At 44.2% G+C, this 61,867-nt stretch overlaps 1 protein-coding gene across 1 annotated transcript; it reads left to right on the plus strand.

Annotated features, from left to right (window-relative positions):
- Positions 1-2,348: 2,348 nt before the first annotated feature.
- slc38a8b (solute carrier family 38 member 8b) lies at positions 2,349-57,696 on the plus strand (the record flags this gene model as incomplete). The annotated part of the gene is made up of 10 exons (XM_084307614.1): positions 2,349-2,537; positions 14,166-14,364; positions 15,889-16,045; positions 21,954-22,058; positions 31,421-31,478; positions 33,456-33,570; positions 36,317-36,464; positions 44,118-44,320; positions 46,664-46,715; positions 57,594-57,696. The coding sequence occupies 10 exons, from the start codon at positions 2,349-2,351 to the stop codon at positions 57,694-57,696; spliced, it is 1,329 nt and encodes a 442-aa protein (XP_084163740.1).
- Positions 57,697-61,867: the final 4,171 nt, after the last annotated feature.

Genomic DNA, 61,867 nt, shown 5'->3' on the forward strand with positions numbered 1-61,867 from the left:
AGATTTTTTATTCCCCCCCCCCCACTTTTTCTCCTCCTGTTTTTCTGTATTTTCCTCCCATCCCAATTTTAGTCGTTATGCCAATTCCCCCCTCCCCTTCCTGGTCGTTGCTCGCATGTGCCCCCCACTGGTCAATCTAGGGAGCCCTGAAGCCTATCAGATGCTTCCTCCGAGACAGCCAGCCGCATCTTTTCACCTGCCAGTGTGGACTCTCATTGGTGAGGTCGGTGTAACGTGTGGGAGGTCACACTACCCCCGCCATCTCCCTCCCTCGCTGTGCAGGCACCCTGACCGACCTGTAGGAGTCGCTGTTTACAACGACCAGAATACCACCCCACCGGCTTCCCTCCCAATTGAGCCAGTATGACGGCCGGCCAAGCCGGAGGCACCGCTGACAGCCGGATTCGATACCAGTGTCTCTCGCGTTGGTGACGAGCGCTTAGTCCGCTGCGCCACCCAGCCGCCCTTAAAGTAGAAACTTTTTTACTTTTACTCAAGTGTGTTTTTAGCCAGATACTCTGACTTTTACTTGAGTAAGTACCCATACTTTCACTTAAGTATAATTTCTGGGTACTTTTTACACCCCTGACAGGTCTCAGCGTGTGGGGTCTGTGATGTCATGGCTTGATGCCAGGCGCTCAGCATGTGGGGTCTGTGATGTCATGGCTTGATGCCAGGCGCTCAGCATGTGGGGTCTGTGATGTCATGGCTTGATGCCAGGCGCTCAGCATGTGGGGTCTGTGATGTCATGGCTTGATGCCAGGCGCTCAGCATGTGGGGTCTGTGATGTCATGGCTTGATGCCAGGTCTCAGCATGTGGGGTCAGTGATGTCATGGCTTGATGCCAGGCGCTCAGCATGTGGGGTCTGTGATGTCATGGCTTGATGCCAGGTCTCAGCATGTGAGGTCAGTGAAATCGTCAGCTCTGATTGGTCTACTTTCGTGGGGACAGGGCATACAGACGCTACACGAACGCTGGCAGCCTACACTGTAAGAATAGGATTCAGCACTTCAACGTTATAGGACATGTTCCTACCGTCTTCTCCAGAGTCAGACAAGAGAAGATAGATACCAGTTTCCCCTCTGTGTGCGTTCAGTAGAAAGCTATCTGGCTGCAAGATAGCCTAGCTTAGCACAAATGAATGTAAGCGGATAGGGACCACCAGCCTAGCTTAAAACTCCGGGAGAGGTGCTTTTGGCCAACAGCTAGGCTAGTGGTCCCTATCCGTTCACAGCTGGATATCTTTCTACTTGAACGCTTTCTACTGAGAGGAAATTGTTATCCATCTTCTCTTGTCTGACTCTGGAGAAGACGGTAAGTGCATTTCTATAGGGGTGTAAAAAGTACCCAGAAATTATACTTAAGTGAAAGTATGGGTACCGTCTCAAAATCGTACTCAAGTAAAAGTCAGAGTATCTGGCTAAAAACACACTTGAGTAAAAGTAAAAAAGTTTCTACTTTTAAATGTACTTAAAAAGTAAAAGTAAAAACCTTTTTTTTTATTCCGGGGGCAACTAAATGTTCCGTTTCGTCCTCTTCATCACTTGTATTATTGTTTGTGGCCGTCTTCTGTAGCTCGTCACTCTGACTGTCTGTTCTTCTGATAGCAGGTGTTTAATCAAAGAGCCCCGCTTTCTAGTCTTGCACAAGGACCAATCAGCATAGGTATGGGCGGGTTCATTTTCCATTGATGGGGATTTGATTGGCTGTTTTTAAATAAAGTGCGGCGGCAGGATTAATAAGTTAATCACATTAACGTTAGTTCGGGCCATAGAAACAAATATACGAATTAAAATGGTTGGACCTGCGAGATTTGTACTTTGTAGGTCTGCATTTTAAATGTAAGGAGTAAATTATGTTTTTTTCTCTCTGAAATGTAATTGAGTAAATGTACAAGTATACAAACCTAATAATACTCTAGTAAAGTACAAATCCCCCAAAACAGTACTTGTAACAAAGTACAATTACTCAAGTACTTTTACACCCCTGTGCATTTCCCATAATGTTGCAGTGTTCCTTTAAACCTAAACTGATTGGAGGTTCTTAAATCAGGGGCACTTTTCGTCCCGGGAAATCACACACACACACGCACACAGTCACACACACAGTCACACACACACAGAGGGAGAGAGAGTAGAAATGCTCACATTGGTGACACATTTTTCACCTTGGAGTGAAGTGTTTAATTGAATACTTAAACATCTTTGCCATGGGACACGTATATAGGGGTAGGCCTGCTTCTAGCTGCTGTGTTGTGGATCGAAGAGGCGCTCCTCTCTCTCCGAGGCGCAGAAAGAACCCAGCAGCTCAGCCAGCAGACAGACAGACAGACAGACAGACAGACATCATGGAGGAACTCGCCAGAGAGAGTATCTGCATCCTGGCCCGGTCCACGCCGCACACCGACGCGCCGCGGCTCGGCTCGTTCGGTGCCATCTTCATCATGCTGAAGTCCGCCCTGGGCGCCGGCCTGCTCAACTTCCCCTGGGCGTTCCAGAAGGCGGGCGGGGTCCAGACGGCGCTCAGCGTGGAGCTGGTGGGTAGAGACTGACTGACTGATTGATTGATTGATTGGAAATTGTATTAACTTAACAGATTGCAGAATGGGTACAGTACAGCTCAATACACACAATTGTTAAGGGGATGCAGACCAGAGAAAGACTTTCGTCTGGTTTACATCAGGGTCCCCCATTTTCAATTCATCATAAAACATCATAGACCCTGGCCAGGGGTCTTTAGGATGTGTGTGTGGTGTCATTTAATCAGGAAGAAAGCACGAATGATCTACAGTCTGCATTTAACTTTGTCATGGTTTGGTTAAGGCTATGTTCACACTGCAGGCAAAAATGGCCCAAATCAGTATCGAATCACTTAATTGAGCTCATACAGTCTGTGACTCAGTCAGGCTATACGTTCACACTGCAAGCCATACTGTTCTATTCTGATTTATTGCTAAGATCTGATTATTATTATTATTATTATTATTATTATTATTATTATTATTATTATTATTATTATTATTATTATTATTATTATTATTAAATGTGTCCAGTGTCAGATTCCAGTGTGAACTGGTCACGCTCCTGAACTGACCCGCATGCTCAAATTAACAATAAAGAAGATGGATGTAAAAAATGGTGACAAATGTCGATCTAGGGTGACATAAAAGTCACATGACTGTTCAGACTGAGGTCGCCTTGCAAAAAAACAGACTGATTTAGGACCACATATCAAAGTGGAAATCAAATCAGAATTGAAAAGATCAGATTCTATGTGATTTATGCTGTTCACACAAGATAGATCTGAGTCACATAGACCTGTTCGCTGTATACGTCAGACTCGGTGTGCGCGCGCATCCCTGGAGCAGAAAGGAACGTAATCCTGGTCAGAACAACAGGGCAGACTACAATATATTTACATTTGTTAGCCATGCTCGCGATCTAAACAACCAATCCATGCCAAAGCTAGACGTGTAAAAGATGAAAGACTCACACTCACAGCCGTGCTGATTTGGCAAATTGACATCCAGCCGTTTTTCATTTGAAACAACTTTTAGTCAGGGGAGTGCCATGGTTTCTCCATAGAGCCCCGTCGTATTATTTTAGCGCAGCAGCTCGTACAGGTCCGGGGCGCGTCTATTCTTATCCTAACGCATGTTTGCTTCCGCGTTCGCGTTTTGCGCTCTGATTGGCCACTGACGTTTCTGGTCGCGCCAATCGTGTGACGGCAAGTTCTTTCGCCGGTTAAGCTTAGGCACTCTTTCGCAGTTGGTTAAGGTTAGAGTTTGTCTTAGAGCAGGGCGATAGACCACCAGCCCTGATTCCAAACTCTAACCTTAACCAACTTCGAAAGAGTCGCCTAAGCTTAACCAGTGATAAACTAGGCGTTAGGTAGTTTGCTGCTGGTCGAGGCGGAAATGGGCACGTCACGCGATTGGGCGCACATGTCACATGACCAGAAACGTCAGTGGCCAATCAGATCGCACCAGAAACGGCAGTGGCCAATCAAATTCGCAAAACACGAACGCGGAAGCAAACATGCGTTAGGATAAGAATAGACGCTTAGTCACGTGACTATGTGCTGATTGGCTCGAACACGGTATGCTTGTAAACAGCGAACAGGTGTAATCACTAACCACCAATTAGCAGAGAGAACACAGGCCAGGTGTAATCACTAACCACCAATTAGCAGAGAGAACACAGGCCAGGTGTAATCACTAACCACCAATTAGCAGAGAACACAGGCCAGGTGTAATCACTAACCACCAATTAGCAGAGAGAACACAGGCCAGGTGTAATCACTAACCACCAATTAGCAGCAGAGAGAACACAGGCCAGGTGTAATCACTAACCACCAATTAGCAGAGAGAACGACAGGCCAGGTGTAATCACTAACCACCAATTAGCAGAGAGAACGACAGGCCAGGTGTAATCACTAACCACCAATTAGCAGAGAGAACACAGGCCAGGTGTAATCACTAATCACCAATTAGCAGAGAGAACAACAGGCCAGGTGTAATCACTAACCACCAATTAGCAGAGAGAACAACAGGCCAGGTGTAATCACTTACACTAATCACCAATTAGCAGAGAGAATGACAGGCCAGGTGTAATCACTAATCACTTGACCTCCTAAGAGAACAAATAATGATGTACACAGCTACTTGTAATGTTATATTAATCAAATTCTACCGAGTTCACTTACTTCAAGGATCAATAAAAACAGTGTACACACAAAATACATACAATCCTAAAATATAAAAAGGATAATAAAGGATAATAATGTTTAGTGTAGGACATGAATGGGCAAAGGGGAAGAAATCAATCGTTCCTGCCCCCAAATCTTATGGCGACAACAAGGGACAGAAATGCCCCCAAATGATTTGACACCAGACCTGAAGTCAGCCTGATATAAGACATAATAATTATGGTTGGGACTAACTGCTAACACGATCAGAACACTTTTAAAGATCACTGAAAGATTACATGAACTTAATATTCATTCACTGAAAGTCATTGTTTCAAACCGTATTGTCTACATGTATCTTGTGTTTGAGTCTATTTTAGATTAGATGCAAATGTAGTGTCATCATGCAGCACAAGTACAGTACAACAAAAAGAAGTCTGACATCCAACCAGAGTGCAAATGTAACTGTAAAGTGCAACAGTAATATACAATGTAGAGATGATTAAACTGGGTATAAGATATGAGTACTACTGAGTAATAGTGCTAATCGGATGTATGTACAGAGTTGTAGTATTAATATGTACAGTGATGCAGGTATAAAAGAAACTCATTCAAAATATTCAAATATATAATGATTTTATAATTTGAATGATATGTTAGAAATAGTTTTTTTCTTTGTCATTGTGCCATAGAGCTTAATTTCATTCATTTCAAACCTTAATTTAAACTTGAAAGGCATCTGAGGTTTCCCTCATTTACAGTCACGTCGAGTGTACATACAGAGTTAAGCAAAACATACAGAGTTAAGCAAAAAAGGCAAATAAAATCACACGGCATATGAAATCATAACAATAAGACAAGTACGGATAACAATCAATTAAAATATGTACAACTTGATTGACAAAGGTTGGAGATCAAGGTTTTAAACTCTGCAACAGAGGGGAGAATCTAAAGCTTTAAACATGCCAACATTTTGGGAAATTAGCGTACCGTCTTCTCCAGAGAGAGACAAGAAGATAGAGACCAGTCTCCTCTCTGCGTTCAGTAGAAAGCTATCTGGCTGCACGTTAGCCTAGCTTAGCACAATGAATGGAAGTGAGAGGTGTTGTTAGTTGAACAATGCGTAGGCTACCCGTACATGTCCACTTCCATTCATTGTGCTAAGCTAGGCTAACGTGCCGCCAGATCGCTTTCTACTGAACGCACAGAGAGGAAACTGGTGTCTATCTTCTCGTCTCTCTCTGGAGAAGACAGTAAGCTAATTTCCCCAAATGTTGCCGTGTTCCTTTAACTCATTCAGCGCCAGCGTGTACCCGCATCCCTGCTGTCAATGGGCCACGCTTTAAAAGATAGGCATTTTTACGGTGCGTCACAATGTTTGCAGAGCTATATCTATATCTATATTATAGCTATGGAGACAATACTATGGCTCATTTGACAGTCACTATCTCTTGTCCAACATGTAAAAAAGAGTACATTTTTTCATGTATACGTTCGCGTGTTATCCCGTGGTGAATATTGTATAGTTTCAGAGTGATCCGGGCTAATTCCTGGAAGCTGAGTTATGGAGCGCTATGTGCATTTTATATGCATGACCATATAAAATGTAACACACAGTGTGAAATAAGGTTTCAAAGGGTAGGCAATACTGCCACCTAGCAGGATTCGGCCGGCATTGTCTGGGAGTGTTGCATTTATTTAAATTTTTTTGGACCTTATGGTGTTCTTGACTTATTGTGATGTTTCTTCTTGACTTGTTTAAAGAAGACGTGTACGGCCCATGGGGACATTAACGTGTGTTGTCGGGCCTTACAGATACATTTGATTTGATTTGATTTGACATTGCAATCTCGAGGTCTCAGAATGAGTCCCAATGATACACGAGGTCCGTGAGACTGTATAGAATATTGAAATCGAATAAAAGAAAAAAACGATGAACGATCGAAAACCCGTGATTGGCGCATAATGAGTTAACGACTGTTGGAGTTCATTCCATGAGCTAGAGGGGCATCATAGCAACATGCAGATTCACCCTGTTCAGAGCAAACTCAGGGGCCTGGAGCTTGAGCTTCATGAGGTCTGTCTGTTTGAGCTTCATGAGGTCTGTCTGCTTGAGCTTCATGAGGTCTGTCTGTTTGAGCCTCATGGTGAGGTCTGTCTGCTTGAGCTTCATGAGGTCTGTCTGCTTGAGCTTCATGGTGAGGTCCGTCTGCTTGAGCTTCATGAGGTCTGTCTGCTTGAGCTTCATGGTGAGGTCTGTCTGCTTGAGCTTCATGGTGAGGTCTGTCTGCTTGAGCTTCATGGTGAGGTCTGTCTGCTTGAGCTTCATGGTGAGGTATGTCTGCTTGAGCTTCATGGTGAGGTCTGTCTGCTTGAGCTTCATGGTGAGGTATGTCTGCTTGAGCTTCATGGTGAGGTCTGTCTGCTTGAGCTTCATGAGGTCTGTCTGTTTGAGCTTCATGGTGAGGTCCGTCTGCTTGAGCTTCACGGTGAGGTCTGTCTGCTTGAGCTTCATGGTGAGGTCCGTCTGCTTGAGCTTCATGGTGAGGTCCGTCTGCTTGAGCTTCATGAGGTCCGTCTGCTTGAGCTTCACGGTGAGGTCCGTCTGCTTGAGCTTCATGGTGAGGTCCGTCTGCTTGAGCTTCATGAGGTCCGTCTGCTTGAGCTTCATGGTGAGGTCCGTCTGCTTGAGCTTCATGAGGTCCGTCTGCTTGAGCTTCATGGTGAGGTCCGTCTGTTTGAGCTTCATGGTGAGGTCCGCCTGCTTGAGCTTCACGGTGAGGTCCGTCTGCTTGAGCTTCATGGTGAGGTCCGTCTGCTTGAGCTTCACGGTGAGGTCCGTCTGCTTGAGCTTCACGGTGAGGTCCGTCTGCTTGAGCTTCATGGTGAGGTCCGTCTGCTTGAGCTTCATGAGGTCCGTCTGCTTGAGCTTCATGAGGTCTGTCTGCTTGAGCTTCACGGTGAGGTCCGTCTGCTTGAGCTTCATGGTGAGGTCCGTCTGCTTGAGCTTCATGAGGTCCGTCTGCTTGAGCTTCACGTGAGGTCTGTCTGCTTGAGCTTCACGTGAGGTCTGTCTGCTTGAGCTTCATGGTGACGTCTGTTTGAGCTTCATGGTGAGGTCTGTCTGTTTGAGCTTCATGGTGACGTCTGTTTGAGCTTCACGGTGAGGTCTGTTTGAGCTTCATGGTGAGGTCTGTCTGCTTGAGCTTCACGTGAGGTCTGTCTGCTTGAGCTTCATGAGGTCCGTCTGCTTGAGCTTCATGGTGAGGTCTGTCTGCTTGAGCTTCATGGTGAGGTCCGTCTGCTTGAGCTTCACGGTGAGGTCTGTCTGCTTGAGCTTCATGGTGAGGTCCGTCTGCTTGAGCTTCATGGTGAGGTCTGTCTGCTTGAGCTTCATGGTGAGGTCTGTCTGCTTGAGCTTCATGGTGAGGTCCGTCTGTTTGAGCTTCATGAGGTCTGTCTGCTTGAGCTTCATGAGGTCTGTCTGCTTGAGCTTCATGGTGAGGTCTGTCTGCTTGAGCTTCATGAGGTCTGTCTGCTTGAGCTTCATGAGGTCCGTCTGTTTGAGCTTCACGGTGAGGTCTGTCTGCTTGAGCTTCATGGTGAGGTCCATCTGTTTGAGCTTCATGAGGTCTGTCTGCTTGACCTTCATGGTGAGGTCTGTTTGAGCTTCACGGTGACGTCTGTTTGAGCTTCATGAGGTCCGTCTGCTTGAGCTTCATGAGGTCTGTCTGCTTGAGCTTCATGGTGAGGTCCGTCTGCTTGAGCTTCATGAGGTCTGTCTGCTTGAGCTTCATGAGGTCCGTCTGTTTGAGCTTCATGAGGTCCGTCTGTTTGAGCTTCATGAGGTCCGTCTGCTTGAGCTTCATGAGGTCCGTCTGTTTGAGCTTCATGAGGTCCGTCTGTTTGAGCTTCACGGTGACGTCTGTTTGAGCTTCATGGTGAGGTCTGTTTGAGCTTCACGGTGAGGTCCGTCTGTTTGAGCTTCATGGTGAGGTCTGTTTGAGCTTCACGGTGAGGTCCGTCTGCGTTGTAAAGCAGTCTTTGACTTCATTAGCAAATAGCACATTCTATCTTATTTGACACACAAAGAAACATTGATTGATTGATTGATTGAAAACTTTATTAACAGATTGCAGAATGGGTACAATACAGTACGGCTCAATACACACAATTGTTAAAGGGATGCAGACCAGAGAAAGACTTTCGTCTTGTTTACATCAGGGTCCCCCATTTTCAATTCATCATGACATACGCAACATACAGATATATATCATGACATTTCTGACATACATGACATTCAGGTATACAGTACTTTTACATTTGTTTGTTACATTTAAACGGTTCTGCCTGGAAAGCTAATTCGCAGTGATATCCTGACAAATTTACACAAGACTTGTAGGAGCGTTTTGCAAAGTTGTCAGTAGGCTGGCAGGCAGGAACATGGCACCATTATGGGAAATGTTCTCACCGTCTTCTCCAGAGTCGGACAAGAAGGTGCACTCCAGTGCGTTCAGTGGAAAGCCTTCCGGCTGTAAGCTAGCCTAGCGTAGCACAAATGAATGGAAGCGGATACAGACCTGTTGGCCAAAAACACCTCTCCCGCAGTTTTAAACTAGGCTAGCGGTCCGTATCCGCTTCCATCCATTTGTGCTACGCTAGGCTAGGCTAGCTTGCAGCCGGATAGCTTTTCATCCCATAATGTTGGAGTGTATTTGTAATACTTCCTCATGATGATGTCACTCTGGGTCCTGGACGTCCCGCTGTGGTGAAAGCCATCATGATTTGTCTTTCCCGGTGATCAAGTATTGCGTTCTTTTGTCATTTTAGCATTCATTCATACAAATCCAACAGATGGCATACTGAAAACCACGTACACACCATGTATGTAGCATGGAGACCACAGTTAACTGCCATCCAACTATGAAAACTACATTATCAGTTTAATGAAACGCCTACCAGTTTATCGGTAAACTAAATGTTTATTGTGTCGTCATCAAAGCCAGCGTTTCTCTGCTCCTGGTCATTAGGAGGTGGATCTGGACCTGTAGGTAGTGTGTGTCTTAGACCCGCTGTTCTCTCTCTGGTGTGAAGGAGAGACACCTCTTCACAGGAAGCCTCTAATGAAGTGTAGGTCAGAGCCAGCAGCAGTGCTACCAATGTATGTACAACTGTGTGTGTGTGTGTGTGTGTGTGTGTGTGTGTGTGTGTGTGTGTGTGTGTGTGTGTGTGTGTGTGTGTGTGTGTGTGTGTGTGTGTGTGTGTGTGTGTGTGTGTGTGTGTGTGTGTGTGTGTGTGTGTGTGTGTGTGTGTGTGTGTGTGTGTGTGTGTGTGTGTGTGTGTAGAGCTGCCGCGATAACCGCATTACCGCGGTATCGCTGTTGCATCACGCTCACCGCAGAGTTAGGCTGAATACCGCGTCACCGCTGTTTTTTATCATAATAATAAAGTTGGCTTGCGGCTTGCGGCTCTGCAGATATACCCTACTCGGTTCCAAGCGACCCTATTGGTCCAGCCTGGCTCTGCGGCTCTGCAGATACCCCCTACTCGACGCGTCACACTTTGTAGCCTCTGAACGAAAACAGAACGCCGCGCCACCATCTTTACTGCCTCGCTAAGGATGCATTTCATTCAGGATTTGTTTGCGACAGAACCAAGTGCAATAAACTAAAAAGAATGGATTCACTGTGTATTCTGCCTTATTTATTGATGAAACAAAACCGACATCAACCCAATTTACCACCGAGCGGAGAGTTTAGTGTCACAACAAGATCGCTGATGTGTTAAGTTTGTTGTTATTACTACAGTCAGCCGATATACACGAGAGAGGTAACGTTAAACCCGGGTTTGCTTGGTAGAATACACAATGAGAGGTAACGTTAGCGTTGGCAGAATAGACGCAACGAGAGTCTGGTTAATGTTGTTATTGATTGATTGATTGAAACTGTGTTAAACTCTGGCTTGCTGCAAGCCCTCGGACATCTATGCCCACGGAGCTTTCAGTGTACACAAGCGAGCGGCGGCGGCCCCGCCTGCATCCCCATTCCCCACACGGAGACAAACGGAGTAGTAGTACCTGGCTGCAGTGGAAAAGGAACAAAGTACCAGGTGCCTAAAGCGGGTCGAGTCGAGTAGGTACTATGCAGTGGAAAAGCGCCATTAGACTAGAGGCAGGCTATAAGAGTAGACTACCAAAAAAAATAAAAATGCATTCAAACTTTTTTTTTTTTTTGTGCGCACTGTGCGGTAATTACCGCGGCGGTAGGAAATATTTCGCAAATTCGTGCGGTAAGGAAAATATCAATACCGCGGCAGCTCTATGTGTGTGTGTGTGTGTGTGTGTGTGTGTGTGTGTGCTTGTGTGTGCTTGTCTGTGTGTGTGTGTGCTTGTCTGTGTGTGTGTGTGTGTGCTTGTCTGTGTGTGCTTGTGTGTGTGTAATTGCGTGAGACTACAGTATCTTCTATACATCTCTCGGTAATCCCAATTGTCTCTAACTAAAATTGTTTAATATCTTACTTTGGTACATTAACATTAAGTAGTAGGCTTTTGACTCTAAAACAGACTAAAAACATCGAACCTGGCCCTGCTGAGATTGTTTTCTTTTTTAATTGGAAATACATGATTTTATTTGAATATATATAACCTGAAGAAACATCGTCCAACTGTATTAATTCCAAGGTGCTGTCTCATTTGAATATTGTCTTATCAATTCTAATAATCATTGAACATTTATTTATTTTGTAAGTCAAGGCAATTTAGTTGAACAGTGACTGAACAACAAGCCTCAATTATGTATTGCCGGCTCAGTACTGATTGAACAGAAGCCAGTCGTAGTTGGCAAGCATGGCAAACCGACTGCAATGCTGGGGTTGTGTGATTTTACTCAGTATTTATTTTTGGTGGTAGAAAATGCAGTCGGGCCTCCTTGGCCACACAAAAGCATTCTGCCTCCCAAGCTGCTCCAGACAATTCACCTTCAGCTCATCCTCATCTATTTCCATTATCTGCCCCACATATGGCCTTTCTCCATACTTCACTATTACAAATAGCCCCTCGACATACTTATCATCATCATCATCATCATCATCATCATCATCATCATCATCATCATCATCATCATCATCATCATCATCATCATCATCATCATCATCATCACCATCTTCATCAATGAGATCTGACTGAACTTGAATGATGACGGGACCTTTGCTTGATGGGTCAGGTGGCACCTCAGCAGGAGAGCTACTTGACTCGGCACGGGGCACATCCGATGTGTTGTGGTCAAACTAAAGTTGAGTTGGCTGGTAGCAATCTGTTTTCTCAGACCCCATGTCAAATCTTCACCTTTTTCATCCAAGTGTGTGTGTGCGCGCGCACGCGTGTTTACACTATGAGATTTCTAGATATACTGTGCTTTTCTACCTGTGTACAGCACATGTTGTACAACTACAGTAATATATTTTATACGTTTTAATGGTTAAATGAACTTTTCTCATCTTCTTCTCAGGACATCCTCTCTCCTTACAGGATCTCCATTTAGCCTCTCCCTGTATTCTCTTGTTCTGTCTGTACTTGCCATTCCTCTATGAAATCTGTCTCAAACTGAAAAACAAGTGAAAGGGAAATATTTCAACTACAACATCTTGTAGATAGACATGGATTTAGTTTGAGAAATGGAATAGTAGGGAAGTAGGGATACAAGTAGGTATACCTTAGAAAACGTGTTTATAATACAGTGACAAAGTGTTAAAAGGACAAAATATTCATTAAACTTAAGTATTAGTTATAAAATATGTATGAAATAGCATTATATATGTAGGTATTAGTTATAAAATATGTATGAAATAGCATTATATATGTAGTTAAATGCAGTTCATATCATATAGTGTGACACATGAATCATATGGTGTGACGAGAAAACCCTGTCGCACCATATGAAGTGTCACACCATATGATGTTTCATGAACTTAGCACACCATTGTGCATTGGGGCTATATGCTAGCATGCTAACAACATGCTCATTGGCACATGGCAATATAGATTTAAGTTTAGTATTGACTAAAAAGTATCTTATTTTTGGCATTTTTACGTAAAATGCATCACACCAAAAGACAGTGTGAAAGGTCTAAAAGTGGAAGTGCCAAAATATACCTTTATATATTGAGAAAACTAAGAGGGGTAACTCACCTTCTAACCTTGTAATGACTTTTCAGAGATGTTGTCCTACTTCCTGAAAAGATGAAGGACCCCTCCACCCCAAAGGTTTCCAAACAATTGCCCGTTGAAAAATATGAAAATGGTGTCACACCATATGATATCCAATTTTGGGACAAAACCTTTTTGTTTCTGGAGCATTCAAAATATTATGCCTGGACTTTTAGAAGATCACACTAACAAGTAGACATCTGAGTTGTCAATATGTAGTTAAATAAATAACAAATGCAAAAATGTTCTTGTTTTTATTCAAAATCAAACTTTGCAAAATTTCGGTGGGACAGTCACACCATATGAGCTTTTACTCATTTGGCTGACATTTTTGAATAACTGGAACAATATTAGCAAAAATGCTCTGTGCATTCATATAATACTAAATGTTCTGTGCAATATAACAAAATGTTCTGCCTGTCAGGAAGTCCAAGACCCACTGGCAGAGGTCGTAGTTCAAGCCCAGGTCTCTGAGCTCGACTACGAGCTTGGAGGGGACTATGGTATTGAATGCTGAGCTGTAGTCGATGAACAGCATTCTCACATAGTTCCCCTGCCTCTTGTCCAGGTGTGATGCTGCTGTGTGCAGCACATGGGCTATGGCGTCCTCCGTGGACCTGTTGGGGCGATATGCAAATTGCAGGGGGTCCAGGTTGATGGGGAGGGAGGAGCAGATGTAGCCCTTCACTAGCTTCTCAAAGCACTTCATAGCTATGGAGGTGAGAGCTACAGGGCGGTAGTCGTTGAGGCAAGCGGGCGTGGATTTCTTGGGTACTATGGCCCATGTCCGAGATGTCTCTGGTGTCCCTGATCAGCTCTGTCTCTCTCCCAGGTGTCTCTGATCAGCTCTGTCTCTCTCCCAGGTGTCTCTGATCAGCTCTGTCTTTCTCCCAGGTGTCTCTGATCAGCTCTGTCTCTCTCCCAGGTGTCTCTGATGTCCCTGATCAGCTCTGTCTCTCTCCCAGGTGTCTCTGATTAGCTCTGTCTCTCTCCCAGGTGTCTCTGATCAGCTCTGTCTCTCTCCCAGGTGTCTCTGATCAGCTCTGTCTCTCTCCCAGGTGTCTCTGATCAGCTCTGTCTCTCTCCCAGGTGTCTCTGATCAGCTCCGTCTCTCTCCCAGGTGTCTCTGATCAGCTCCGTCTCTCTCCCAGGTGTCTCTGATCAGCTCTGTCTCTCTCCCAGGTGTCTCTGATCAGCTCTGTCTCTCTCCCAGGTGTCTCTGATCAGCTCTGTCTCTCTCCCAGGTGTCTCTGATCAGCTCTGTCTCTCTCCCAGGTGTCCCTGGTGTTCCTGATCAGCGGCCTCGTCATCCTGGGCTACGCGTCGTCCATCAGCAGGAAGAGCACCTACCAGGACGTGGTGCGGGAGGTGTGCGGACGCGCCATCGGACAGCTCTGTGAGGTCTGCTTCTGTTTCAACCTCTTCATGATCTCCGTGGCCTTCCTGGTGGTGGTGCAGGACCAGCTGGAGAAACGTGAGTAACGGACAATCAGGGGGTGATGATGATGAGAATGAAAACAGACCAATTAAAAAAAGATAGATGTTCCTTTATCCCCTCCAGACCACCTCCTAGTAGAGACTCAGCCCCCCCCCCCCCTCCAGACCACCTCCTAGTTGAGACTCAGCCCCCCCTCCAGACCACCTCCTAGTAGAGACTCAGCCCCCCTCCAGACCACCCCCTAGTTGAGACTCAGCCCCCCCCCCCCTCCAGACCACCTCCTAGTAGAGACTCAGCCCCCCCCCCCTCCAGACCACCTCCTAGTTGAGACTCAGCCCCCCCCCCTCCAGACCACCTCCTAGTTGAGACTCAGCCCCCCCCCCCCTCCAGACCACCCCCTAGTTGAGACTCAGCCCCCCCCCCCCCCTCCAGACCACCTCCTAGTAGAGACTCAGCCCCCCTCCCTCCAGACCACCTCCTAGTAGAGACTCAGCCCCCCCTCCAGACCACCTCCTAGTTGAGACTCAGCCCCCCCTCCAGACCACCTCCTAGTAGAGACTCAGCCCCCCCCCCCCCTCCAGACCACCTCCTAGTAGAGACTCAGCCCCCCCCCCCCCTCCAGACCACCTCCTAGTAGAGACTCAGCCCCCCTCCCTCCAGACCACCTCCTAGTAGAGACTCAACCCTCTGGTTCCAGTGTGCGTGTCTCTGCACGAGACGGTAACGGGCTGTAAACTCTCTGGTTCCAGTGTGCGTGTCTCTGTACGAGGCCCGACTGTAAACCCTCTGGTTCCAGTGTGCGTGTCTCTGTACGAGACGGTAACGGGCTGTAAACCCTCTGGTTCCAGTGTGCGTGTCTCTGTACGAGACGGTAACGGGCTGTAAACTCTCTGGTTCCAGTGTGCGTGTCTCTGTATGAGACGGTAACGGGCTGTAAACTCTCTGGTTCCAGTGTGCGTGTCTCTGTACGAGGCCTGACTGTAAACCCTCTGGTTCCAGTGTGCGTGTCTCTGTACGAGGCCTGACTGTAAACCCTCTGGTTCCAGTGTGCGTGTCTCTGTACGAGACGGTAACGGGCTGTAAACCCTCTGGTTCCAGTGTGCGTGTCTCTGTACGAGACGGTAACGGGCTGTAAACTCTCTGGTTCCAGTGTGCGTGTCTCTGTACGAGACGGTAACGGGCTGTAAACTCTCTGGTTCCAGTGTGCGTGTCTCTGTACGAGGCCTGACTGTAAACCCTCTGGTTCCAGTGTGCGTGTCTCTGTACGAGACGGTAACGGGCTGTAAACCCTCTGGTTCCAGTGTGCGTGTCTCTGTACGAGACGGTGACTGACTGTAAACTCTCTGGTTCCAGTGTGCGTGTCTCTGTACGAGACGGTAACGGGCTGTAAACCCTCTGGTTCCAGTGTGCGTGTCTCTGTACGAGACGGTAACGGGCTGTAAACTCTCTGGTTCCAGTGTGCGTGTCTCTGTACGAGACGTAACGGGCTGTAAACTCTCTGGTTCCAGTGTGCGTGTCTCTGTACGAGACGGTGACGGGCTGTAAACTCTCTGGTTCCAGTGTGCGTGTCTCTGTACGAGGCGGTGACAGGCTCCACGGAGGGAGAGATGCCGTATAACTGGTACACGGACCAGCGCTTCGCCCTCTTCGTCATGTGCCTCCTCTTCATCCTCCCTCTGTCCATCCCCAAAGAGATTGGCATCCAGAAATACACCAGGTAGGCAAAGTGTAAACATCTAGGTTTAAATACACCAGGTACTACTCCCTACTATGCTACTATGTCTATACTGTACTACTATGTAATATGTACTGTGCTAATATGTCTATACTACTACCTACTATGCTAATGTCTATAATGTCTATACTACTATCTACTATGCTACTATACCTATACTACTATCTACTATGCTACTATGCCTATACTACTACCTACTAGGGCTGTACAAATTGGCCAAAAATTACATTTGAATATTCCTTCTAAAAAAACACATAGGTTCGAACCATTCGAATATCTATTGTTGCGCATTACGTCCACAAGAGGGCAAACCAATACAACGGGAGACATAACTAGTAGACTATACAGTAGGTCATTTATTTAAACTAAATAAATATCAACATACCTACACCAGCATACAAATAGAATAATGTACTATTATCTCAATCTCTCAGAAGGGTCCGTCTCTCGGAGCAAGATCAAATGAATGAAAGTTCACGGTATATAGAACGGACATGTGAGGGCTGGGTAAACACTGCGTGCTTCCCAACGAGGGGGCGTGCCGAACAGTCTGCTTCACGCACCTGAGAGGAGTTTGCAATCAGCTCGTATGAGACTACAAGTATTGCCGACTGCCTTCCACTCGTTGCCAGGTCGTCTTGTTGCTTCCATCTACTGTCGCATCTCCGGTGTGAGACGTTGTGCCATTGGTACACTACCACCAACAGTGCCCCCAAAAGTCAGAAAAGAAAACTACAGACTTCACAAAACAAGCTAATCAGGGTAATACTAAGGCTACCTGCCTGAACCCACCTTGACCCATCATACTTTGAGATCATGAGATGGCTTAAGGTGGAAGACAGAGTAAACCAGATAGGGATGTGCCTAGTTCACAGAATAGTGCATGGGGTAGTGCCAGTGTACTTTTAACAACTACTTCAACCGAATCAGAGACACCCATGCATACCCAACTAGGCGCAGCTCAACTGACTTTGTGCCAGTCAGATTCAGAAGCTGTATGGGGAAGGAGTCATTTCTGTATTCAGCAGCTGAATTGGAACAGTCTGCCCAGTGACCTGAAAATCGTAGACAATGCCGTTAGATTCAAGTCCAGCCTGAAGACATGGCTCAAAAGGGACTATACTTAACCTAGATACTTATCTTAAGGCACCTTGCATGTTGTATGAGTCTGTTATTTATATAAATGTTTGTTATGGTTTGTTACCAACCCCAACAGCACGACACAGACAGGTAGTTCAGAGTTAGCCAAAAACCAGGGCGTATTTATTTCCAAAATAACAGGGAATAGAAGAAACAACAAAAAGCACAAGTGGGGAATGTTCTTGGCAGAGTATCCTGCGGCTCTGCAGCTCGTCTCGGTGCAGAGACGGCACAGTGGCGTTGCGCCTCTGACTCTGCGGCTCTGCAGCTACTCGAAGATCCAACTCGGGGAGGAACGGAGAGAGAGAGAGTTGTCAACAAACAAGCCAACGGAATACAAGGCAGTCCAGTCCTCCTTAGCTGAGTCCAGTATAAACACAAGTGACTTAATCTTCAGTGTTACCAACACACAAGTTTAGCGGAGTCCAGTACAAACAAAAGCGGCAAATCTTCAGTGTTACCCAAACACACAAAAACAGAAAGGTCCCGAGTCAGGAAGATGCGAAGAAAAACAGAGTATCCAAAAAGTACATTCCAAACTCACCAAGGCGCAATTGCGCAAAGCGGGCAACGAGGCACGGATCCAACGGATGACAGAGAAAAGCAACAGCGGCGACTTCCATAGACGTCCTGGAGAAAAACAGACGAGGCACAACACGGGGGAACAAGCAGCAGCCAGTGGTAATCCAAAACGACCCGACACAGAACGTTAGGAACACCAGAGTATATAAGGGCTCCACCGAGCTGATTAGAACTCACTTCAGGTGCGAGAAGGTAATTGGTACCTTGAAGCGTGCGGAATCGGACCAATCCTCACAATGTTAAATGGTATATGTGTTGTGATGTCATGTTTTGTATGATGCATGTATAAGCATCACACTCCCCTACCCCCCCACAAGGACCACAATGGAAATAAGCTCTGAGCTTTTTTGTGTTTCATCCTTGGCAGTATATCCTGACTGTGCTTTTCTGTCACATGTTTATTTTTTATATTGTCAAATAAAGTCATTCATTCATCAGTCATTCACCTACTGTCGCGTCTCCGGTGTGAGACATCATGCCATCTGTACACTACCACCTACTGTCGCGTCTCCGGTGTGAGACATCGTGCCATCTGTACACTACCACTTACTGTCGCGTCTCCAGTGTGAGACATCGTGCCAGCTGTACACTACCACCTACTGTCGCGTCTCCGGTGTGAGACGTCGAGTCGCTCCCTATTTTCCCCAGGAGGATTCCTGTGTGTGTGCGTTCTCTCTCTCTCCAAGGCTCCTCGTTCCTGGTGTGAGACGTCGTTGTCGCTCCCTATTTTTCCCCGGGAGGATTACTGTGTTCTTGCTCTTTTTTTGTGGACCCTTGATTGTTGAGTTGCCCGTCGGCAGTGCTCTGGTGAGTCTTGTACAGACCTGACTCAGAACTTTCTCTTTATTCCGGGACTCTAGTGTATTCACCTTCGGGTTGTGTTTTTGTCATTCGCCCTTAAAGGGACAGTGTTGTATACTCATCTGATTATTCGTACAACTAGGAGACACGAGACAAGGGTAATTTCCAGTTGACAGCTCTTTAGTGGTAAACTCAACACAGGTGATTACAATGACGCCCGTACTTATTAGCAGGGGGCATGATAGTATCTGATAAGGGGCAAATGTAGGATGTCAATACACAAAATGACAGTGCTGCATTTTTTGTTGTTCATGGACTCTAGTGTATTTCGCCCTTAAAGCGACAGTGCTGCTTTTTCCCCTGTGAAATAAATAATGCCCTGTTTTTGGCTAACCATCATACCTGTCTGTGTTGTGCTATTGGGGTTGCATACAAACTGCAACAGGACATTTATACAAAGCAGCGCGCCTCCGAAAAAGGCGTGATAAATATCAAACAATATATTTTCCTTGACATGAAACGTGAAATAGTAATCAAAACATTGGGGCTCCTTATGATGCTTCTGTCAATTCATTATTCAATATCTGTTCAGTAAGCCTACAGTAACCTATATACTTGTTTCATGTTTTGTTTAAATACAATTAAGGCACACAATTCCTAGAAATGTGACTAAACAAAGTCGTTTTGCCCCGAGGGATGATTTACAATAAAGTGCTATAAAAAAACACAAAAGTTAGGGTGCTTAAATTATTGATGCTATAACTCAAAACGCTAGCATTAGCACTTAGCACACACAAATACACGTAACGTAGCTGACTTGACGCTAACTGGTTCAGCATAAATCTGAAGTATTTCCAAACGGGGCTTTTCAGATCGAGCTCGGGGTGCAGGTCACGCTCTCCGGAGCCGAGTTGGGATGTGAACTCTCTGCCATCGTCACGGATTGGAAGCGACAGCAACGACAACAACTATTAGCCGTTAGCTATTTCCTGGTTGATTCCGGACATGATGTCACGCCAGGCTGCTCAGTCAATAGATGATTTGTTTTATTAGCGTGAGCGTACACTTTTATCCAGTGCTTTTGTAAGGTGCACGTAAAGGGCGCAGTGATATCCCATGAATATACAGTATATAGCCGCCACGTCTCTCCTGGCCGTCAGGCAGCGCGTTCAGACACACGCGAGAAGTCCAGAGGGAGACCGCCGGAGCCGTTTTTATTTAAAAGAAATTATAAAACACAATTCACACAATTCGAATATCGATTTTTACAATCTAATGTATTTTTTTTAACAATTCGATTATTAATTAGAATATAGAATATTCGTTGACAGCCCTACTACCTACTATGCTACTATGTCTATACTACTATGCAACATGTACTATGCTAATATGTCTATACTGCTACCTACTACGCTAATATGTCTATACTACTACCTGCTATGCTACTATGTCTATACTACTACCTACTATGCTACTATGTCTATACTACTACCTACTATGCTACTATGTCTATACTACTACCTACTATGCTACTATGTCTATACTACTATCTACTATGCTAATATGTCTATACTACTACCTACTATGCTACTATGTCTATACTACTACCTACTATGCTACTATGTCTATACTACTACCTACTATGCTAATATGACTATACTACTACCTACTATGCTAATATGTCTATACTATACCTACTATGCTAATATGACTATACTACTATGCACTCAGAGTGAACACTCAAGTTCAACACTGCTAGATGAACAATATCACTTATTGTTAGCTGCCAGAGTTTTACCCTTCCTTCCTGCTGACTTGTTGTACAGAACTTCACTTTGGATAAAAGCGTTCAGCTAAATTACTAAATGTAAATGCATTATACTGTTTAAGTGTGTGGTTCTGCTTTGTATCCGAGCTTCTATCTCTCTGTCTCTAAATATCTTTCTCTATCTCTCTGTATCTCTGTCTCCGTCTCTCTGTCTCTCTCTGTCTCTCTGCCTCTCTCTGTCTCTCTGCCTCTCTCTGTCTCTGTCTCTGTCTCTCTGCCTCTCTGTCTCCATCTCTCTGTCTCTCTGCCTCTCTCTGTCTCTGTCTCTCTGCCTCTCTCTGTCTCTGTCTCTCTGCCTCTCTCTGTCTCTCTGTCTCTCTGTCTCCGTCTCTCTGCCTCTCTCTGTCTCTCTCTGTCTCTGTCTCTGTCTCTCTGCCTCTCTCTGTCTCTCTGCCTCTCTCTGTCTCTCTGCCTCTCTCTGCCTCTCTCTGTCTCTCTGTCTCTGTCTCCGTCTCTCTGCCTCTCTCTGTCTATCTGCCTCTCTCTGTCTCTCTCTGTCTCTGCCTCTCTGCCTCTCTGCCTCTCTCTGTCTCTCTGCCTCTCTCTGTCTCTGTCTCTCTGCCTCTCTCTGTCTCTGTCTCTCTGCCTCTCTCTGTCTCTGTCTCTGTCTCTGCCTCTCTGCCTCTCTCTGTCTCTCTGCCTCTCTCTGTCTCCGTCTCTCTGCCTCTCTCTGTCTCTCTGCCTCTCTCTGTCTCTGTCTCTGCCTCTCTGCCTCTCTCTGTCTCTCTGCCTCTCTCTGTCTCTCTGTCTCTCTGCCTCTCTCTGTCTCTCTGCCTCTCTCTGTCTCTGTCTCTCTGCCTCTCTCTGTCTCTGTCTCTCTGCCTCTCTCTGTCTCTCTGCCTCTCTCTGTCTCTCTGCCTCTCTCTGTCTCTCTGCCTCTCTCTGTCTCTGTCTCTGCCTCTCTGCCTCTCTCTGTCTCTGTCTCTCTGTCTCTCTGCCTCTCTCTGTCTCTCTGCCTCTCTCTGTCTCTGTCTCTGTCTCTCTGCCTCTCTCTGTCTCTCTGTCTCTGTCTCTCTGTCTCTCTGCCTCTCTCTGTCTCTCTGCCTCTCTCTGTCTCTCTGCCTGTCTCTGTCTCTGCCTCTCTGCCTCTCTCTGTCTCTCTGCCTCTCTCTGTCTCTGTCTCTCTGTCTCTCTGCCTCTCTCTGTCTCTCTGCCTCTCTCTGTCTCTGTCTCTCTGCCTCTCTCTGTCTCTGTCTCTCTGCCTCTCTCTGTCTCTCTGTCTCTGTCTCTCTGTCTCTCTGCCTCTCTCTGTCTCTCTGCCTCTCTCTGTCTCTCTGCCTCTCTCTGTCTCTCTGCCTCTCTCTGTCTCTGTCTCTCTGCCTCTCTCTGTCTCTGTCTCTCTCTGTCTCTGTCTCTCCGTCTCTCTCTGTCTCTCTGCCTCTCTCTCTCTCTGTCTCTCTGCCTCTCTCTGTCTCTCTCTGTCTCTGTCTCTCTGTCTCTCTGCCTCTCTCTGTCTCTGTCTCCGCCTCTCTCTGTCTCTGTCTCTCTGCCTCTCTCTGTCTCTGTCTCTCTCTGTCGCCGTCTCTCTCTGTCTCTCAGTGTGTTGGGAACGCTGGCTGCTACCTATCTCTGCGTGGCAGTGATAGTTAAATATTACCGGATGGAGACTCACACTGCCGACCTGACGCCAGACCACAGCGAGGGGTCAGTGACTGTTCAGACATTATTGTGTGGTTTATTAGATAGTTTTGTGTTATTATGTGGTTTATTAAATAGTTTTGTGTTATTGTGTGGTTTATTAGATCGTTTTGTGTTATTGTGTGGTTTATTAGATAGTTTTGTGTTATTGTGTGGTTTATTAGATAGTTTTGTTTTATTGTGTGGTTTATTAGATTGTTTTGTGTTATTATGTGGTTTATTAAATAGTTTTGTGTTATTGTGTGGTTTATTAGATAGTTTTGTGTTATTGTGTGGTTTATTAGATTGTTTTGTCTTATTGTTTGATTTATTAGAGATTGTTTTGTTTTATTGTTTGATTTATTACAGATTGTTTTGTGTTATTGTGTGGATTATTAGATTGTTTTGTGTTATTGTGTGGTTTATTACATTGTGTTGTGTTATTGTGTGCTTTATTAGATTGTTTTGTGGTATTGTGTGGTTTATTAGATTGTTTTGTGTTATTGTGTGGTTTATTTGATTGTTTTGTGTTATTGTGTGGTTTATTACATTGTTTTGTGTTATTGTGTGTTGTGAAGGGCCAGATTAAACCGAATATATATATTTATTTATATATATATATTTAATTGTATTTGTATATTCTCTAATATTCCCTGATATCCCTTGTATATTCCTTGTACAATATGCATTGAATATCCATTCTAGCCTACTGAACATCCCATAATAGTCTCCATTCTACTATTGGTCGAGACCTTGGTGCCAGGCTGCCATACCCCCCAGACCCAGTTCAAACGTACCGCTCAACATGTATGAACAAGTCCTAGTTCCGCGTAGGAATCTGGCTACCGCACCACTAATGGTACTATTTGTTCATAGTGCGTATATATACTGCGCTACTAAAGTAGGACTTCCTTTTAGTCCAGTTTCTTACCCTCCCATAGAGTGACAGACGTAAAGCCTCCCCGCGACGCCACGTGTGGGAGTAAGGCCAAGTTCGGCCTACCATCGGTATTGAGACATCGTGTATATTAATATTTTAATAGTCATATTTGGCACTATATCGTCGAGTTGGACGTAGTCTATTAAGCTAATAATAGTCTATTCATATGTAGTGCTTCGTGCGGTGAGAATACTATCGTAGTCAGTACCCCCATCGTTTCGGGTAGAACTGGCTGCTTATCCAGGGTGGCCGACCCATGTGAGGCTGCACCCGAGGAGCCCCAGAGCCGACGAGCGAGTGGACCTGCATACCGGATTATTCTACCGACGACAGCCCGCCTTCCCAGGCACGGATTATGCTTTGTATACAGTGATTATTCTATGGATAAAGACCAACACTGCCGTGTGTTGGAAAACCCCCCCCCGGAGAGGACGACAGGTGAGGAGACGCTCTACACGACGAGGTCGCTTCACGTCTCTCCATCGTGGACCGGAGGAAGCCGGCCCACAGAGAGTCCAACTGCTTTCATCTGTGGATCGAGGATCGCTGAGGCACCGAGCCGCACAACCGTGGGTTCTCCCAGGATACCCTCGGCCAGACGGATACAGCCAGACTCTACCCCCCCCCCCCTTCTCCAGTTGTCTTACAAGCGACCGGAATTCCCCCCTAGTGTATCCAGTTCTATAATCATTAAAGTATCATTGCTATTATTCCTTAAATATTCCAGGTTGTATATTTACCGCCTGCGCCACCAGAGATTGGACGTTCTCTATTGATATACCAACGAATACTCATTTGCCATAAAAGTGCATCCTATTTCAAATCATAAATGTAATTAAGTGATTGCTCTACATACCTTTTGCTATGTATTAATTATTATTAAACGCAGACTTTCGACTTGGTACATTTGTGTTGGATCGTTTCATCTACGTGGGAGTGTTTACCATAATTATTTATGCCTAGTACTGGGTGGCCAGAGTCTAAAGTACAAGAGGTAGTGGTAGTAAGTATCATATCTAACAATACAGTCAGGGAATTGTACCCCTCAGTTACAATTGGTCCTTCGAGCCGGATGGTAATTAGTGTAATATTAATATAGTGTTATTAATATTGAAATGGCCTATGATGAACACTCCACGAAACGATCCTCCTAACCAACGCCCGCAGCGCGAACGACGGCTCCCTCAGTACTTAGAGGCTTACGCTGTCAGTCAACAACCTAGTCTTCTACTAACAGTAAACGCGGTAAAACTAGAAAGTAAAAGTATGTCTAACCCCAACGCCCAGACTACCCCGACCATAGAGGCCCCTACGGGTTCTAATGTAACTGACCAAGCTCACGGTGGGGACCAGTGGGAACCAGACATGACTTCACACCCCGCCAGTACTGAAGAAGTAGTCCCCGATGAGTCCCGGGAGGAATACAACGCTACCGAGAGAGAACTCGGCACGGAAGAAGACGGGGAGAGCACCGTGGAGATAGAGCTCCAAGGCTCCGCAAGGAGTACCCCGAGGGAAGGCTCCCCTATACAACCGCCTTCTCCCAGCGAGGCAGAGAGGACCCTACAGCAGGCCTTCCTCATCAGCCTGAACGCCGCTGCTGAACGCGACCGACTGCAGATCCAGCAGCGGAGCGAAGAAGAGCATATACGTCTAGAAATAAGACGCATTCAGATGGAAGAGAATGTGGCCCGAGACCGAGCAGACAGCCAGCGAGCAGCTGCTGGTGCTCTACGGGACGCAGAGCGCGACAGACAGCAAGCGCAACTAATAGAACAGCTGATCAGACGGACAACACCCTCTCCCTCCGCCAGAGGCTCCAGGAACTCGTCTAGACACACCTCCAGGGCGGCATCCCCTAGCCGAGTAAACAACCCTGAACTTGACCAACAGACGAGGTCTATACCCCCCACAGACCACCTCCCCTCACCGGTCCAAGCGAGACCTAGCAACCGGGAAGGAGCAGCATATCCTGTGGAGAGGCTAAACCAGAGACTACAAGCACTGGATGACCTAACTGAAGACGAAGAGGAAGAGGAGGAGAACCACGCCCGACGACAGCACAGTACTCTACCGGACCAGGAGGTCCGGTACAGCCCAGGCTATACTCCCGCGGAGCTGCGCTACAGACCCCCGACTCTATACACGGGTGAGCACGACGCACGACCCGCACCGAGGAACAGCACCTGGACAAGCGGGCCATGGTACACTGCCGGTACCAGCCCATACCAAGGAGCGGGAGGAGACTCGCCTAGGAGGCCTCTCCCCCAACGCTCGCCGATGTATCCACAGTCAGCGTCATACATTGGCACGCCTATGGTACCCGACTTCACCCAAGAGAACCGGGCCCAGTATACAGAACTCCGCATGTGTCTGGAGACCATGTTGGTGGATGTATTGGATGAACGCCATAAATACGCCATCCTACTGAAGCACTTAAAGGTACCCCGCGCACATAATATAGCGCTCGCCTACGCGACTTCCACCACCCCATACACAGCAGCGCTGGTAGCATTGGACCAGAGGTATGGGCGCATATGGGATTACGTGATCCAGGAGATCCGACACATCGACCGCTTACCCCCAGCAATAGACAATCGAGCACTGGACGACCTGTCCATCAGAGTGCAGTCCCTGGTAGGGATGTTGGGAGCGCAGAGAGAGAAGGGGAGGCATGAACTTTACGCCAACTCAAATGTGGAAAGGATCTTGGAGAAGCTGCCGCCCGCTCGACAGGAGCGTTTTAGGCGGCAGAGAGACCACCGAGACCCGAATGGCCCCGAACCGAACCTCCTCGATCTAGCAGACTTCCTGGCGAGAGAAGTCAGCAGCCTACGGCTAGATACATTCGGACGGAGCACCCCTGGCTCCAGAGAAGGAACCAGACGACTAAATGATGGAAGAAGATCGGTGACTGTGATGCACCAATCGGAGTCAGTACCGAGCAGCAGGAGCCACAGTACCCCCTCCAGAACGGAGAAGTGGAAGATAGTGTGCCCCTACTGTGAGAAAGAACACTGGCTAGCGCAATGTGACTCCTTCCCCAAGCTGAACGCGGAGGAAGCAAGTCAATGGATAAAGTCCAACAAGCGCTGTTTTCGCTGTGCGCGCTCACACATGGCAGCCGAATGCCGCTTAAAGAAAAGGTGCACCAAGTGCGATGGAGCCCATCTGGACATACTTCACGACAGTAACAGACGGCGCCCTTCACCCGCACCATCCAGCAGCAAAGCGAGCGTCATGTACATCGATCCCGCCAGCAGCAGTGGAGCCCGAGTACTCCTAAAAGTAGTGCGTGTGACACTAAGCTACCAGAATAAAGTCCTGGACACTTACGCCGTCCTCGATGACGGGTCAGAGAAGACCCTTCTGCTCGCCTCCGCTGCGGCCCAGCTAGGGCTGCGGGGAAGCGAAACCCAAATGACAATTCGGACAATAAGACGAGATTTGAAGACGATAAAGGGCGAGAATGTCTCATTCTCTATCGCAGCAAGCGGCCAGCCTGAGCGACGGTACCAGATTACAGACGCTTTCACCAGCCAAGAAATAGGACTGTCGCGGTACACATACCCCGTCGCCAAGCTGATGGAGAAATATGCACATCTGCGCAAGTTACCGATCCCGCTCATAGACAATGCTATGCCGACCCTGTTGATAGGCTCCGACCATGCAGACCTCATTGTCCCGATAGACCGGGTTCATACCGGACCCCGAGGCTGTCCTGCAGCAGTCGAGACCCGTTTGGGATGGACTCTCCAAGGCCCGCTCGCCAAATCTCTCAACCGAAGTACAGCCACTAGATGTCTCCACTCCCGAGAAACCGCACTCCTGCAACACGTAGAGCGGCTATGGACCTTGGAACAAATGCCCTTTAAGAACGGAAAGAAAGACATTCGCTCTAAAGATGACATTTACGCCATTCACCTCCTCGAGACAGGGACCAAGAGAGTCCCGGTCAACGGCGTGTTGAGATACGCCACACCACTCCTGCGGCGAGAAGAAATGCCTACTTTCCACGCCAAGACAGACGCCACAGAACGGTACCTGCTGAACACGGAGCGGCGCTTAGCCAAGAACCCCGCCCAAGAGAGTGTATACCGCGCTGAGATTGAGAAGCTCATCACAGCGGGACACGTCACAAAGATGGACATTAAAGAGGCTGACCAGACCACTGAATCGTGGTACGTGCCTCACCACAAGGTCCATCACAACGGTAAAGACCGCATAGTATTTAACTGCAGCTACCAGATCGGATCCCAAAATCTGAATAAAGAGTTACTGCCCGGTCCCACACTCGGCCCCTCCCTACTCGGCGTTCTACTCCGCTTCCGCCAGGAAAAGGTGGCCATCAGCGGGGACATTAAAGGAATGTTCCTGCAGGTGAGATTAGTAGAGGAGGACAAGCCCCTGTTACGGTTCCTAGGGAGAGAGAAGCCAGGAGATGAGCACCCAGCCATCTACCAATGGGAAGTCCTCCCCTTCGGAACGACGTGCAGCCCCTGCTGTGCTACATTTGCACTACAGAAACATGTAGCAGAGGACCCAGCAGCGGACGAAGAGGTCCGACACAGCGTAAAGAACAGCTTCTACGTAGACAACTGTCTACAAAGCCTTTCAACCCAGGAAGAAGCCGAGGCTCTCCTGATTAAACTCCGCGCCTCATTGATCAAAGGCGGCTTTGATCTCAGGCAGTGGGCCAGCAGCGATCCGCAAGTACTGCGCAGCCTCTCCTCCGAGGACAAGGCAGCCAGCAGCGATACCTGGATGGCTACCATCCCGGGAGAAGCCCAGGAGATGACCCTGGGATTGGTGTGGCGATTCAAAACAGATTCGCTTCACTACAGACACAAGCCCCTGACTACGGAGCAGGGAAGGCCGGCGGCGGCGCCGACCACCAGACGGAGCGTGTACACAACACTCGCCCGACAATATGACCCGCTAGGATGTATTCTACCGTACACCACCAGGGCAAAAATGATTGTACGAGCATTGTGGGACAAGGACCAGGGCTGGGACGACCCCATTCCCGCACATCTTGCATCCACCTGGAGAGAGTGGGAGATGGAGCTCCACTCACTCCCAGGCGTTAACATGCGCCGAAGCTACTTCCCACCCACGGTGAGGCCAGAGACATGTAAAATGGACTTACACGTCTTCAGTGACGCCTCAGAGGTCGCATACGGATCAGTAGCCTACTTGCGGGCCCAAGAAGAGGGGGGAGAGATCTACACAGCATTTGTCCTCGCCCGCTCGAGAATAGCCCCACGCAAGCAACAATCTATCCCACGTCTAGAGCTCTGCGCAGCCCTAGCCGGAGCGCACCTAGCCACGCTCATCCAACGTGAGCTCACCATACCGGTGTCTAGAACAATCCTGTGGTCAGATTCCACGACAGTACTCGCCTGGATCAAATCGGACTCATGCAAGTACAAAGTCTTCGTGGGAGTCAGAGTCACCGAGATTCAAGACTTAACCGAAGAGTTAACCGGAGAAACAGAGTGGCGCTACGTTGATACAAAACAGAACCCAGCTGACGTCATCACCCGGGGAATGCCCCTAGATGACCTCACCCGTCGCAATGTCTACAGTGACGGCCCAGCATTCCTAAAGCTCCCGGAAGGAGAGTGGCCCACGCCTATCCCGAGGGAAGCCAGTCAAGAGGAGGCTGAGAATAAGAAACCTATGTTCTGTGGATTGAGCACTGTTATCTCCGCAGACCCCAACATAGATGATTGCGCTACCATAGAGAGTGCACAACAAAGGACATTCCTACTGCACTACCTACCGTCTCTACAGACCCGCCAGAAGTGGGTAAAGGAGAGAGACAATTTGACAGAAGGAACAGTCGTCATGATTATTGATCAATCACTGCCCAGAGCTATGTGGCCGGCCGGCCGCGTAAGCAAAGTGATCACCGGTGCCGACGGCAAGGTCCGAGCAGCTGAAGTGCTTGTCCAGGGTCGCACTTACACCCGTCCCGTGGCGAGGCTCATAGAACTGCCCCGACTCCCAGACACAATCGATGATGACCATGACCTTATAACCCTATGACTTTGTGAAGTTGACTGACCCCTACAGCAAACCCTTATGTGTAAATAGACAACGCGATTAATCTGTCTCTGCTTAACTGATTAGGTCTGGGACCAATCAGGGGGTGGCTGTTGTGAAGGGCCAGATTAAACCGAATATATATATTTATTTATATATATATATTTAATTGTATTTGTATATTCTCTAATATTCCCTGATATCCCTTGTATATTCCTTGTACAATATGCATTGAATATCCATTCTAGCCTACTGAACATCCCATAATAGTCTCCATTCTACTATTGGTCGAGACCTTGGTGCCAGGCTGCCATACCCCCCAGACCCAGTTCAAACGTACCGCTCAACATGTACGAACAAGTCCTAGTTCCGCGTAGGAATCTGGCTACCGCACCACTAATGGTACTATTTGTTCATAGTGCGTATATATACTGCGCTACTAAAGTAGGACTTCCTTTTAGTCCAGTTTCTTACCCTCCCATAGAGTGACAGACGTAAAGCCTCCCCGCGACGCCACGTGTGGGAGTAAGGCCAAGTTCGGCCTACCATCGGTATTGAGACATCGTGTATATTAATATTTGAATAGTCATATTTGGCACTATATCGTCGAGTTGGACGTAGTCTATTAAGCTAATAATAGTCTATTCATATGTAGTGCTTCGTGCGGTGAGAATACTATCCTAGTCAGTACCCCCATCGTTTCGGGTAGAACTGGCTGCTTATCCAGGGTGGCCGACCCATGTGAGGCTGCACCCGAGGAGCCCCAGAGCCGACGAGCGAGTGGACCTGCATACCGGATTATTCTACCGACGACAGCCCGCCTTCCCAGGCACGGATTATGCTTTGTATACAGTGATTATTCTATGGATAAAGACCAACACTGCCGTGTGTTGGAAAACCCCCCCCCGGAGAGGACGACAGGTGAGGAGACGCTCTACACGACGAGGTCGCTTCACGTCTCTCCATCGTGGACCGGAGGAAGCCGGCCCACAGAGAGTCCAACTGCTTTCATCTGTGGATCGAGGATCGCTGAGGCACCGAGCCGCACAACCGTGGGTTCTCCCAGGATACCCTCGGCCAGACGGATACAGCCAGACTCTACCCCCCCCCCCTTCTCCAGTTGTCTTACAAGCGACCGGAATTCCCCCCTAGTGTATCCAGTTCTATAATCATTAAAGTATCATTGCTATTATTCCTTAAATATTCCAGGTTGTATATTTACCGCCTGCGCCACCAGAGATTGGACGTTCTCTATTGATATACCAACGAATACTCATTTGCCATAAAAGTGCATCCTATTTCAAATCATAAATGTAATTAAGTGATTGCTCTACATACCTTTTGCTATGTATTAATTATTATTAAACGCAGACTTTCGACTTGGTACATTTGTGTTGGATCGTTTCATCTACGTGGGAGTGTTTACCATAATTATTTATGCCTAGTACTGGGTGGCCAGAGTCTAAAGTACAAGAGGTAGTGGTAGTAAGTATCATATCTAACAATACAGTCAGGGAATTGTACCCCTCAGTTACAGTGTGGTTTATTAGATTGTTTTGTGTTATTGTGTGGTTTATTTTATTGTTTTGTGTTATTGTGTGCTTTATTTGATTGTTTTGTGTTATTGTTTGATTTATTACAGATTGTTGTGCGTTATTGTTTGATTTATTACAGATTGTTTTGTGTTATTGTGTGGTTTATTAGATTGTTTTGTGTTATTGTGGTTTATCAGATTGTTTTGTGTTATTGTTTGATTTATTACAGATTGTTTTGTGTAATTATGTGGTTTATCAGATTGTGTTGTGTTATTGTGTGGTTGATCAGATTGTTGTGTGTTATTGTGTGGTTTATCAGATTGTATTGTGTTATTGTGTGGTTTATTACATTGTTTTGTGTTATTGTGTGGTTTATCAGTTTGTTTTGTGTTATTGTGGTTTATTACATTGTTTTGTGTTATTGTGTGGTGTATTAGATTGTTTTGTGTTATTGTGTGGTTTATCAGATTGTTTTGTGTTATTGTGTGGTTTATCAGATTGTGTTGTGTTATTGTGTGGTTTATCAGATTGTTTTGTGTTATTGTGTGGTTTATTACATTGTTTTGTGTTATTGTGTGGTTTATTATATTGTTTGTGTTGTGTGGTTTATCAGATTGTTTGTGTTATTGTGTGGTTTATTATATTGTTTGTGTTATTGTGTGGTTTATTAGATTGTTTGTGTTATTGTGTGGTTTATTATATTGTTTGTGTTATTGTGTGGTTTATTAGATTGTTTGTGTTATTGTGTGGTTTATTAGATAGTTTTGTGTTATTGTGTGGTTTATTAGATTGTCTGTGTTATTGTGTGGTTTATCAGATTGTTTATGTTATTGTGTGGTTTATCAGATTGTTTGTGTTGTCTCCAGGATCGGCGCCTGGGCCTCGATGTTCAGCGTCGTACCAACCATCTGTTTTGGTTTCCAGGTAATTTAGTAGTTTTGATCTAAAAGTAGTCAGTTCAGTGGTTATGGATATTGATGTCTGTTTTTATATTGATTGTATGTGTGTTTTTTTTTACATTGTGTGTGTGTGTGTGTTTTTATATTGTCTGTGTGTGTTTATATTCCACCTCTTGTATTGACCCTATACCTACAGCATTTTCTTACGTGGATATTGAACAGTGTTTCAAGTCATGTCCTAAAGATGATAAATACATCTCTTCTAACAAGCATCTTCCCAGATGCATTAAAAACAAAGAAACCCTAAACAGTAATGTACTGACCAACTATAGACCGATATCCAATCTTCCATGAATCAGCAAGATACTTGAAAAAATAGTTTCAGTCCAAATAAACTAATTTCTTAACATTCAGGCTGCAGAACCACAGCATTGAAACTGCTCTAACTAAAATAATTAGTAAGACTTTAAGAAAAATCTGACTAGGGCGGCTAAGTGGGCAAGGCGCTCGCCACTAACGCAGGAGATGCTGGGTTCGAGCCCAGCTCTCGGCGTTGCTTCCGGCTTGGCTGGTCGTTCATACTAATACAATTGGCAGTATTAGGTGGTGGGAAAGCTGGTGGGGGGGGATTGGACGTGGACAGCGACTCCTACAGGTCGGTTGGTGCGCCTGTACAGCAGAATCAGGAAGCAACGGGGGCAGCGTGAGCCTCCCACGTGTTACTTCTTGCCGCTGAGAGATCGCGCTGTACAGGTGAAAAGATGCGACGGCTGCTTCCTCGAGTACCGGAGGGGACACGTGATGTAAGGCTTCGTCCACATTGCAACCGACCAGTGGGAGGCATGGTCTAGCAACGCTCGAGACAGGGGAGGGTAGAATTGGATAATACGAAATTGGGATGGGAGAAAAAAATTAAAAATGGGGAGAAAAAGTAGATCAGACTAGGGGCGGCTGGGTGGCGTAGCGGAGATTGCGCTTGTCACCAACGCAAGAGACTCCGGTATCGAATCCCAGTCTCAGCATTGCCTCCGGCTTGGGCCGGCCGTCATACTAACTCAATTGGCAGAGTTAGCGGGTGGAAGTCGATGGGTGGTAATCTGGACGTTGTGGACAGCGACCCCTACAGGTCGGTTGGGAGACGCCTGCACAGCAGAGACAGGAAATGGCGGGGGTAGTGTGAGCCTCCCATGCGTTACACCTCGCCAATGAGAGTCCGCGCTGGCAGGTGAAAAGATGTGACAAGCTGCCTCCTCGGGTGCCGGAGGGAACACGTGATGCAAAGCTTCTATCCTCCCTACAACCGACCAGTGGGGGGGCATAGTCGAGCAACGTTCAAGACAGGGGAGGGGAGAATTGGATGTACACGAAATTGGGATGGGAGAAAAAAAATTGAAAATAAGGAGAAAAGGTGAAAAAAAAATAATAATAATCGGACTAAACTCGGATGCAAATAATGTCAAAATTCTTGTTCTCTTAGACCTAAGTGCACCGTTTGACGCAAATATTATGTCAGGCTTGGAGATCATGCTTCTGAGAAACATGACACATACTTTGGAGTTCCACAGGGGAGCTGCCTTGGTCCACTATTATTCTCACTACACATGCTGCACAATACACATGCTACAAAAACGCAATGTATGTTTCCATAACTATGCAGATGACACACAATTGTACATCTGTGCTGAACGAAATTATAATGGATGACCAACAACTCCTTAAAACTAAATGAGGACAAAACTGAAATCCTATTAGTCAGCCCTATAACACAAAGAGAAATTCTGCTGAACAATATGGGGAAACGTACTCCTTGGATTACGTTTGTTGTGTTTATATTGTGTGTGTGTGTGTTTATATTGTGTGTGCGTGTGTGTTTAGATTGAATGTGTGTGTGTTTATATTGTGTGTGTGTGTGTTTATATTGTGTGTGTGTGTGTGTTTATATTGTGTGTGCGTGTGTTTATATTGAATGTGTGTGTGTTTATATTGTGTGTGTGTGTCTCAGTGCCACGAGGCCTGTATCTGTATCTACAGCAGCATGGAGAACAAGAAGCTCTCTCACTGGGTCCTCATCTCCGTCGTCTCCATGTTGTTCTGTCTACTCATCTACACTCTGACAGGTGAGTTCACCTGCAAACCCTCCACTTTGTTTACATGCAAATGGCTCAGGAGGTAGAGCAGTCGTCTGGTAATCAGAAGGTTCCCGGTTCGATTCCTGCTCATCCCGGGCAGCGTGTCCTTGATCAAAGACACTTAACCCCCCACTGCTCCTGATGAGCAGGTGGGTGAATGTGAGTGAACGGGTGAATGTGCACAAGTATATTGTGTGGAGCAAACATTGTAAAGCGCTTTAGATAAAAGCTGTTATATGCTTTTATTCTGTCAACTGTATGCACATTTTATGTTCATTTTATGCTATTTGCTGTGAAGCACTTTGAGCTGAAATCCATGTATGAAAGGTGCTATATAATTAAGTTATTATTATATAATAATAATAATAATAATAATAATAATAATAATAATAATAATAATAATAATAATAATAATAATAATAATAATAATAATAATAACTTTATTTGTATAGCACTTTTCATACAGAGGTTGCAGTTCAAAGTGCTTCACAACAGTAAAAAATACAGGCATAAGCGGGCATGAAAAAGATAGACAGGTAGCAAGGTATGGCAAATCACAGTGTTTCACATTAGGATCTAGCATCCCAATAGGCTCTCCGCTTACAGTTTTCAGTAACACAAATACTAAAAATAGTTTAAAATGATTCAGTTTAAAAATAGTCAAAAAATTATAAAATAGAACGGACATAAAAAATACAGGCATGAGCAAGCATAGCAAGGTATGGCAAATCACAGTGTTTCACATTAGGATCTAGCATCCCAATAGGCTCTCCGCTTACAGTTTTCAGTAACACAAATACTAAAAATAGTTTAAAATGATTCAGTTTAAAAATAGTCAAAAAATTATAAAATAGAACGGACATAAAAAATACAGGCATGAGCAAGCATAGCAAGGTATGGCAAATCACAGTGTTTCACATTAGGATCTAGCATCCTAATAGGCTCTCTATTCAGTAATACAAATAATCACAGTGTTTCACATTTGGATCTAGCAAATAATAAAAATAGTTTAAAATGATTCAGTTTAAAAATAGTCATCAGTAAGAAGTAAAAAGTGCAATAACCGACACATGAATTTGATAGGCAAGTCAAGTCAAGTCAAGAGTTTTATTTGTCACGGCATACGGATATACAATGAAATGCGGGTGGTCTTGCCCGCAATGATGTGCAATTGGTACAACATACAATAGAATCCAATACAAAAATTTGTGCAATAAAATTGTGCAATAACAGGCAGCAGGTAACAATAAATTTGTGCAATAACGGGTAACAGTTAACAGTTAACAGTAGTAGTAATAGTAGTGCAATACACTGTTACTGTTGCTAATACTAATTTAAAGTGGCCTTTCCTTTTGGCAATAAGTGGGGTGCGTGCGGCCTGAGTGTGTGCCCGCTCATGCTAAAGTGTTACAGTGGTACTCAATGTTCATTGTTCAGGACTCTGATGGCCTGGGGGAAGAAGCTGAGCCTAAGCCTCTCTGTCCTAGTAGCTGGGGTTCGCAGGCGTCTGCCTGACCTCAGCAGCTGGAACAGGCTGTTATTGGGGTGGTGAGGGTCTTTCATTATCCTGCAGGCTCTGGATTTGCACCTCTTGTTGTATAGAACCTGCAGGGGAGGTAGTGCAATACCCGTGGTACGCTCGGCTGAGCGCACCACTCTCTGTAGGGCCTTCTTGTCTTGTGCCGTGCTGTTTCCATACCAGGCAGTGATGTTTCCAGTCAAGATGCTCTCTACAGCTCCTGAGTAGAAGGACTGGAGTATCTTCCCCGATACTCTGAACTTCCTTAACTGTCTCAGGTGGTAGAGGCGCTGTTTCGCCTTCTTTACTACTGTGTCTATGTGTGTTGACCATGTCAGATCCTCTGAGATGTGGACCCCCAGGTACTTAAAGCTGCTCACCCTGTCCACGGTAGCCCCGTTAATCATCAGTGGTGTGTGTGTCTCCTGCTGTCCTCTCCTATAATCCACGATCAGCTCCTTGGTTTTACCAATGTTCAGGAGCAGGCTGTTGTCCTGGCACCAGCGTTCCAGTACCTCAACCTCCTCCCGGTAGGCCTTCTCGTCGTTGTCCGAGATCAGCCCCACCACCACCGTGTCGTCTGCGAACTTCACTATGGAGTTGGAGCTGAACTTGGCCACACAGTCGTGTGTGTAGAGTGAGTACAGCAGGGGGCTTAGAACACAGCCCTGGGGGGACCCGATGCTCAGGGTGATGGTGTTGGAGGTCTGACCCCCCACCCTGACCGCCTGGGGTCTTTCACTCAGAAAGTCCAGTACCCAGGCGCTCAGGGCGGAGCTCAGACCCAGCTCGATCAGCTTGTCCACCAGTCTGGTGGGGACTATGGTGTTGAACGCTGAGCTGTAGTCAATGAACAACAGTCTCACATAGCCCCCCTTCTGACGGTCAAGGTAGGCAGTGTATAAGAGTAGGCAGGGTAAGAATAGTGCAGGTAAATACAAGTTGTGTCAGGATATCCCTGGTGTTTCCTCTTGCCACTAGGTGGTAGCAGATATCTATCAGTGAAATGCCTGAGCAAAGAGATGTCTAGCGAGTTGGCTTCCCTGATGTTTTGGGGTAGTTTGTTCCATAGTTTTGGGGCATAGTTGATAAAGGCTGCATTACCGATCCTCTTTTGACTGCTTCTGGGAGCCTCTAGTAGTCCAGCAGCTGATATAAATGCGCCCTTTCCTTACCCTTTCCTTACCCTTTCCTTCCCCTTCCCTTCCCCGCCAGGTATCTACGGCTTCCTGATGTTCGGCCGCAGCGTGGCCTCAGACATCCTGATGTCGTATCCCGGAGACGACGTGGCCATGATCATCGCCAGACTGTTGTTCGGGATCTCGATCATCACCATCTACCCCATCATTCTGCTGCTGGGCAGGTGAGCGCCGCCCAGAGGCAACTAGTGGAACTACTGGTGTCTGTTATCAGTGCCATGAGACGGATGTTAGCATGGGATATATCTACATTAGTGCTGTCAATCGATTTAATCTGATTAATAGCATGAGTGTCCATAGTTAACTCGCGATTAATCACAAATTAATCGCATTTTTTTTCTCTTTTCTAAATCTACCTTAAATGGATCTTTTTCAAGTTTTAATACTCTTATCAACATGAGAGTCAACAAATGCTTGCTTTATGCAGCCATTTAACACAAAAGGATGACCGTCAGGCATTGCAAATTTGCATCAAATTCAAAACAGAGTGATGCACAAAATAGCTTAACACTATGGTCGCCAAAAACGCTGTACCACGTCTTTCCTCGCCATGCTCATTCTGCCAAAGACGCCGTACCACGTCTTTGATATCAATATTTCAAAAATCTGTGATCGAAATCATATTTCTCCCCCGGAGACTTGAGATCTACTGTTGATCCCCTCAACTCTCCAACGGTTCAAGAGCGCCATCTGGTGGCCGATCGGCGGATCGCCCAGAGCGGAAACAGGAAATGGAAGCTGGTGCTCATTTCAATTCGGTCCGATCACTCGGTAATAGTCCCAGGACTCGAGCTAGACACAACGGATAGCAATCCGTTACCAATAACTCAATAAACAACATGATTTGGACGTATATACTATTATCCAACCTGGAAATGGATAGCATATTTCTACATCCCATAATAGGAATATTTCTGTTCCACGCTCATCGCCCAACGCTATGAGGAAGCTACGGTAAGATTCAGCATTATTTTTTAACGTGTTCGATACTAACTGCTCTAATGATCATATCACCCACACTAGATGAATCATCTAACGTTGGCCACGGAATTATAAACGACCCCCCCCCCCATCCGGTCAACATCAGATGATCAGTAGTAACTTCTAGAAGCACGTCCATTGGAATTTTTTTTTATCTCGCGCAGATTCCTATCAAACTGTATTTGATCATCAATATAATTCCTTTGGGGCTATAAATCACGTTCTGGACTGGAGAAAGTTGCAGAAAACGATAAAAACATACTTATACTTTAGACCGTATTTTAGTATGACTATGTCAGGGGTGGCCAACCAGTCAGAGACTAAGAGCCACAAAAAAATGACTGTGGTACCACAAAGAGCCACACCATATACCAGCGTTTCTCAACCTTTTTTTTCAGTCACGGCGCCCTTCATGTGTTTATAGGTCTCACCCTCTGGCCTCTGAAGTTGCTAATGTCTTTTTTATTTGGGCCTCACAGGGTTAAAAGTACCCTGTGAGACCCACGGTTGCAAAATTACAAAATCACTTTTAGCCATTTAAAAAAATAATGTTTATTTAAAAAATGTTAAAGGGGAACTATTTTACTATTTCTTTCACTATTTGGGCACTTTTACACAATTCCTGTGAGTCTATGGAACACCTAGGTTTTTTTCAAAAAAAATTCATTGTTTTGTATTTCTAATCAAGTACTAAAAAACGCATTTTTCTACCTCAAGATCTTAAGCCGTTTTGAGGCTGGGCTCCAACCACTGTGTGGCCTGGTGCCAACTGCCACATCAACTGCCACATTATTATGCAGCTGAGAAATCTCTGACATCACAGATATGCACATTTTCAGATGACTCAGTTCAGTGAGGGTGAATATTGTGAGAGGAGAATTGGAAGAATTCGCCAATATGAGAATTAGAGACATATATCCTATTAATATAAGTCCACATAGCTAAGAAACAATGGTAAACACTGAAAAAAGCCATTTATAAGATAGTTCCCCTTTAAGCACATGTATAGTCAATTGGTCCTGTTGTTCAGCCTCACAATGCTATTTGATAGTAAATGTGTTTATATGTCCCACCCTCTGGCCTCTGAAGTTGCTAATTTCTTTTTAATTTGGGCCTCACAGGGTTAACCTCTTAAGCCCGAGATATACAGTAAAAGTGTATATTTTCAGCATTATGTTTGTTTACCAATTATTTTAACTGTTATTAGTGAAATATAAGATTATAGAAATCTCAGGGCATTGAGTCGGAAACCGGCGCATATTGACAGGAGGAAGTGGCACAGCCAAAAGTGAGTGTAGTCTTTTGAAGGAAGAGACTCAGGGCTTTCAAATTTCGAAAAACTACCCTACCCAGCTCACACCAGCCCCTGTCAATCATCTGACTTCTGGATTTACTTTTTAATTTCTCTTATTTTTTGGGATTATCTCCCACAAACCTGAACGTTATTGCCATAAAACAGAACGCAGTTAGTTTCTCTACCTTTCTGTGAACGTCTTGCAAAAAACGGTGTTGCAATATGATGAAGAATGGTGGAGAAATTTACATTATAAAAAAGATGGCAGAATTCAGTACTGTATCTACAAAACCTTCTGTTTAATAATCTTCCCTTTATTCATTTGCTTAGATTTTTCAGGTCTGGTCAATTTTAGCATGGTGTTATTTACAGTCAAAGATAATTTTTTTTTTAAATAGAATTGATATTCTCCTTTGGTTCATTACAATTTACTCAAGCCTAGTAACAGACACACTATTTCTGACACTGATCCATATATGTCCCTAGATTCAGATACCAAGAACATGCAAATGGACCATTTAAAAAAAAATTGTAAATGTTTATTCTACGTCCTTATGGAATGAGTGACATAAAAAAAAAAAAGTAAAAAAAATTTTTTTTTTTTTTTTTTTTTTTTTATGGATGGAAGAGCCGCACATTGACGGGCAAAGAGCCGCATGCGGCTCGCGAGCCGCGGGTTGGCCACCCCTGGACTATGTGAATGAAAAAGTATAACGTTGCTACACCCTGAACAATAGATACTTGATGTTGAATGGGCCATAGTAATACAATTAAAAAAATTATAGCCCTGCAAAGAAGGGGAACTTCTCCATAGTAAATAGAGCTGGCGTGGGATGGTATATTAAGAAAATAAGCCTGGCGACCAAAGGGTTAAAAGCTAATAATGTAAAACAATGAATAAAGTGTGCATGAAATAATAGGGGAAAGAAAACGTTAGGAACTTGTTACATTCACCCACACAAGGGCTGAGGACTCACACCCCCCCCCTCTCTCACACACACACTCTCCCAACTCTCTTTCTCTCTTGCCCCTTCCTCATCTCGCTCACCCCCCCCTCTCTCTCTATCTCTCACACACACACACACACACACACACACACACACACACACACACACACACACACACACACACACACACACACACACACACTCTTTGAGTTAGAAACAAACATAGTATCAATGGGAGTATCAATAATATTAAACATTTTTGAACGCTAATCGTGCGTTAAAGAAAATAGTGGCGTTAACAGAATTGTGCCTTAATGCATTAATGACGCGTTAACTTTGACAGCCTTAATCTACGTATATCTATATCTACTAGGGCTGTCAAAATGAATGCTTTAACTCTGGAGATTAATTTAAATTCTTTAAAGCCTTTAAAAAAATGTATCTAGATTAATCTATGGAGTGAAAAATGTTCAATATAATATAAGAAAGAGGTATTTAAAGCTGAGTCAATGTTGATGGTTTTGTTATACTAAAATATACTTTCTTTGTGTTGATTTTACATTAATTCCACGATTTTACTCAAGTAAATATCTGTTACAAGCTTCGGTCTTAAGTAGAAAAATGGGATTTTTTTATCTAGATTAATCTAGATTAATTACAGAAATGTGAGATTAATTAGTTTGTTTTTTTGTATCTATTGACAGCACTACTATCTACATATACATATCTATCTATATACATATCTGGTCTCTCCTGACTTGTCTCTCCTGACTTCTCTTCTGAAGTACATAACCTTTTAACACAATCTGTCTGAAACAATCTGCACTCTTTCATCTGTGAAACAAAACACCACAAAGCCTTAATTGAAACCAAAACCAGCCATAACTGGAAACTTACTGTGACCAAATTTTTTATAGAAATGATTAGTGAGACCCCAAGTGGCCATTGACTGCAATTACACATATTGCATTCCAGCCGCTGCCCCCAGTCTCACATGTCAGACCCACTGAACGCATGAGTCTCACGTGGCAAGACTAGGGCACCCCTGTGTTGTTTTCTTAAAGGAACATGCCAACATTACCGTCTTCTCCAGAGTCAGACAAGCTATCTGGGGGAGACAGTGGCTCTATAGGTAGAGCAGTCGTCTGGCAATCCGGAGGTTCCCGGTTCGATTCCCGCTCCTCCCGGGCAGCGTGTCGATGTGTCCTTGAGCAAGACACTTAATTAACCCCTAATTGCTCCCGATGAGCAGGTTGGCACCTTGCATGGTCGCCTCCGCCGTCGGTGTGTGAATGTGTGAGTGAACGGGTCAAATGTGAGGAACAAATTGTAAAAAATAAAAGTGCTAGATAAAAAAGCAGCCATTTACCATTTACATCCGGCTGCAAGCTAGCCTAGCTTAGCACAAATGAGCGGAAGTGGATACGGATCAGCTAGCCTAGCTTAAAACACCGGGAGTGGTCCGACCGTATCCACTTCCATTCATTGTGCAAAGCTAGGCTAGCTTGCAGCCGGATAGCTTTCTACTGAACGCACGGAGAGGAGACTGGTGTCCATCTTCTTGTCTGACTCTGGAGAGAAGACGGTAAGAACGTGTGTCCTCGGGCGCCAGCAGGTGGCGCACCACGTACAGCACTGCGGTGCCACACGGCCGTCCCGGGTTCGACTTTTGCCGAATGTCTTCCCCCTCTGTCTCCCACACTTCCTCTCACTCTCTGCCGGACTGCCCGGAGAAAAAACAATAAAACATCTACCAAAAACATAATAAATAAAAAAAGATATGTATATATATATGTAACGGTTGTGACAACGTCACCTTAAACTTCGATGCCCCGAGGGAGTTTCGAACCCGGGTCTCCCACGCCGCGGGCAACAGCACAGACCGCTATACCAAGAGGTGAACTCACTGCTTTGTAACGTGTCTATGTGTCTTCTGAGGATGTGAGAGTGAGTTTAACCCACAGCGCCGCTACTCACCCCGGCCCTTCGTGACTGCACTTCACGATACCATCCGTTGCATATAATATTATACCAAAAACATAAACATAAAAATAATAAATAACGTGTGTCCTCTAACCCAGTGGTTCCCAACCTTTTTCCCCCCAGGGACCCCCAAACATCTCTGATGAAATTCGCGGACCCCCTCCTAATAAGATACCATAAAATACGTTTTTTTTTTTTCATTTTAATAACAAACTAACAGGCATATGCATCACAATTAGACCCACTATGCTTCTTTGACTTGTGCCTTCAATCAACAAATCTCATCTTGCACCATATGCATTTCAAAATGTTTGGCCAATATTCAAATGCTGTATTCATCCTCTCAAATCAGGCCCTAATGGTGAACGGTTTGCATTTATGGAACAAATCAATGCAACAAATTAAACTAAATATGAGACAGGAAATTCCAATCAGTAGCAGAGAGAATCTGTCCTAGCTGGGTTTAATACCTTTTTTTTGTCATTTTAATAACAAACTGCTTATACACAGGCATATGCATCACAATTAGACCCACTATGCTTCTTTAACTTGTGCCTTCAATCAACAAATCTCATCTTGCACCATATGCATTTCAAAATGTTTGGCCAATATTCAAATCCTGTATTCATCCTCTCAAATCAGTCCCTAATGGTGAACGGTTTGCATTTATGGAACAAATCAATGCAACAAATTAAACTAAATATGAGACAGGAAATTCCAATCAGTAGCAGAGAGAATCTGTCCTAGCTGGGTTTAATACCTTTTTTTGTCATTTTAATAACAAACTGCTTATACACAGGCATATGCATCATAATTAGACCCACTATGCTTCTTTGACTTGTGCCTTCAATCAACAAATCTAATCTTGCACCTTATGTATTTCAAAATTTTGGCCAATATTCAAATCCTGTATTCATCCTCTCAAATCAGTCCCTAATGGTGAACGGTTTGCATTTATGGAACAAATCAATGCAACAAATTAAACTAAATATGAGACAGGAAATTCCAATCAGTAGCAGAGAGAATCTGTCCTAGCTGGGTTTAATACCTTTTTTTTTGTCATTTTAATAACAAACTGCTTATACACAGGCATATGCATCACAATTAGACCCACTATGCTTCTTTAACTTGTGCCTTCAATCAACAAATCTCATCTTGCACCATATGCATTTCAAAATGTTTGGCCAATATTCAAATCCTGTATTCATCCTCTCAAATCAGTCCCTAATGGTGAACGGTTTGCATTTATGGAACAAATCAATGCAACAAATTAAACTAAATATGAGACAGGAAATTCCAATCAGTAGCAGAGAGAATCTGTCCTAGCTGGGTTTAATACCTTTTTTTTGTCATTTTAATAACAAACTGCTTATACACAGGCATATGCATCATAATTAGACCCACTATGCTTCTTTGACTTGTGCCTTCAATCAACAAATCTAATCTTGCACCTTATGTATTTCAAAATTTTGGCCAATATTCAAATCCTGTATTCATCCTCTCAAATCAGGCCCTAATGGTGAACGGTTTGCATTTATGTTGAATGAAGTAAGAATCCACTGCAGTAAAAATATCCTCACCTCGAGTGGTGGTAGTAAGGTTGACTGACATGAGAATGTCCTGCTTCAGATCCTCATTTTCAATATATTGCACATAAACGATGAGCACAGCCTCGTCTGCGACAGTTGTAGTTTCATCAAGTTGTATGGCAAATGGACCCTTTCTAAGCTTTTCTGACAGCTGCTGCTCGCAATCACTTGACATCTTATCAATTCGGTATTTCACTACATTGTTCGAGAGTGGTACTGATTTTAGTTTATCCGCCACCTGTGGGCCGCACAGTTTCTAAACCATTTTGATGCAGGCTGGTTTGATGAGCTGCTCGCCAATATTGTGCGGTTTCTTTGCTTTTGCAATTAAAAGCGAACACTCAAAGGAGGCTTCGGTAGCCTTCTGTAAATCACTGCCACCCCTGCTCCACGCTACTCTAACATCAACAGGCTTGTTCGCCTTGAGAGACTGTTCTTTCCTCCGAAAAAAGTCTGGATCCTTCCCAACGGTTTCTGGGTGCTTAGACGCCTGATGTCTCTTCAGCTTGCTGGGCTTCAGGCTCGAGTTTGCCAACTTTTCTCCACAAATCACACACTCAGGTCGTTTGTCTGGTCCCTCAGTGAAGCCCATGGTGATGTAATTTTCGCGATTGCTGTAGGTCCTAACTTTTTTTGCAGATGAGCTGCCATCATCTCCTTTTCGTTTGTCACACATTTTCGCCTCTGGCGGCTGACTGCAGACGAGCCGAGAAAGTTAACTAGCGTGCTAGGCTAGCTACAGAAAGTGATACAGTCAACTGATTCGCGTTTTAGCGGCTACCCGGTAGCCTACTGTTAACATTAAAAAATCATGTCTAGATGTTTATTTATTTATCTTTATTTTTTTATTGTAGTGGAGAGACTATTCATGCTTCTGATGATGAAAAAAAAAAAAAAAAAAAAAGACCTCAAATCATCTGTGGTCTGGCGGACCCCCTGCGCCCCCTGGCGGACCCCCAGGGGTCCGCGGACCCCAGGTTGGGAATCACTGCTCTAACCTGTCTGCACGTCTGTGCTGGGCAGGTCTGTGATCCTGGACATGATGGTGCGCATGCGGAGACGTGAGTACGGCATGGTGACCAACACGTTCGAGACCCGCTGCCGGGTGGCCCTGACGGTCGTCTGGATCAGCGTCACGCTCCTCATCGCCATGTTTGTCCCGGACATGAGTGAGGTCATCAGCGTCATCGGGGGCATCAGTGCCTTCTTCATCTTCATCTTCCCTGGTAGGAGGCTGGTCATCTATCTAAGTGTCTGTGTCTGTGTGTGTGTGTGTGTGTGTGTGTGTGTGTGTGTGTGTGTGTGTGTGTGTGTGTGTGTGTGTGTGTCTGTCTCTGTGTGTGTGTGTCTGTGTGTCTCTGTGTGTGTATTTGTGTCTGTGTGTGTCTCTGTGTCTCTGTGTGTCTGTGTCTCTGTGTCTGTGTCTCTGTGTGTGTATTTGTGTCTGTGTCTGTCTGTGTGTCTCTGTGTGTGTGTGTGTGTGTGTCTGTCTCTGTGTCTGTGTCTGTGTCTCTGTGTGTCTCTGTCTCTGTGTGTGTCTCTGTGTCTGTGTCTCTGTGTGTGTGTCTGTCTCTGTGTGTGTCTGTGTGTGTGTCTGTCTCTGTGTGTGTGTCTGTGTGTCTGTGTGTGTGTCTCTGTGTGTCTGTCTGTGTGTGTGTCTCTGTGTGTGTGTCTGTCTCTGTGTGTGTGTCTGTGTGTGTGTGTGTGTGTGTGTCTGTCTCTGTGTCTCTGTGTGTGTCTGTGTCTCTCTGTGTCTGTCTCTGTGTCTGTGTCTCTGTGTGTCTCTGTGTGTCTGTGTGTGTCTGTGTGTGTCTCTGTGTCTCTGTGTGTCTCTGTGTCTCTGTGTGTCTGTGTGTCTCTGTGTCTCTGTGTCTCTGTGTGTGTGTGTGTCTCTGTGTCTCTGTGTGTGTGTGTCTCTGTGTGTCTGTGTCTCTCTGTGTCTCTGTGTGTCTGTGTCTCTGTGTGTGTGTCTATGTGTGTCTGTGTCTCTCTGTGTCTCTGTGTGTCTGTGTCTCTGTGTCTCTGTGTGTCTGTGTCTCTCTGTGTCTCTGTGTGTCTGTGTCTCTGTGTGTGTGTGTGTCTCTGTGTGTCTGTGTGTCTGTGTCTCTGTGTGTCTGTGTCTCTCTGTGTCTCTGTGTGTCTGTGTCTCTGTGTGTGTGTGTGTCTCTGTGTGTCTGTGTCTGTGTGTCTCTGTGTGTCTGTGTCTCTGTGTCTCTGTGTCTCTGTGTGTCTCTGTGTGTCTGTGTCTCTGTGTGTGTGTGTCTCTGTGTGTGTGTGTCTCTGTGTGTCTCTGTGTGTCTGTGTGTGTCTGTGTCTCTGTGTCTCTGTGTGTCTGTGTGTCTCTGTTTCTCTGTGTGTCTTTGTGTCTGTGTGTCTCTGTGTCTCTGTGTGTCTGTGTCTCTGTGTGTCTGTGTGTCTCTGTGTGTCTCTGTGTCTCTGTGTCTGTGTCTCTGTGTGTCTTTGTGTCTCTGTGTCTCTGTGTGTCTCTGTGTCTCTGTGTGTCTTTGTGTCTCTGTATCTGTGTGTCTGTGTGTGTCTGTGTCTCTGTGTCTGTGTCTCTGTGTGTCTGTGTCTCTGTGTCTCTGTGTGTCTTTGTGTGTCTGTGTCTCTGTGTCTCTGTGTCTCTGTCTCTGTGTGTCTTTGTGTGTCTGTGTCTCTGTGTCTCTGTGTGTCTGTGTGTCTCTGTCTGTCTGTGTGTCTCTGTCTGTGTTTCAAGTTTCAAGTTTGTTTATTTGTCACAACAAAATACAGAATACTTTATGATTAAATGCTTGTTTCTGTATGAGCCCCTGAGAGTGTGCTACATACAGTAAAAAAAGGTAACACAAGGTAACAATGGTATCTAAAGTACATAAGAACATTTAAAAAAAAATTAATAAATAAAACTAAGGACAACACAAAAATAATGATAAGAACAGAAGACGGTACACATTTCTCACAATGTTGGTGTGTTCCTTTAAGCTTAACCCTTTCACTACCACACTACAGAAGGTTAACCGTTCACATGTGGTAGTGAAAGGGTTAACCTTCTGTAGTGTGGTAGTGAAAGGGTTAACCCTTTGTCGTGCGGCAGTGAAAAGGGTTAACCTTCTGTATAGACCACCGCAACACTTCCTGGGTTTCTGAAATCATGGGAGAGAGAGCGGGGGGAGAAAATGAATGAATGTGGATGAGAGCCTGGTCATTAAGTGGTTGTAGCTACAGCTGTGGGGGCGCTGGAGACATGATCCAATATACCTTTATACGCCTGAGTCTCCTGAACACGGAGAGACCAATCCCAAGTCGATCGGCACTTTTTCTGCCGAGCTATAGTCGCTTTTCCGCACCTACTCCCGAACTACGCACACGCAGATTACCCACGGTGTCTAGGTTCATTAATCTACGTGTGCGTAGTTCTGCAGTAGGTGCGGAAAAGTGACTATAGCTCGGCCGAGAAAGTGCCGATCAGGGATCGGCACTGGCACTGGGATCGGTCTCTCCGTGTTCAGGAGACTCAGGTGTATAAAAGTCTATCGGATCATGTCTCCAGTGTGTGTGTGTGTGTGTACATGTGTACGTGTGTATTCCAGGTCTCTGCTTGGTCTTCACGATGCAGACGGAGCCTGTGTCTCCAAAAGTCAGGTGGGTTTTCACAATAACAGGGTCACAGAGTTACCAGTATATTTCAGCATCATACTGTAAATACTGTATATATATATTTATAAATTTATATTTACAGCATATATATATATCTCATATCCATCTGAATATACATGCATATAATCCTTCTATATACCTACTTATACATTTGCATATAACTCTGTATGATGGCATGTACAATAATGCTGCATATACCTCTATATATATATATGCCTGTATATAATCCATTTAACATTTTACATATCTGTAGATACTATGTCTATATCTGTACATATCTCTTACCTACTCTTACTAGTTACTATATCTATATCTGTACATATCCCTTACCTACTCTTACTAGTTACTATATCTATATCTGTCCATATCCCTTACATACTCTTACTAGTTACTATATCTATATCTGTACATATCTCTTACCTACTCTTACTAGTTACTATATCTATATATCAGTACATATCTCTTACTAGTTACTATATCTAAAAACCAAATCATAAAACCAAGGAACTGATCGTGGATTATAGGAGAGGACAGCAGGAGACACACACACCACTGATGATAAACGGGGCTACCGTGGACAGGGTGAGCAGCTTCAAGTACCTGGGGGTCCACATCTCAGAGGACCTGACATGGTCAACACACATAGGCACAGTAGTAAAGAAGGCGAAACAGCGTCTCTACCACCTGAGACAGTTAAGGAAGTTCAGAGTATCGGGGAAGATACTCCAGTCCTTCTACTCAGGAGCTGTAGAGAGCATCCTGACCGGAAACATCACTGCCTGGTATGGAAACAGCACGGCACAGGACAAGAAGGCCCTACAGAAAGTGGTGCGCTCAGCCGAGCGTACCACGGGTATTGCACTACCCCCCCTGCAGGTTCTATACAACAAGAGGTGCAAATCCAGAGCCTGCAGGATAATGAAAGACCCTCACCACCCCAATAACAGCCTGTTTCAGTTGCTGAGGTCAGGCAGACGCCTGCAAATCTCAGCTACTAGGACAGAGCGGCTTAGGCTCAGCTTCTTCCCCCAGGCCATCAGAGCCATGAACAATGTACATTGAGTGCTCAGAACATTGAACTGTCCACACACAAGCACACATGAACACACACACGACACGCACACTGCACGCTCACACACGAGCAGCCACTTAACACTTTAACATGAGCGGGCACACACTCATGTCGCACACACGCACACTTATGGCCAAAGGAAAGGACACTTTAAATTAGAATAACAGGAACAGTGTATTGCACTACCAAAGCTAACTAGCATGTCACACATGCGCTGTAAATAACTATGTACAGATACCGAGATGTCACTCCATGTTACCTGCTATCTGTTACTGCACAATGTTGTTTCTTCTTTTGATTCTATTATATGTACCACTGTATTGCACATCGTTGCGGGCAAGACCACCCGCATTTCATTGTATACCTGTATGCCGTGACAATTAAAACTCTTGACTTGACTTGATCTATATATCAGTATATCTCTTACCTACTCTTACTAGTTACTATATCTATATCAGTACATATCTCTTACCTACTCTTACTAGTTACTATATCTATATATCAGTACATATCCCTTACCTACTCTTACTAGTTACTATATCTATATCTGTACATATCTCTTACCTACTCTTACTAGTAGTTACTATATCTATATCTGTATATATCCCTTACCTACTCTTACTAGTTACTATATCTATATCTGTACATATCCCTTACCTACTCTTACTAGTTACTATATCTATATCTGTACATATCCCTTACCTACTCTTACTAGTTACTATGTCTATATCAGTACATATCCCTTACCTACTCTTACTAGTTACTATATCTATATCTGTACATATCCCTTACCTACTCTTACTAGTTACTATATCTATATCTGTACATATCCTACTCTTACTAGTTACTATATCTATATCTGCACATATCCCTTACCTACTCTTACTAGTAGGGATGCTCGATATTGGCTTTTTTACCGATACCGATATTCCGATATTGTCCAACTCTTAATTTCCGATACCGATATCAACCGATACCGATATATGCAGGGTTTCCCACCCCAAAAAACGGAATAATTTCAGGTAACTAATCATTTCACTGGATATATATATAACAAATATTGTTATTGTTTTTTTCTTTTTTTAAACCGATACCGATATTTTCCGATATCACATTTTACTGCCGATATCGGCCGATAATATCGGTCGGCCGATAATATCGGACATCCCTACTTACTAGTTACTATATCCATATCTGTACATATCCCTTACCTACTCTTACTAGTTACTATATCTATATCTGTACATATCTCTTACCTACTCTTACTAGTTACTATATCTATATCTGTACATATCTCTTACCTACTCATACTAGTTACTATATCTATATCTGTACATATCCCTTACCTACTCTTACTAGTTACTATATCTATATCTGTACATATCTCTTACCTACTCTTACTTACTATATCTATATCTGTACATATCCCTTACCTACTCTTACTAGTTACTATATCTATATCTGTACATATCCCTTACCTACTCTTACTAGTTACTATATCTATATCTGTACATATCCCTTACCTACTCTTACTTACTATATCTATATCTGTACATATCCCTTACCTACTCTTACTTACTATATCTATATCTGTACATATCCCTTACCTACTCTTACTAGTTACTATATCTATATCTGTACATATCTCTTACCTACTCTTACTAGTTACTATATCTATATCTGTACATATCCCTTACCTACTCTTACTAGTTACTATATCTATATCTGTACATATCTCTTACCTACTCTTACTAGTTACTATATCTATATCTGTACATATCTCTTACCTACTCTTACTAGTTACTATATCTATATCTGTACATATCCCTTACCTACTCTTACTAGTTACTATATCTATATCTGTACATATCTCTTACCTACTCTTACTAGTTACTATATCTATATCTGTACATATCCCTTACCTACTCTTACTAGTTACTATATCCATATCTGTACATATCCCTTACCTACTCTTACTAGTTACTATATCTATATCTGTATGTTACAAAGGGTCAGATTAAACCGAATATATATATTTATTACTTGAGATCCCTTGTATAATATTTGTATATTGTTTGATATCCCTTGTATATTCTTTGTATATATACACGGAATATCCCTTTTGTGATGTTTGTCTTGTGTTATAAAATAACTTGACAGGACGACCAGATTTAGTCTAACATCGACTCCCTCATTTAATGTCTCTTCTCCAGCTTCATGCATATACAGAATGCAGTCTCTCGTCCCACATCCGGGTTACTCCCAGTACGGGTACCCGCATAGCTCAATACACTACATCTCCCTTCTTAAGTTCCACATTCTTCAGACTTTTTTTTTTTTTTTTTTTTAACAAGTTGTCAACAACTGAATAATCACAGAACATAGTGAGAAATAGTTCTTGGATAGAAAATAATAAAACTAAGCACTGTGGGCCTATACGGCACAACAACCAAAGGTGCCTCCTGCATTTAAAACAACACAAATTGTAGTTTTTGTAACCACAAAGTCATCCAGTGAACATTAAATGAATCAGTTACAGTGCACCATAAATGAGCAGAGTCCACTTTTTGTTTCCCTACTCTCTAAACCTTGTTGGAGTTTTGACCAGTCTCCCTGATCTAGTGCGAAAAGGTTGTGCGATAGTGTCAGTAGTGTCACTGCTTCCCTGTGGAGTGTGCGCTGGGGTCTGTGCGTGTGAACTGTCCTGATCAACAAACCTTGGGTTGTCACAGTTCATATCCCCATTCACATCTTGCTCCTTAGCAGCAGATGGAAACTCTCTCTCAGCAGTCTCCCTGAGATGTCTCCTGTTCCTTCTGAACATCCTTCCTTCAGGTGTACGCACCACATAGGAACGTTGTTGTTCGTGCTCCCTCAGAACTACAGCTGGCCTCCAAGTGTCTCCAGACTGCATCCTCACATTCTCTCCAGCACGCAGCACAGGTAGGTGTTTAGCGTGGCGATCATAGTAGCTTTTTTGTTTAGCTTGCTTTTCTTTCAACTTGTTGTGAATATTAAGTACACCTTCAGGGGTGAGCAGTGAGGTGGACGCTGGCAGTTTTGACTTCAACCGACGCCCCATCAGCATCTGGGCAGGTGACAGGCCCACACCTTCCAGTGGTGTATTTCTGTATTCCAGAAGCGCTATGTAAGGGTCACCAGACTTTTTGAGCATCCTTTTAACAGTTTGCACAGCTTTTTCTGCCTGTCCATTTGACTGAGCATAGTGTGGACTTGAGGTGACATGACTGAACTCCCAGCTCTCTGCAAAGCTCTTGAATTCTGCACTGGCGTACTGAGGGGCATTGTCACTGACTATCTGGAATCCCGTGCCTGGCGAATATGGACTTCATGGCAGTTATAACACCCTTACTGGTGGTGTCGGTCAGCCTCATTATCTCTGTGTACTTTGAGAAGTAGTCGACACATAGCAGATATTCTGAGCCCTTGCTATGAAACATGTCGGTGCCAACCTTCTCCCATGGTCTATTTGGCAGTGGATGTGAGATCAGTGGCTCTTTTTGATTGCTGCTCCTGTGCTCATTGCAGACAGCACACTGTGCTACAACTAGTTCAATTTGTGCAGACATGCCTGGCCAATAAAGCACATCTCTGGCCCTTTCTTTACATTTGACCACTCCCAAGTGTGACTCGTGTATCTTGTCCAGCATCTGTGCTCTCAGTTGCTGTGGTACAATGAGTTTCTCTGATTTGAACAGTAGACCTGAGGCAAAACTGATCTCCTCTCTGAATGTCCAAAACGGCTGCACCTTATCTGACACAGCAGACCTGTCCTTAGGCCATCCGTGCATTGTCATGTTCTTTAGTTCCTGCAGTACTGAGTCTTGTGCAGTTGCATTCCTGAACATCTCCTGCTTTTCCTCTGATATGGGCAACTGTGGTGTGATCCAGTTCACATGCAGTTCCTCTTCCAGAAGATCCTCTTTCTGCTCACGTAGATAAGCACGGCTCAATGCATCTGCAATGTGAAGCTCCTTTCCTGGCTTGTATGATACTGCAATGTTGTACTTTTGAAGCCGCAGCAGCATTCTCTGCAGTCTCAGGGGAGCCTGATGCAGTGGCTTCTTGAAAATGCTTTCTAGAGGCTTGTGATCGCTTTCGACCTTGACCTCTCTGCCATATAGATATTGATGGAACTTCTCACATCCGTACACTATGGCTAGCAGCTCCTTCTCGATCTGCGCGTACCTGCATTGACTATCTGTGAGCGCCCTTGAGCCGTATGCCACAGGTCGTTCATCCTGCAGTATCACAGCCCCGATGCCCTCCGAGCTGGCATCCACAGACAGCGTCACAGCCTTGTTTACATCATAGTATTTCAGAGTGGGAGCTCCTGTGATCAGCTGCTTCAGCTTTTCAAAGCTCTGACGTTGAGGTTCCTCCCAGTGCCATTCTGTTTATCCCTGCAACAGCGTCCTTAGAGGTGCAGAGATTTCAGACAGATTAGGAATGAATTTAGCTAGATATTGAATCATTCCCATGAACCTCATTAATGCTGGCTTGTCAGCAGGTGGAGGTATTTGTACAATGGCTCTTATCTTCTCATCATCAGGCTTTAGTCCATCTGCGCTGAGTGTATGGCCAATGTACTTGACCTCTGTCATCCTGAACTTGCACTTGCTTCTATTGAATCTCAGGCCGTTCTCATCTGCTCTCTGCAGCAGCTTCACCAGCCTCTGATCGTGTTGCTCTAAGGTGTCCCCCCACACCAGCAGATCATCAATGATGTTGACCACACCATCTAACCCCTCAATCATCTGGGCTACAGCTCTCTGGAACACCTCGCTCGCTGACGAGATGCCAAAGGGAAGCCTCTTGAAACGGTACCTCCCAATAGGTGTGTTAAACGTGCACAGTTTGGAGCTCTCTTCATCCAGTTTTATTTGATAAAATCCTTGGTTTGCATCTAACACAGAAAAATATTTTGCATTTGGCATGCGTGACACCACTTCCTTCACTGTGAGGAGTGGATAGTGTTCTCTTCGTATTGCTGTGTTCAGATCTTTAGGATCCATACAAATCCTTATCTTCTTGGGCGTGACTACTGTCACCATGCTGTTGACCCACTGTGTTGGCTCAGATTGCCTTATGATTACATCTGACTGCTCCATTTTGTGAAGCTGTTCAATCACTCTGTCCCTCAGAGCAACTGGTATCCTCCTAGGTGCGTGTATCACTGGCTTTATGTCAGGGTCTATCTTGATGCTGTGTTCACCTGGTAAGCAGCCAAGTCCAGAGAAGAGATGCTCATAGTCTTTCTGCATTTTGTCTTCTTTCTCTCCTTTCTCCATGCTATATAGCCTTTTGACCATTTTCAGCTTTGTGCTGGTCTCTCTTCCTAGAATCGCTGGAGCATCTTTCTCTATAATTTCAAAGTCAATCCTGTGTGTTTTACCTTTATACAGACATGTGACTGATGTTTTGCCCAAGGGCTCCATCTTGTGGCCTGAATAAGTCACTAACTTGCACTTGGATGCATGCAACTTGTCGTGAACATGTAACGTGTGAAACATTTTGGCTGACATGACGTTACAGTCAGCTCCTGTGTCAATTCGAAATGTGACTCTTTTCTTGTTTATTAGCAGCTCTTCAGACCATCTGTCTTGGTCCCTTTTTTCCTTTTCAATTTCTTTAATGCTTCTCATCTCTACTGTTCCAACGAACATTTCCTCTGTCTCACTGTCACTGTCCTCCTGATTCTGTTGCACAACATGCATTTTCTTATTTCTGAGTTGACTGTTTGCACGACACGTTTTTGCAAAGTGATTTTTCTTATCACATTTCCTGCATGTCTGTCCATAGGCTGGGCACTTCCCTTGTTCATGCTTGTATCCACATCGGTCACAGTCCACTTTCCTTTCACTACTCATTGGGCTCTCTTTTGTGAAGTTTCCTCCTTTTCTGTATGGCCTTGCTGTGCTAACTTTGTGCACTTCAACTTCCTCATGTAATGCTTTCATCTGGGTGAATGTTATTTCACTGGCACGTCACACATCAAGAGCTTTTTCTAACGTGAGATCCGCCTCTCTGAGCAATCTGGCTCTTACTTGATCGTCACGTATCCCACAGACAATTCTGTCACGTATCAATGAGTTGTATAGGTTGCCAAATTCACAGTCTCTTGCTTTATTTTTCAGGTCTGTGACATATGCATCTATAGTTTCTGACGGACCTTGTACACGGGTGAAAAACATATGCCTTATGTATGGCATATTCTTCCGAGGCTCACAGTATTCTTTGAACTTCCGTTTCAATATGGCAATCTGGTTCCTCTGCCCGTCCGCGAACACAAACGTGTTACTCACTTTTATGGCTTCGTCTTCCGCCACATGTAGGAATGTCGCGCACTGCACTGTTTCTGACTTCTCTGCTACTCCCGTAGCGACACAGAAAAGCTCATAACGCTGCAGCCACGTTCGCCAATTCTCCGCGAGATTCCCCTCCAGACTCAAATTCGGCGGTGGCTTAAAGTGTGCCATTCTTGCCGAGTTTCCCGAGTTTCTTCTGACACCATGTGATGTTTGTCTTGTGTTATAAAATAACTTGACAGGACGACCAGATTTAGTCTAACATCGACTCCCTCATTTAATGTCTCTTCTCCAGCTTCATGCATATACAGAATGCAGTCTCTCGTCCCACATCCGGGTTACTCCCAGTACGGGTACCCGCATAGCTCAATACACTACACCTTTACCTAGGTACAAGCCAGACCATAATATTCGTTCTCCTATTGGACAGCGACCCCTAGGCGCCAACGGCCATACCCCCCAATGGCAAGTTCAAAGCCACCGCCAAGGCTTGTCTCAACATGTCCAGGTTTGCGCAGTAATACGAGACAGAACTGAGGTTGGCACTAGATAATTCACCTTACGTATAAATACGTCGCAGGTGGATACAGCAGTAGTTTAGTACCAAAACGTTAAAGCCTTCACCACGAGTCAACGACCAAGTGAAGTGAGCAACTTTGCGTCTAAATAGAGCACTTATAACATGTGCGAATAGGATAGTAAAAGTGTCAGAGTTTAGTGAAATAACGTCAAGTTCAACATAGTTTAATGTGAAGTATAGTGCACAGGAGAATCTACACCGGCGAATGCAGAGCCTTTTCCGGCTGGATTATATTGCTTTGGTACTGTGGCTGCTGGAGCAGAGAACCGTCTACCCCACTGCTGTGTGGGATCTACCCTGTGAGGAGCACCATCGAGCCCGCCTCTAGGACCACAGAGGCTGGCTAGCTTTCATCCATGCTGTCGTGCATACTGGATTATAGCTGTTGCTTTTGTCTGCCGATCAAGGGAGTAATGTACCGCCTCCCGTAGCTGGAGCTTCTTTATTCCGCGTTGATTCAGACTTTGCTCCCGAACATTCTTCTACCCTGCCGGCTTACAACCGGAGGGAAACCCCCCTAGTGTCTCCAGCTGACTACGAGTGTGCCTTATGTAATTCTTATGCTACAGGTGGCGTCAGTTATACCCATCTTACTATTCTCATGGATTTACGCTCTTGACCTACTTAAGTGTTCTTCGCCTTACAAGCACAATTATAATTCTCATTCTGTAACCTACCGTTGCTTACTCTAATAATAAATCCCTCCAAATAGAACTTTAGGTGTCATTGTCGTATTCTTGTGTGGGTGTTCACCAGATATATCGTGTACTGTATGGCCAGTAATTAAAGTACATAACTAAGTAGTGGTTTAATAATACCATACTCTCAATACAGTCAGGGAATTGTACCCCTCAGTTACACTGTACATATCTCTTACCTACTCTTACTAGTTACTATATCTATATCTGTACATATCTCTTACCTACTCTTACTAGTTACTATATCTATATCTGTACATATCCCTTACCTACTATTACTAGTTACTATATCTATATCTGTACATATCTCTTACCTACTCTTACTTACTATATCTATATCTGTACATATCCCTTACCTACTCTTACTAGTTACTATATCTATATCTGTACATATCCCTTACCTACTCTTACTAGTTACTATATCTATATCTGTACATATCCCTTACCTACTCTTACTTACTATATCTATATCTGTACATATCCCTTACCTACTCTTACTTACTATATCTATATCTGTACATATCCCTTACCTACTCTTACTAGTTACTATATCTATATCTGTACATATCTCTTACCTACTCTTACTAGTTACTATATCTATATCTGTACATATCCCTTACCTACTCTTACTAGTTACTATATCTATATCTGTACATATCTCTTACCTACTCTTACTTACTATATCTATATCTGTACATATCCCTTACCTACTCTTACTTACTATATCTGTACATATCCCTTACCTACTCTTACTAGTTACTATATCTATATCTGTACATATCTCTTACCTACTCTTACTAGTTACTATATCTATATCTGTACATATCTCTTACCTACTCTTACTAGTTACTATATCTATATCTGTACATATCTCTTACCTACTCTTACTAGTTACTATATCTATATCTGTACATATCCCTTACCTACTCTTACTAGTTACTATATCTATATCTGTACATATCTCTTACCTACTCTTACTAGTTACTATATCTATATCTGTACATATCTCTTACCTACTCTTACTAGTTACTATATCTGTACATATCCCTTACCTACTCTTACTAGTTACTATATCTATATCTGTACATATCTCTTACCTACTCTTACTAGTTACTATATCTATATCTGTACATATCTCTTACCTACTCTTACTAGTTACTATATCTATATATGTACATATCTCTTACCTACTCTTACTAGTTACTATATCTATATCTGTACATAACTCTTACCTACTCTTACTAGTTACTATATCTATATCTGTACATATCTCTTACCTACTCTTACTAGTTACTATATCTATATCTGTACATATCTCTTACTTACTCTTACTAGTTACTATATCTATATCTGTACATATCTCTTACCTACTCTTACTAGTTACTATATCTATATCTGTACATATCTCTTACCTACTATTACTAGTTACTATATCTATATCTGTACATATCTCTTACCTACTCTTACTAGTTACTATATCTATATCTGTACATATCTCTTACCTACTATTACTAGTTACTATATCTATATCTGTACATATCTCTTACCTACTCTTACTAGTTACTATATCTATATCTGTACATATCCCTTACCTACTCTTACTAGTTACTATATCTATATCTGTACATATCTCTTACCTACTCTTACTAGTTACACTTCTGGCCAGTATGACTTACTACCATAGTGTCTTTATACCTGTATCACTGTACATATTAATACTATATCTATATCTGTACATATCTCTTACCTACTCTTACTAGTTACACTGCTGGCCAGTATGACTTACTACCATAGTGTCTTTATACCTGTATCACTGTACATATTAATACTACAACTCTGTACAAACATCTGATTAGCACTATTACTCAGTAGTACTAAATTATATATTTTACACCCAGTTTAATCATTTAATCATTCATTGTATATTACTGTTGCACTTTACTGTTACATTGTCACTCTGGTTGGATGCCAAACCTCTTTTTGTTGTACTGTACTTGTGCTGCATGATTGATGACAATACATTTGAATCTAATCTAAAACTGTAGCTGTACTTACTGGCTGTAGTAAAAAACAATAGATGGATAGATAGATAGATAGATACTTTATTCATCCCCTGGGGGAAATTCAGGTATCCAATGACATGATCTGCCTCCCCCCCCCCCCCCCGGCCCCTCCTCCCTGCAGGGTGGCGCTGACAGCCTGGGGATCGATAACTGTCGTCGTCGGAGCCTTCATCTTCGGACAAAGTACAACTATAGCCGTCATGGAGATGCTGCACAAGTTCTGAGTGTGTCAGCGACGTCTCTACCGTCCTCCTCGTCTCTACCGTTGTTGTTGCATAAAGTCGTTTTTGAATGTTCAAAGTTTTATAAGTCTGGTGTTGCCAATATATCCTCGGCCACTGGACTGCATCTAAAGATGTATATGAATATATCGGTAATGTTTTTAACAGCATCTTCTTTCTTTGGTGTTGTTGTCATGACATAATAATGTGATCAACTCAATTACAATTGAATTGAACAAGCAGGCAACAATAACGGGCCTATACTATAAACAATACGTGTCAACATGTATAAAGACAAACTGATTTACATATTATTTATGAATAGGTAGACCTATTTATCTATTGTTAATGTATTTATCTTGTGTGTATAAATTAAATAAGTTATATAATGGTCGAGTGTAACGTGTATCTTCATGAGATCCTCAAGTTTGACTGTACCGTCATGCTGCAAGGCAGCACCAGGGGGCAGTGTTGCACCACGAAAGCACAAGTAGTTTGTCAATTCATTCATTTATTCAAACCATTATTTAAACTTGAAGTAATAGATTGCCCTCGTTTTGTTAGTTTTTTTAGGATCATGGCCCTAAACTGTCCACAGGTCAGCATAGAATAGATGTTGAGCTTCTGCTGAAGAACATTCCAGGAAGTTGGACTAAATGTTCTGTAATGAAGATGGAGCTGTTTATGATGACTGTTCTTGTGACCCTGCTTATATCTAGCTCATGATTGAGTCGACTGGGTGAGATTGAGCTTGGACAGTGTGCTAGATGTAGTGTGTACTTCCAGCACACCATTACAGACCAGGTTAGCAGGTAGTGAGAGAACCCGGTCGATGACTCACCCGCTGGGTCTGGTTTTTACGACCTGTATATTACTTCCACACTGCGCGCCTGTGAGGCAGCAATCATCACACCTTTGAAGAACAAACGCGAGATGAATCTGCCTTCTGGGAACAGCAAAGGGCTATATTATATATATATGTATTATATATTTATTAAATAAACTACATAAAGATGAACTGGTGATTACATCCATAAAGATGAACTGAGGATCACATCCATAAAGATGAACTGATGATCACATCCATAAAGATGAACTGAGGATCACATCCATAAAGATGAACACAGCCTGATGATTACACACACACACAGTGACACACACACTCTTAATCCCAATTAGAATTGTATCCTGGGATAAATTAGATTACACACTCTGCCACTACCATGAGGTGGCTTTGCAAATGAAAGCGGAGACAGAAAGGGACGCTGACGGCTCACGTGTTGACAGTCAGAATATGTTGCCTGGCAACAACACGCAACGTCAAACACAAAGATTTCATTCCATTTAGGAATTCTGCTGACATGTTAAGCCCAATAAGCAGCAGGCAGATCAACATGAATCACAAGGCTGAAGACAAGAAACAGAGAAGGAGACTCAGACTACTGTACTCAGACTACTGTAAACAGACTACTGTACTCAGACTACTGTAAACAGACTACTGTACTCAGACTACTGTAAACAGACTACTGTACTCAGACTACTGTACTCAGACTACTGTACTCAGACTACTGTACTCAGACTACTGTAAACAGACTACTGTACTCAGACTACTGTACTCAGACTACTGTAAACAGACTACTGTACTCTGACTACTGTACTCAGACTACTGTACTCAGACTACTGTAAACAGACTACTGTACTCGGACTACTGTACTCAGACTACTGTAAAGAGACTACTGTACTCAGACTACTGTAAACAGACTACTGTACTCAGACTACTGTACTCAGACTACTGTAAACAGACTACTGTACTCAGACTACTGTACTCAGACTACTGTACTCAGACTACTGTAAACAGACTACTGTACTCAGACTACTGTAAACAGACTACTGTACTCAGACTACTGTACTCAGACTACTGTACTCAGACTACTGTAAACAGACTACTGTACTCAGACTACTGTACTCAGACTACTGTAAACAGACTACTGTACTCAGACTACTGTACTCAGACTACTGTAAAGAGACTACTGTACTCAGACTACTGTACTCAGACTACTGTAAAGAGACTACTGTAAAGAGACTACTGTACTCAACTACTGTAAACAGACTACTGTAAACAGACTACTGTACTCAGACTACTGTACTCAGACTACTGTAAACAGACTACTGTACTCAGACTACTGTAAACAGACTACTGTACTCAGACTACTGTACTCAGACTACTGTAAACAGACTACTGTACTGTACTCAGACTACTGTACTCAGACTACTGTACTCAGACTACTGTACTCAGACTACTGTAAACAGACTACTGTAAACAGACTACTGTACTCAGACTACTGTACTCGGACTACTGTAAACAGACTACTGTACTCAGACTACTGTAAACAGACTACTGTACTCAGACTACTGTAAACAGACTACTGTACTCGGACTACTGCACTCAGACTACTGTAAACAGACTACTGTACTCAGACTACTGTACTCAGACTACTGTAAACAGACTACTGTACTCAGACTACTGTAAACAGACTACTGTACTCAGACTACTGTAAACAGACTACTGTACTCAGACTACTGTACTCAGGCTACTGTAAACAGACTACTGTACTCAGACTACTGTACTCAGACTACTGTACTCAGACTACTGTAAACAGACTACTGTACTCAGACTACTGTAAACAGACTACTGTACTCGGACTACTGCACTCAGACTACTGTAAACAGACTACTGTACTCAGACTACTGTACTCAGACTACTGTACTCAGACTACTGTAAACAGACTACTGTACTCAGACTACTGTAAACAGACTACTGTAAACAGACTACTGTACTCAGACTACTGTAAACAGACTACTGTACTCAGACTACTGTACTCAGACTACTGTAAACAGACTACTGTACTCAGACTACTGTACTCAGACTACTGTACTCAGACTACTGTAAACAGACTACTGTAAACAGACTACTGTACTCAGACTACTGTAAACAGACTACTGTACTCAGACTACTGTAAACAGACTACTGTACTCAGACTACTGTACTCAGACTACTGTAAACAGACTACTGTACTCAGACTACTGTACTCAGACTACTGTACTCAGACTAAACAGACTACTGTACTCAGACTACTGTAAACAGACTACTGTACTCAGACTACTGTAAACAGACTACTGTAAACAGACTACTGTAAACAGACTACTGTACTCAGACTACTGTAAACAGACTACTGTAAACAGACTACTGTACTCAGACTAAACAGACTACTGTACTCAGACTACTGTAAACAGACTACTGTACTCAGACTACTGTAAACCGACTACTGTAAACAGACTACTGTACTCAGACTACTGTAAACAGACTACTGTAAACAGACTACTGTAAACAGACTACTGTACTCAGACTACTGCTTACGGGCACACGGGGGGAGAACATGCAAACTCCACACAGAAAGGCCCGGGAGATCCCCGACCTGGGTACCTGGCATCGCGGAAACCTGGTCCCCAAGCGGGAATCGAACCCTGGACCTTCTAGCTGTGAGGCGACAGTGTTAACCACTACACGCCTCATATACACCACCGGATTATATGCAGGTATGTACAGACAAATGTGGATACATATATATATGGTATATATATGCTGTATATACAACAGCATTATTGTACTGTATTAGTTGTATACGTAGTAGTGTTATTCATAATTAAGCCTGGATTGCTTACTGATAGAAGCCTAAAATCACTGTAACAGTTCTAATTCTAAACTGGCCACCGTAAATGCCCAAAACCCCCACCACCTCCTAATAGACAGTCTCCTCCCCACCGCATGTATATATTCCCTCCCCGCCGTATGTATATTTCTCTCCCACCCACCCACCCCCTCCTAATGTACAGTCCCCTCCCTATCATATGTATATACTCTGTCAGGATCTAGGGGTAACAGTACTGTATATTTGAATACCGTTTATGTCACAAATGTATCAGTACTAAATACCTATATGTCCCTATGCCATAAATGTCATGTATGTTGTGTATGTCATAAATGTCACTATGAATTGAAAATGGGGGACCCTGATGGAAACAAGACAAACGTCTTTCTCAGGTCTGCATCCCCTTAACAATTGTATGTATTGAGCCGTACTGTATTGTACCCATTCTGCAATCTGTTAAATAA

Source organism: Notolepis coatsorum (genome assembly GCF_963971535.1).
Source record: "Notolepis coatsorum genome assembly, chromosome: 2".
Classification (NCBI taxonomy): Eukaryota; Metazoa; Chordata; class Actinopteri; order Aulopiformes; family Paralepididae; genus Notolepis; species Notolepis coatsorum.